Source organism: Lepus europaeus, chromosome 11, assembly GCF_033115175.1.
Source record: "Lepus europaeus isolate LE1 chromosome 11, mLepTim1.pri, whole genome shotgun sequence".
Taxonomy (NCBI): Eukaryota; Metazoa; Chordata; class Mammalia; order Lagomorpha; family Leporidae; genus Lepus; species Lepus europaeus.
Window position 1 is genome coordinate 50,034,370 of NC_084837.1, and position 68,398 is coordinate 50,102,767.

General features: G+C 53.7%; 4 protein-coding genes across 4 annotated transcripts; 2 read left to right on the plus strand and 2 right to left on the minus strand.

The window, feature by feature from the left end:
- Positions 1-1,166: 1,166 nt before the first annotated feature.
- SDR39U1 (short chain dehydrogenase/reductase family 39U member 1) lies at positions 1,167-4,099 on the plus strand. Its single transcript, XM_062205341.1, has 6 exons — positions 1,167-1,218; positions 1,462-1,568; positions 1,651-1,733; positions 2,062-2,183; positions 2,903-3,046; positions 3,315-4,099. Exons 1-6 carry the CDS (start codon positions 1,203-1,205, stop codon positions 3,725-3,727), a joined length of 885 nt encoding a protein of 294 aa, XP_062061325.1. The 5' UTR covers positions 1,167-1,202; the 3' UTR covers positions 3,728-4,099.
- Positions 4,100-4,392: 293 nt separating this feature from the next.
- Positions 4,393-13,494, minus strand: KHNYN (KH and NYN domain containing). The gene is made up of 8 exons (XM_062205340.1): positions 13,318-13,494; positions 12,640-12,857; positions 11,089-12,188; positions 10,843-10,973; positions 10,667-10,763; positions 7,550-7,657; positions 7,239-7,340; positions 4,393-6,735 (listed from the first exon to the last, which is right to left on the minus strand). The coding sequence occupies exons 2-8, from the start codon at positions 12,838-12,840 to the stop codon at positions 6,486-6,488; spliced, it is 1,989 nt and encodes a 662-aa protein (XP_062061324.1). The 5' UTR covers positions 12,841-12,857; positions 13,318-13,494; the 3' UTR covers positions 4,393-6,485.
- A 411-nt stretch (positions 13,495-13,905) lies between these two features.
- Positions 13,906-15,665, plus strand: CBLN3 (cerebellin 3 precursor). The gene is made up of 3 exons (XM_062205346.1): positions 13,906-14,544; positions 14,825-14,944; positions 15,244-15,665. Exons 1-3 carry the CDS (start codon positions 14,245-14,247, stop codon positions 15,439-15,441), a joined length of 618 nt encoding a protein of 205 aa, XP_062061330.1. The 5' UTR covers positions 13,906-14,244; the 3' UTR covers positions 15,442-15,665.
- A 7,643-nt stretch (positions 15,666-23,308) lies between these two features.
- NYNRIN (NYN domain and retroviral integrase containing) lies at positions 23,309-46,999 on the minus strand. Its single transcript, XM_062205347.1, has 9 exons — positions 46,715-46,999; positions 46,360-46,565; positions 35,179-35,837; positions 33,489-35,054; positions 31,640-31,770; positions 31,397-31,493; positions 29,625-29,726; positions 29,324-29,425; positions 23,309-27,919 (listed from the first exon to the last, which is right to left on the minus strand). Exons 2-9 carry the CDS (start codon positions 46,555-46,557, stop codon positions 24,994-24,996), a joined length of 5,781 nt encoding a protein of 1,926 aa, XP_062061331.1. The 5' UTR covers positions 46,558-46,565; positions 46,715-46,999; the 3' UTR covers positions 23,309-24,993.
- Between the last annotated feature and the right edge of the window lie 21,399 nt (positions 47,000-68,398).

A 68,398-nucleotide genomic window follows, 5' to 3' on the forward strand; every position in this document is an offset into this window, starting at 1 on the left:
TTCCTATCCAGCTCCCTGCCACGGCTTGGGAAAGCAGCAGAAGATGGCCCAAGTCCTTGGGCACCTGCACCCACGTAGGAGACCTGGAAGAAGCTTCCGGCCCCTGGCTCCTGGCTCCTGGCTCCTAACTCCTGGCTCCCGCCCCACCCTTTGGCCATTTGAGGAGTGAACTAGCGGATGGAAATGTCCTGTCTCTCCCTCTCCCCTTCTCTCTGTACCTTTGCCTTCCAAAAATAAATAAGACATGTAGCTATGAAAGTGAAGAGAAAGGGGCCAGCACTGTGGCACAGTGGGTTAACGCCCTGGCCTGAAGCACAGCATCCCATATGGCCGCTGGTTCTAGTCCCGCCTGCTCCTCTTCCGATCCAGCTCTCTGCTGTGGCCTGGGAAAGCAGTAGAAGATGGCCCAAATCCTTGGGCCCCTGCACCCATGTGGGAGACCTGGAAGAAGCTCCTGGTTCCTGGCTTCGGATCAGCACAGCTCCGCTCGTTTGCAGCCATCTGGGGAGTGAACCATCGAATAGAAGACCTCTCTCTCTCTGCCTCTCCTCTCTCTGTGTAACTCTGACTTTCAAATAAATAAATAAATAAATATTAAAAAAAAAAAAAGTGAAGAGAAAGAGAACATTAGCTGGAGCTCAGAGAACTGGAGGAGTTATTTCAAGGTTAGAAGAACTCTGGCCCCTTTAAATGCCGACAGGAAGGACCGGAGCTCAAGAGCAGATAAAACAGGCTCCCTAGAAGGAAATTCGCAGTACCGGAGAACTGATGCTCTGGGGTTACCGACCCATTACACAGAACGGTCTTCCAGAATCCTGCAGTATAGAAAGCGGCGGGTTTTAAGGCAAGGATTGTGTTGGAGTTTTTTTGGGTTTTGGTTTCATGTGTGGTTTTTGTTTTTCTTTCCCCGCCTTGCACTAGAATCTTCCCTCTTCAGCAGCCTTCCCCTATCCCCGCCCCACGGTCTAATTATCCCGCCACGTCCGCCACAGTGCCACCCTCACCTTCCAGCGACAGACACAACTTATCTTCAGAAGTTCTTCCGGGTCACCGGGAAGAGCCACGCCCAATCTCGAGAGGTCCGCTTAAATGGAACGCGGGATGGAATGAAATACGCATGCGCAAAGCGGTCTCGGCCACCTTCGGAGAGACGAACCGGGTGCGCTTTAAACCTTGCGCAGGCGCGCTAGGTCCAGGTCGCTATGCGAGTGCTCGTGGGTGAGGGAGAGCTGAGGGGGGCGGGCAGCAAGTTTAGCCAGAGATCCGGGGCTAGGAGTCGTTGCCAAGAGAGTGATGTCTCGCGCTCTGGCAACCCGACCTTTGCGCCCTGTCCCGAGAAGCCGAATCTCCCCTCGGCCCCATGACCTCTGCCAGCCGGGCCCCGCGGGGAGGGCGAGGGGAGGAGGGGAACGACCGGGCCACGAGCGGGGCGGAGAGTGAACTGTTCGCATTACCGATCAGGTGGCGGGACGGGCTTCATCGGGACAGCCCTAGCCCAGCTGCTAAGAGCCCGGGCCCACGAAGTGACGCTGGTCTCCCGACAGCGGGGTCCCGGCCGGATCACCTGGGTATGGCGGTGCCCTGGGAGCCGGGGCGGCGGGCCGAGGGCGGCGGGGCCGGGCCGGGGGCACTGTGTGCTTTCCCCGACAGGACGCGCTCGCCCAGTCCGGGCTGCCCAGCTGCGACGCCGTGGTCAACCTGGCCGGAGCGAACATCCTCAACCCTCTCCGAAGGTCAGCGCAGGCGCTGAAGCAGATGTCCTTCAGAGCAAAAGGGGGAGAAGGGGCCGACCCGGAGAAGAACCCGTGAGCTGTGGATGTAGCCGGACCCCTCGCCCCCTGCACCTGCTCCCAGTGGGCCGGCTGACTTGGGTCCCCACATGTAACCCAGCGTGCCCAGCACGGATAGGCCTTTTCCTCTATGGGACGCAGTCCCTTTCTCTTAAGCCACAGCGCAGGGTTTCACTAGTAATGGGTCTGCGGCGGCCCGAGGAAGACGGGTTGGGCTCTGTGCATGTACTGGTATTCAGTAGCTTTTCATTTCCCTGTGTTTCTCCTGCAGGTGGAATGAAGCCTTCCAGGAAGAGGTTGTCAGCAGCCGCCTGGAGACCACGAAGATACTGGCTAAAGCCATCAGCGAGGCCCCACAACGCCCCCAGGCCTGGGTCTTAGTCACAGGTGTAGGTATGCCCCCAAACACCACCCCCTTATGTTGGTAGGAAGGGGCCTGCAGACTGAGAGGTAGCTCCTGCCCTTCGCCAGCTGTCTGCAGGCACAGTAACTTGCTCAACCTTTGATGCATATCATGTGTACTTGCGATGAGAAATGGAGACCATCAGAGAAAGGAGTGGTGGCACCGCTCCTAGTGCCAGGGAAAAGTCCCCCGAATCCCACATCCCTTGCTTCTCACACCAGTATTTTTGGAAACAGTTCTTGATTGTTGTGTCACATTTGGGACCAAACCGTTGCCAACAGTTGTAACTTACATACCAGCCACTATTCTTGGCGTGTTATATGTATTCCATCTTTTATTCCTCACAACATCCCTATGAGGTAGTTACTATTATTCCCATTTTAAAGATGCCAAAAAAAAAAAAAATCCATACAGAGAGATTAAGTAATTTGCTTAAAGTCACAGTTAATAAATGGTGGAGCTGAGACTAAACCGAGCCAGTACGCCACCCCCAAGGTTCTAACTCTTACACCCTAGCAGCTTTCAGCTTAGCTCTGCAACCAAAAGCAAGTAAGAGTTCCCCCAGGACAGAAACAGGTCAGGTCATGGGGAAGCACAGGGGGACATGGCCACGGCTCTGTCCTCCCGCGGGGAGATCTCAAGGGCCAAAGAGGGCGAGGCCAAGGGGAGCCAGGGCACCCAGGACAAACTAGTACTATTCCACCAACAGCTTACTACCAGCCCAGCCAGACTGCAGAGTATGATGAAGACAGCCCAGGAGGGGATTTTGACTTTTTCTCCAAGCTCGTAGCCAAGTGGGAAGCTGCAGCCAGGCTTCCTGGACACTCTACACGCCAGGTGGTGGTGCGCTCTGGTGAGAAGCAGGGGTCTGGGTATCAGACGAGGCTGCGATTGCTTCTCTGGGGGAGCGGTGGAGCCAGGGGGTTGAAGTTACAGTGAGAAAAGGCCAGCACTTCTGGCCAGCCTGCAGGTGGGAGGGTGGGAAGTCCCAAAAGAGCTACACCCTTCAACGGTTAGAGCTGAATCCACCCGGGGAATGAGGACAGGGAAACAGACACGGGGGAAGCAGTGGCGCTCCTTCGAGGCTGAGGGGCCTCCTCGCCATCTCTTGCCTGCTCCAGGAGTTGTGCTGGGCCGTGGTGGTGGTGCCATCGGCCACATGCTGCTGCCCTTCCGCCTGGGCCTGGGGGGCCCCATCGGCTCAGGCCATCAGTTCTTCCCTTGGATACACATTGGGGACCTGACAGGAATCGTGGCCTATGCCCTGGAAGCAGACCACGTGCAGGGAGTCCTGAATGGAGTAGCCCCAGCCTCTACCACTACCAATGCGGAGTTTGCCCAGGCCTTGGGCACTGCCCTGGGCCGCCCGGCCTTCATCCCTCTGCCCAGTATTGTGGTGCAAGCTATCTTTGGGCGAGAACGTGCCATTATGCTACTGGAGGGCCAGAAGGTGGTCCCGCGGCGGACACTGGCTGCTGGCTACCAGTATTCCTTCCCAGAGCTCGGGGCTGCCTTGAAGGAAGTCGTAGCCTAAGTGGGAGGCTCATGGCAGGGGCTGAAGGGCCTGTCCCCGAGCAAAGGCTTCCTGGCCACACAATCCACCTGGGCTCAGTATGCTACAGGCCCAGTACTCCTCTACTTGAGATCTGAAACCATCTGGATTTTAGGGACTCCTGTTCCCTTTCCTTTGCCATTGTTCCATCTTGTGTAACTAGGAGACTGTCCCTTACCCCCTTCAACTCCTTGTAAAATTCCCATGTGTGGTTTGTCCCCACGCCCCACTGCTGGCCCAGTTCTATATGCTAGAATGCTCTGTGGTTTGGGCAATAAAGATAAATGATCTCACCAGCTCTGACTCATCTCTGGCCAAGGTCTCTCCTGGAATTTACTTCAAGGAATCTCAACCTAGATGACTCTCCCCTACATGGAATTTTCAAAGTTCCAACAGGTGACATCTCATCCTTTCTTTCTTGGTCCCTCTGCTGCCAAAAGAGCTGGTTACAAATTTGGGGCATGAGAGTATGAAACAGGGAGCAACTCGAAGACAAGAGAAAGGATGACCCATTTCCAGTGAGTTCTATTGTCGCCCTGCACACCTGTTCACAGATTCTCATTAAGATGCCAGCGGAGGAAAAGGCAAGGCCCAGGTGTGTCAGCCTTCAGTCTGTGTCAACAAATGGCAGTGAATTCATAAAGCAGTCACATTGGTCCCAGTTTATCACGCTGCAGCAGAAAAAAAGCAACATCCCTGCATGTAAGAAGCTTAAGGCAGTCATATCTAGTTGCAGCCACCCAGTCAACCCGGGCCCTTAGCATAAAAGGGAAGATATTTCTGGCCTACTGTATATCCAGCATCATTCAAAGTAAAAAGGGCAAGAAACCAATAATGAACTATAAGCTTAACCTTCTGGGGGAAAAAATCCCAAGTGTTCCTCTAGGACCCTTTTTATCTACCTATGATTGTGATATCTGCTACAACATAACCAAAAGTACTTGCCCATCCCCAACCCCAGTTCCAGACCTTATCAATCAAATTCTTCCTAAGGATCGTGGCTGGTCTGGATCACTGTCGCCTCCCTGGCCAGTCTTGACTCCAGCACACCTGCCCCCACCCCCGGTTAATATGGTCCAGTGTAAATCACCAACAGGGCAGGGTGAAGACCGTAGGACCCAGGGACCCTCCCCTTCATCATTCAGCTCCTCCCGCAACGTCCAGCTCCCAGGGCCACTCAGAGGAAGGCAGAAGTCAGAACCCGGAAAGAACCTTGTCCAGGGACTCGCTGCAATGCCCAGGTATAACCCCGGGTGGGGGCACCTGGCCTTCTTTATCTGGTCTTGGACACTAGGAAATTGACCAGCTTTTATCGTTCCTTGGGGGAACAATTGGTCTCAAAAACAGGAGTAAAAGAAAAGCGTATTTTAGGCTGCATTAAAGGACTACTGATTAGTACTACCCATACAGGAGACCTGCGACCTTGGGAGGTAGGAAATTCCCTGGCCCAGGATTTCAGGCTGGACTCCGGGCAACGATGGATAGGAATCAGGTGGCAAGAGCCTGCCTTGATTGCAAAGGCAGACTTGGTCTGCCGGCTGGTGAGCTACCTTCCAACTCTTAATTCTTTAGTTTTCATGTCCCAGATTGCTGGTCCATCTAGACACAACCTCTGTGAGCCCTCCTATCCCCTTACACACACACACACAGCAGAAGTGTGCCTTTGCTTTGTCCATCTGCTGTAGAGAAAATGTTAGGGCCAGGTGACATTGACATTGTCATGGCAGAGCCTGGTTTCATCAGTTTGCCAAGTGTTCTCACTCTTCAGCAAGTGCATCTAACCAGGGATTCTGACACATCTGTTCATGTGTAAACATTTGAATGCAACAGGAGAGCTGCCATTATAGGAACCCTGAGAGTATTTTGGTAATGCAAACAGTCACCCCTAATTTAGCTATTTTGTAAATAATGGATTTTGGAGGTTGCCCCAAAGGGACGCAGCCATTGTAGGGCATATTACTGAGGATGCAGTATTAAAATCTAGGACAGAGGCCCTAGAGACAGGGGCCCACATATCTCTGAAAGTGAGGTTTTGGTTAGGGAGCCTGTGCAGCCACAGGCAGGCACACCTGAGACTTGGTCCGAGTACCTCTCCTCCTCCGAGCTTTCCTCTGTTCTCAAGTCTCCTCCCAATGGCCTCCTTACCCCTGACTTACAGGCAGAAGTGAAGGCCAAGCCGCTCAGTCAAGGTCCCAGACATGCACAACTGAGACCAGAGGCCAAGTCTCCCTCTGCCTTCTTCACCAGCTCCCTTCACCCCAACCCATGGGACTCCATAGCCCTCCCGAGACCAGCCAACAGCCAGGAGCCCAGCGAGACCTGGGAAGCCTGCCCTCTCTGGCCATGGCAGAGCCGCAGTCGGGAGGAAACAAGGTTCTGCTTCCTTGCTACCTCCCGCCCACCACAGTCTCTGCCCTAACAGCCTGGGGTGTGTCTGGAGGACTTACCCTTTCCAGCAGCCCCAACTCTACAGAAACCCTGTGCTAAGGCAAAGCTGAGAAGTTAAGGCTGAGCAGAATTTCTGAGGTGCCGACACAAGACGAGACCTGGACACTCTATGCACCTGTCCCGGATGTGCCCCAGGCAAGAGCATTCCCTGCACCGAATGCCCAAGCAACCAACTCAGAGTCTTGGTCAGTCTGAGCAGCGGTGGGTCTCTCACGGAAGGAGGTGGAGCTGGGGGGTAGGGGGTAGGGGGAGTGAGAGCTGATGGGGCAGCAGCCACTCGGACAGGGGAGGCTCAAAAGTTGAGACTGAGCAGGGCCTCAGACAGTTGGTTGATGTCCCGGCAGTACGGCTCCCGCTGCAGGATGAAGTCCACCTTGTGGTCCTGACCCAGAAACACCTCCAGTAGCTGGCGTCGGAGCCGCTCCGTCTCCCGGGTCTTCCGAATGCCGCTGCTGCCTTGTTCCTCTTCTTTTCCCTGTTGCTTATTATTGTGTCCTGCGACGCCCTTGGGAGGATGCTGCACCTTAGAAGACCCCTGTGTCCTGGGAGGAAGCAGAAAAAGGAAGTTTATGAGCAATCCAGAAGAAACTTCGGCATTGCCCATCTACCCTTCTCACTTGCCCTGCCTATTCCTGGTCTAGGGAGCAAGCCTGAAGTTCCCCAAGAAGACCACTAGGCGGCAGTATCAACCCACTTCTAGAGGGAGACAAACCATTCTTTGGAACCAAGAAGGTGAACTCTGCCTTACTCTGGTTCGCCTAAATTGATCACTTTCTCAGTGGTCCAGCAGAGGGCAGGCTGAGTACTTCTGCCTATCGTACAAGCAACCATCTCCCAAGTAACTCCCGCCGGTCAGGGGACACATGAAGCAGGGGTCTCCCTCCCACCCAGGGTCTCCAGGAAGCCAGCAAAGGCCACTGCCAAGACAACTCAAACTACGGCAGAATGAAGCTGGCCCCAATTGAAGTCGTGCCTTCGCCCAGCCTCCAGGCCTCCAGAGGGCGCGCCAGGGCTGGAGGCTTCCTGCAGGAAGGCTGGGCATTACCTGGCTGGCTTCTTGAGGAACTCATCTAAGGTGGGCCCGTTTCGCCCCAGCGGATCATCGGGGACCATGAAGAGGTTCCCCACGAAGGTGAAGGGCAACAGGCTAGAGGGGGAAAGAGAATGCATTGTCACGCAACGGCTCCCGCCCACCGCCCAGGCAGCTAAGTCCAACACCACCAGAAGCTGCTGGCTACCATTCTTCAAGGTAACTTCCAGAACCCTTCCCAGAGTTCTCACCCGGTGGCCAGAGCAGAGCTGGCTTTAGAGAAAGGTCTGAGTCCGTGCCCTATCCTCAAAGGAGGGCTCCCTCACCGCTCTCTGATGATTGCCATCCACTTGTCGGACTCCTCCGCCAGGTCCCGGAACTGGTCATTGGACACGATGATGCCGTCGGTCTCCTCGGCCAGCTTCACCATGAACCTGTCTCAAAAGCCACGGCAACCGTTCTGGGAGGCCCCAAAGTCCCAACCCCAATGAGCCTTTCTGACTCGCAAGACCCACTGTGGGGTGACGGAGACCTGCACCCCTCCTCGCCCTGATCCAGCTACCGGTAACCGGATGAAGAAGCCAGGGTTAGAGAGGGAACGAAGAGGGATCTAAGGAGGTCTCCCAGTAGCCCCCCATGGGCTCCGGGCAACCCCTTCCCCAGCACGCTTTGCCGTGTTAGTAAGGGACGGTGAGACCTGGCTCTGCGCTGCGACCCACTGCACCCATCACCCACACATCCAGTGTGTTCTCTGGGGAGCCTCCCACTCAGCCCCTTTCTTTTGCAGTCCCACCATTACCGCCTTACCGATGCACATGCTGTGACTGTGATACGTGAACAGCCTCCCTCCAGTCTCTCCTGCTTCCCCGAGCAAGCAGGCGCTTTCCCTGCCGCAACACTTGCTCTTTATCTACCAAAAAAGCCCACATGCCCAGGCCCAGCATCTAAAGCCCCCCAAAACCCAGATCCAAGCCACCCGTTCAGCCTTCTCTCTCTCAGTACCACCTAATACACTCCCAATTCCTGCCCCAGTCAGTGATCAGATGGCACCTGCTCTCCAAACATGCCCTGTACCGGACTGACTGCGCTTCTCAAATAATTTCCTCCACCTGGAAGGCGCTTCCCAAACCTTGCTGATGAACAGAATCAGCAGAAAACTTTCCAGAAATAGATGCCTGGGACCCACTTCAGTAATTCTGATTCCACGGAATCAGGAGGTGGTGAATGGTGGTCTTTTTAATTGGTTTAGATACCAAGAGATCAGCCCGTCCCACATCCTTCTCAGTCAACAGAAAACTCAAAATCCCTCCCTCCCCACAAAACCCCAGCCAGAAGGGGGCCCCCTTTCCGCTGCATTCAGAAGTGTCTGATTTAGTTTCTTTGGCCCTATGAAGTCAAGAATCAGATCTTATCACCCAGCACTAAGCAGGCAGCACTATGTGAAAGACAGTGTGGGGGCCGACGCTGTGGCGTAGTGGGTAAAGCCACCGCCTGTTTTGCCGGCTTCCCATATGGGCGCCGTTTCAAGTCCTGGCTGCTCCTCTTCCAATCCAGCTCTCTGTGCTGTGGCCTGGGAAAGCAGTGGAAGATGGCCCAAGTCCTTGGGCCCCTGCACCTGCATGGGAGACCCAGAAGAAGCTCTTGGCTCCGGACTGGCACAGCTCCAGTCGTTGCAGCCAACTGGGGAGTGAACCAGCGAATGGAAGACCTCTCTCTCCCTCTGCCTCTCCTTCTCTATGTAACTCTTTCAAATAAATAAATCAATCTTTAAAAAGAAAAAGAAAGAAAGACAGTGTGGTACAGAGGGCACTTAAAACCAGGATTAGGTGTGCCACATGTCCGGTTTTCAGTTTCTGTCTGGGAAACTGAGTTTGTTTCAGCAGGCCTATACCTGCACACCAACTTCACTGTCACCAGGCAAACTCCCAATTCATATTGTATCTTCTGCCCACCATGTCCTACACAACTGCCCAGACATATGCCTTTAAAAATTCACTAAGACAAAAGGTTTTTTTAATTTTAAATAAAATTCACTAAAATCAACTCCATCTTCTGTTCATTGCTAATGTGGAAAGAAGGTTCCATACGCTGGATAACCTGTGAACTGTAAGCTTTCAGCTGAATGCCACTTGTGAAGGAATACAAGTTAAATGTTTGAGAAGTCAAAGCACATAATCACAATGACTTGGAAGCCAATGTTTTAAAACTAAATAATATCCTAAAGTTGCTGTAAAAAAATTTTTAATTGGTTAATTAGCTTTTCAAATCTGCCCGGGTCCCACAGCATGTATGCACACTGTGTCCAGGGTGTATTTTTTGTTTAAATCATCTAGCAGCCTCAGTGTATTTCTCCTTTCCCAGAACAGCTGACCACTCTATCTTCTGTTTCTGCTTGTGCAATAGGAATAACAGCCTCCACCACACTTAACTGAGTCTATACAAAGTTAAGAGGCAATAGGGCTAATGCTGTGGCATAACGGGTAAAGCCACTGCCTGCAACGCCAGCATCCCATACAGGCACAGGTTCGAGTCCCAGCCACTCCACTTTCAATCCAGCTCCCTGCTAATGCACCTGGGAAAGCAGTGGAGGATGGCCCAAGTCCTTGGACCCCTGTACCCACATGGGAGACCAGGAGAAGCTCCTGGCTCCTGGCTTCAGACTGGCCAAGCTCTAGGTGTTGCAGCCATTTGGGGGAGTGAACCAGCGGGTGAAAGACCTCTCTTTCTCTCCCTCTAACTCTACCTTTCAAATAAATAAATCTTTAAGAAAAAAAAAAAGTCCAGAGGGAACATCGCTGTGCTGTTGTCTAGCACCCTGAATGAGGCAAACACAGGCCTCATTCTCATTAGCTATTCACAGGGAGGATGAATGGATGAGGAGGAGCCTGAGACAAGGAGGCTGGTTAATTCACTAAGAGATAAGACCGTAGTCAAAGCCAGAGTAGTGCAATATGGGGCTCAAATCCACTTCCCATCTAAGTGCAGAGCTCCTCTGCCTCACCATATACTGTTCAGTCCTATTGCATTTCTGCATTGTACTTGTTCCTTTGACTGCATACTCGGGTTTTTGTCAGAATGTTGGGGGAGCTTCCCCTCAGGTTTGGAAATCAGGTTATAAGAAGGCACCTGTCAGCCATTCATGTCACCAGTCTTCCCACCTTTCCATCAAACCAGCATTATCTGGACAGAACACCACCATAAAAGCATGAGGTGTCATTTAGCTTGATGAGAATGAAGAACAAGTGATGAACAGGAAACCTAGCTGTCTACAGTGCCTGCAGGACGAGTCCTCCCAGTCAAGAGCACACAGGGCATCTGATCTCACATGGAGGAACAGCTGGCCCCTTCCCTGCAACGGAGGCTTGGAGGCACCTCAGTGGGGAGCTGCTCTCCCACTCTCAGTCTCCCGTGGGCTCCCTGAACCCCAGGAGGGGAGCAAGTACCTATCATCGTAGGAGGAGATCCTCTTGCCATCCATGACTCGCGAAGGGGTGAGCGAGAGCAGGCTGAGGGAGTACAGCTTCTGCAGGAAGTGACTCTCTACAGAGAGAGGAACACACGGCAGCTCACGGCGCGGCCAGAGCCCACACCAGGACGCGATGGCCGGGGCCGCACTCACCTCTGACCTTGGAATCCTTACTGAAGCGCCACTGAGGCACAAAGACGGTTATGTCCCGGTGACCACGGTCCCAGAAGTACTGCACGGCAATGGCAATACCCCGGCTGGAGAAGTGGTGCTGGAGCCCATGCCTGCAGCGGGAAGGGTCAGTGCTCTGGCCACCTTCAGCCTGTGTCCCCAAGGCAGGCAGAGAGGCCTGCCTCATCCCCTCCCCAGGACCCTCGCCCGTCCCCCCAGGGTACTCACACCATGGCCACGTTGCTGCCATCGATGACAATGTGGCGGAGGCCCGGCTGGCCAGGCACATTGGCCAGGCACAGGTTGAAGGGATCCTGCAAGGCCTCCTGGAAACGCTGCGTGCCGGTCACCAAGTTGCCACCTCGGGCGCCTCGCTTCCACGGGGAGCCCCGGCCCCGAGCCCCAGCCTGCGGCTTGTCTGCCCGGTCACCCCGGTCTCCCCGGTCTCCCCGGTCCCCACAGTGCCAGCGGGGCTCAGGGGCGGGTGGAGGGCTAGGCACTCTTGGAGGCGAGGCGCTCCCGTTGTGGAGCCGCTGGAGGAGGGAGGCTCCCCGAGGTTGCGCCACCCGTTGACAGGGGCCGTGGGCACCAGGAGGCTCACTTTGGACACTGAGCCCTCCTCCCTCTTGGGGCACTCCCTTCCCCGGGGCCTTGCCTCTCAGGGGTCCCCCCTCCCCGGTCCTTCCACCTGCTGTCTGTGTCCTGAAAGCTACTTCTCTCTCCCAGGCCTCTCCCCCAGGCAGCTCCTTCCACCTCAACTCCATCTCTCTGGGACCACCCAGTCTGCCCACCTCCTTCGGCATAGCATGACCCTCTTCACTTGCCATCCTGGAATCTCCTTGCCCCATAGACCCCATGTCCAGGGAGCCCCTGGCTTCCCCTGGGGGAGCTCTGAGCTCCCCGGGGTTCCCCTCCCAGGACGGGGGCACCTGCAGCCCACGCCCCCTGGACACCTCCTGCACCAGACTCAACAGCTCCTCCTGGACAGCCGGGGGCAGCTGCAGCAGGGCGGCCCTGTGGTCATCTGGCCAGGACTGCAGCAGGGCGGAGAAGTCGCTTGTCACTCCAGCTCCCGGGGAAAGCCCAGGCCGGAAGTCGCAGCTCAGCCTCTCCACTAGCTCCTCCACCCGGCTCTGAGCCATGACAAAGGCTTCAGTCAGGCCACTGACCACCAGCAAGCCAGGCGCCTGAGGCACTAGGTGGGCACAGGTGCTCCAGGCCAGGCAGTCCAGAAAGAGACCCCGGGCTCCCAGGAAGATGCAGTGCAGTTGAGGTGGGTAGTGGATTTCCTCCTGCAACTCCGGGCTACAGAGCCCCTTCAGGTACTCCTGTGGGAAAGGCCAGACAGAAGAGGCTGCTAGAATCCTCAGTGGCTTCAGGCCAAGACTCTCCCCTGAGCTCCCGGTGTGTAGCCTGGAGTTACCCAGAGGGATACTGCTATTATCCCCATCTTACAGATCAGGAAACTGAGGCTAAAACCCCAGCCTGACTCCAGAAGAAGCCATGAGGCCACACCTCCACCCCGCAGGGAATTCCCCGGTGGGGGCCTCACTAGTTCAGCTGGTTCTATCTACCATCCCAGAGGGCACACAGTGACTCATTCCCAAGTAATAACAGAACCTGAACTGCCGCCGGCAAAAACGAAACCAAAACTACAAACAGAGGCGGGGAGTCCTGCAAAGCCCAGGTGCACCGAGGCTGTAGGCACCTCCCCAGGCCCCTCCTCCACCGGGGAAGGAGCCCGCGGCCCTGGAGCGACCCGCGGAGAGGAGGCGTCACCTTGGCTCGGCTCACGTTCTCCTTGGGGCCCTCAAGCTGCAGCCAGATGTGAGGGTTCTCGGGACAGTCCTTAGGGAGGACGCTCATCCCCACGCCGAAGATGCGTTCCACGCAGAGCTGCTGCTCCCGCACCCGCTCCTCTGCCTCCGCAGACACCGCAAAGCGGTCAGGGGACGGGGCGCCAGCCCCCCAGGTGGGCATGGCTGCTGCGCCCGGCCCTGGAAGGGGAGAAGGCGGTCAGAGTCTCACCGTCCCCTCGCCCGCACCAACCATCAACAGGTCGCGCATTAGTCACGACTCCGGTAAACAACCCCAGGAGGTAGCAGGAGTGGAGGCAATGGCAGCGTCCTCTCCTAGGGGACGTCACCCGGACCCGACTGCCTAAGCGACCCCGAGCAGGCAGGGAGGCGCTCCGGCGGGCCGGGGGCTGGCTCTCCTCCGGGGCCCAAGTGGCCTCTTAAAAATGAAGCCCGCTGCCCTCGGGGCCCCGGGCCGGCCCCTTCCAAGGCTCCGGCCACGCCCCCCGCGCCCCGCCACCGCCCCTCCCCCAGCCCCCGCGGCCCCCTCCGTCGCGCCACGCGCCCCGCCGGGGGCTCAGGGGCTGGGCCCGACCCGCCCACAGCCTCCGCGGCCGCGCTCCCCGCCCCGGCCCCCGGCTCCGCGCTCCCGGGCGCCTACCGCCTCGGCCGCCTGCTTGGGCCTCGGGTCCCGCTGGCGCCTCTCGGTGCCCTCCGGGCCCCCGGCTGCGCCCGCGCCCCCAGCCCAGGGGACAAGGGCAGGGGGCCGGAATCTGGGCGGGCCTTCCCGGGCTGCTCACCCAACGGGGACCTCTCTCCGCCACATCTCGAAACTGTTTTTTTCAGTCACTTCCTGGCCTGGGGCGGAGTCAGCGCGGCTCCTCCCGGGGCTGGGCCGGCAGCGGGCTGAGCGCTCCCGCCCCCCGCCCCACCCCCCCCCACGCCCTCGGGGATCCGCCCGCACCCGCCGACCCGTTCGCTCGTCTCGGTTCCTGGGGTTCCCGCCACGCTCTGCGCCGTTGTTTCTCGCGAACAGGGAACCCCTGGTGGGAAGCTGGTTCTTGAGGCTGTGTTAAACCAGAGAGGGGAAGTGACTGATCCAAGGTCACCAGATAGTGACGCTCTTGGCCCAAGTGCTTTGCCACCAAAAACAGCCGTGGTTTTGGAAAAGATAAATGGAAAGATGCCGCCGTGGGGGATGTCGAAGAGAGGAGGGGTGAGGAGGAGTGGGGGTGGGGGCTGGAGGAGCTTCCACCCTGCTGTCCACCGCCCCTGTCCAGCCTCCCGCTGACCTCTCCAGAGGGGCTGTCCTGGAGCTCCGGGTTGGCTGCAGGCCTCCCGCCCTGGCTTCGTCCCTCCTCTCCCTCCCAGGGCCCAACTGCTGTCACTTTACGCTTTGCCAAGGAGGAGGGGACTGCAGTGACAGCAGGTGTAGCAGAGTGGGAGGCAGGACAGCGTGTGGGACAGAGCAGTATGGGAGGGAGGGAGGTACCAAGGCCAGGTGGTGGTGAGACCCGCAGAGAGGGCAGAGTGGGAGCAGGAAGGGGTAGGAGACAGGGGGGCTTAGGGGTGGCAGAACCACTCAGCTATGTCAAGAGGAAAGCGACACCAGCTCCCCGGTCCCCTGCACAGCTCCAGGCTGTGCTTGGCCCTGGTGCTTCTGGCCCTGGGGGCCGTGTGGGCCCAGGAGGGTTCTGAGCCCGTTCTTCTGGAGGGGGAATGCCTGGTGGTCTGTGAGCCTGGCCGAGCTGCAGCAGGGGGGCCTGGAGGTGCAGCCCTGGGAGAGGCACCCCCTGGACGAGTAGCATTCGCTGCCGTCCGGAGCCACCACCACGAGCCAGCTGGGGAGACTGGAAACGGCACCACCGGGGCCATCTACTTTGACCAGGTAATCCATCCCCTAACCCCTGTCCAGAGGATCTGGAAAGACCCAGCAAAGACCTGGAATCAACTGCCGAGCCCGCTTTGCTGTGCCTTGAACGCTAACAGCCCCTAGTTGCTCCCTGTTTGAGCACTGGTTGCTTTGCTTCCCTGCCTTACACACCCCCTCCTCGCCCCTCGCCACAGTTGCTTTGGAATCTGTACCTTCCTCTCACTCCTACTTGTTAGCCCTCCTCTGCCTTCCTCACTGTCCCGGAGCCCCACTCAGCAGGGTCTGCTTCCCCCAGGTCCTGGTAAATGAGGGCGGCGGCTTTGACCGGGCCTCGGGCTCCTTTGTGGCCCCTGTCCGAGGAGTCTACAGCTTCCGGTTCCATGTGGTGAAGGTGTACAACCGCCAGACTGTGCAGGTGATCTGAATGCTGGGCCCCACCCCTAGCTCCGGAGGGGAGGGAGAGGGCATCGGTGGTGCCTATGACCTCTGGGCAGACCCCTCCCCTGCCCCACTGACTCTGGCCTGAAGCCAGGAGCAAAGGGAGAAAGGGCCCGCCTAGCAGAGAGTAGAGGGTGCCTGGTGTCCGGCACTGGCCATCTCTCAGCCCTCCCAGGAGAACCCCTCAAGCCCCAGCTTCCCGAGAGGAAGCCCTTGGGAGAGTGGGCTTCTGAGCTAAGGCTGGGGTATGGGTGCTAACGGAGCGCCCCTCCCCAGGTGAGCCTGATGCTGAACACATGGCCTGTCATCTCAGCCTTTGCCAACGACCCTGACGTGACCCGGGAGGCAGCCACCAGCTCTGTGCTGCTGCCCCTGGACCCCGGGGACCGGGTGTCCCTGCGCCTGCGTCGGGGGAACCTGCTAGGTGGCTGGAAATACTCAAGCTTCTCTGGCTTCCTCATCTTCCCACTCTGAAAGCCCAAACCTCCCAAAGGATGGAAATCCAGCCCCTGGCCCACTGCCTTCTGCCCTCCCCTGCCCCAGAAACAGCATCTTTGGGGCAGGAGAGGGCCTCCCTCAGGCTGCTCCGTATTCCACCTCCCTGCATGGGACTGTGTGCCAAACACCCAAGGTTAAGAGTGGTGCTGGGGCATCTCCAGACCTGGCACTTGTCACCCACCCACCCAGCCCCCAGTGCTCTCCCCACCTCCCTCTGCAGCCCTTCCTGCCTGCAGCCCCAGGAGCTAGGCTGTGTTTGGCAAATAGGGAGACCTGCACTGCTTTGCAGTCTCTGCTCCTCCTGTTCCCGCACCCCCACTTCCTGCTGAGTGCTGTTCGGAGACAGGTGGTACAGGTGAGCCTGACAGGCCCCCGCAGGGGCCCAGATGGAGCAGCCCTGACTCCTTCCTGTGAGGAGTGCCAGCACTGCAGATCTCGGCCAGCACCATCAGAAGCCGAGCCAGAGTATGCGCTAGGGCGGGAGACGCAGAAGCAAGCAGAAGTCAGGGAGACCCACAGAGCAATCGGAGCCTGCGACTGGTGAGGCACGAAGGGGGCATACATGTAGCATGAAGATGGCACACGTTCTGCATGTCTGTTGGGGCAGCCAGTGGGCAGAGATCCCGGCCGTCCATCTGTACTAATTCCCAGATGGACTCTGTCCCTCACCTCTTTGCCTGAGACTTGGGTGTGTGTGTTTGCTCTGGCCAACAGCAGGTGTATGGAGTTAAAGGTGGGGGTAGCAGGTCATCTGTGAGCCATGGAACTTATCAGTGACCCTGCATCCCCTTGCTGGGCCACCTCCTAGAACATCTCCATCTTTGAAGCCTGAACTTCAATCACTCCACACTCTGAGTGCCACCTCTTTCCTGCCAGCTCTCTCTCGCCCGCCTTCACCGGACCTGTTTCAGTCCTTCTCCACGTCTCTTTTCTTTCTCCTCATCCATGCTTATCCTCCTCCGTAAACTTCCTGGGATCTCATGATTCATGAGATCAACCACTTTGCTACCAGCATCAAAATCAATCCCTCTCTCTCTCTTTATCTCTGTCTCTCTCTCCTATACCCTCTCTTTCTTATCCCACTGGTCCATCATAGATGAATCTATCACTAACGTAACAGAGTGGCAGTCAATGAGACAGTATAAGATCACTGGAGAGAGAAGGTGTTTTACAGTTTGAATCAGGGGTTATGGGATACAAGAAGGTATGCTGTGCGGAAAACAAAGGTGAAATTGTATTATAGCCAAATCAAAAAGGTATTTAGTAATATATGAGTTAAATGGGAAACACTAATGTGAATTTGTGATGTTAAAAAGAAATAACTTTTTCTTTCACCATTGGGCCATACTTTGTGGCTAGGAAGAATAGTTTAAGCAAGAGAGGAGGTTATTTCTGTCTGACATGCCAGAGTCTGCAGAGAGTCCAGGAATAGATGGCAGTTTTATGATCAACAAAGCCCAGTCCCCCTTTGCTGTTCCACCATCTTTCACATGCCAACTCGTGACCCAAGATGGCTCCCTCGGCTCCAGCTATTACATCAGCCCAACAGACGACAGAAAGGAGGAAAGAAGAAAGGGCACACCTCTTTCCTTTAAAGTTTTCTAAAAGTTGGACCCAGCATTTCTGATGGCATAATGTTGGCTACAATTTAATCACATCTGGCCATACCAATTCAGGAAGAGGCTAGGAAACACCGTCTTATGCAGGCAGCCATTGTCTATGAGCTAAGATGCAAGATCTTATAAGGAAGCAAAGGAGATTAGATGTTGGGAATGACAGCTACACATTTTTCAAAATGCAAACAGGACAGATCAGTTTGTAAATAATGATAGGCAAGTTACTCTATTATGTTTCATTTGCTGTGTAGCAAATTCCCACAAATTTAGTGACTTAAAACAACACCTGATTATTATCTCATAGCTTCTATAGATCAAAAGTCCAGCAGAGCATGACTGGGTTCCCTGTTCAGGGTGTCACAAGGTCAAAAGCAAGGTGTAAGCAGAGTTGGAGGCTAAGAATCCACTTCCAAACTCGTTTAAGTTTAGTTCCTTATGGTTGTAGCACTGAGGTCTCTAGCTCGCTCCATCCTGCAGCCGACACCAGTGGGCCAAGTCACTCCAAAGCTACCAGTCTCTCAGGCCTTCCCTCCTGCCCTCTGAAGTCACATTTCTCTGCCTTTGGTGAGACGTTCTCTGAGTTAAGAATTCATGTGGTTAGATGGGGCCCACCCAGTTAATCCAAGATAATCTCCCCGTTACCTGGATTATGTATAGTTCCTTCGGACATGCTAACACTCTCACAAGTTCTAGGAATTAGGACATGTATATGTCTGAGACCTCTGCATATCATAGGAATCAGACTTAGAGATGACATCACATAAAGAAGCACCAGTACAGTACACTAAATGCATGGAAAATGTGCAGACTTGAAAAATCCCTATGATATAGAGGATAAATACCAGCTCAGGTTTTCATCACTCTAGAAATGGAACTAGTTCCCAGATTCCCAGCCAAGAATTCACTTATTAATAATCCAAAGCTTTATGTACCCTGAAGTAGTATTTTCCTTTTGGATATACCAATTCAAAAATCGATCTGCACCAAGATGTGTTCATCTCTTGGATCTACAAATCCATGTTTATAATGGCCTTAGGTACAGGTGTCATACATTCTATAGCCCTTGCATTAATGCGTGCATTTTACCAAAATGCTTGAAGCTTTTAGAGAAGCTGACATGGGACAGATGATTCTACTGAAGTATTTTGGGAGATTTGATTAAGTTTGCAATCAGTGTTTGCCTTGTAAAATGTATAGGTCTTGATTGATTGGTTATATATAAATAGTGACTAAATATTTAGACCATTTTTGCCTAAGTAGGCTTGTGAAGTTGATTAAACAATAAGTAAAACACAGGTGTTAGTGTGTGTTCCTCTGCAGCTACCATAGATCCTCAGACATTAAAGACCTTAAGAATCGAAGCCAACCGTGCACCTTCCCTGCGCCCACACCCTGGCAGAGAAAAGTCCTCGGGATGCAGGACCCACTATGGACCTGAAACCAGCCACGCCGGATCCCCAGTACTCCAGTTCTCCTCTGGTTTCCTTTGCCAGTTTCTTTCCTCATCCACCCCAGGATCCAGCTGCAGTTCTGTTCTGGCCCCACCAACTCGGCCCCCCTGGCCCCCCAGCCAACTCCCACCCGCCCCCATCCCCCACCCCTCCATGAGCAGCACAGAACCGCTCCTACTTCTCTGAAAGACAGAAGCGCCAGGCAGGAACCACTGCCCCACGAACTCACCTTGCCCGCCACGCCTGCTCCTCATCTGGCTCCGCAGAGGGTGAATTCCTTCTTCTATCAGGCTGGCTGTCTCCATCAGCTGGCCACAGATCTCCTTCGCTGCGGACATCCTCTCGTCTTTTATTCTCGCCACTCACTCCTTCCCTTCAGGAGTTGGAGTTGAAGGGCCCAAGACTCCCCAGTCTGAAAGGGAAAAGGGTGTGGAGGTAGCTACAGATGTAGTTAACTCCATCTGCCTGCATAGCTCCTAAGTGTCTTCTTGCCTCCTCTGTAGAGCCACGTATCTTAATACAAATGTGTCTTATGCTCACCAGTTGCTCACCTGTTAATCACGGGTGAACTCTGGCCTCCACTGCTCCACCCAAGCTGCCCTCAGCTGATCACCTGTGGTGTCACTAGCGTCAACTGCCCTGCCTAGTCTTCCTGCCACCTCAGGGCTCCCTGACATTTGACCCTGCTCCACACACCCTCCTTCTAGAAGCATTCTCTGCCCCGACTTCCCACAGTGTGCCTCTTGGGCTTTGCTTCCCACTCTCTGCCCATGTCCCCTTTGTAGGACCCTCTACCTCTGCCCATTTGTAAATGTTGGTTTTCCTCACAGTTCCACCCTGGAATTTCTTCAGTCCTAACACACCTGCAGGAGCACAAATGGCCATCTGTGTGTTGACAGCTTCCACATTTTTATCTCTATCCAGGGTCTCCCTCCCTAACCTCAAACTCACACATTGGCTATTGGCCCTCAAGTCAACAAGCTGAAATCTGAAATGATAGTCTCTCCTCATTCAATCTGCTCTCCCCACTCCTTGTTCTGTATGTCTGTGAGTAGAACTTCCTTGTTACCTAGGCTAAAAACTAAAAACCAGTTGTTATCATCAATTTCTTCTTCTCCCATGACCCCACAGCACAGCAATCAGTTCCATGCTCTCTATTCACCCTGGCTCAGACCAGCACTCTCAGCTACAGAGCTGTATCAGCATCCTGTCACCCTGGCCTTCAGTTCTCCTCCCCCGTCAAGCCGCTGTCCATGTAGGAGTGAACTGAACGTCATCCTGCACGGGCTCCCCATGGGCTCAGGGTGGAATCTGAATTTTCCTAACATGATTTGTGAAGTCCTTCACAATCTGGCTGCTGCAGTCTTCATTGCTTCATTTTCCACCATCGTCAAGAGTGTGGAGACCTAAGAAGCAGCACACGTGTTAGCCGTGGGGAAAATGGCACTGCTCAGAAAAAAACAGTGTGGCGTTGGGGTCAAACTTAAGAGGACCAAGAGAATTGGGCTTTGGACCCAAGGCAGGTGAATCAGGTCTTGTTTTAGTTTGTGAGACCTAACTGAAATAGAGGAATCTTTCCTGATACTATGTAATGCATTCATAAAGATGCAGGTGCTGTAGACTGAGGGTGGAGTGGCAGGTACCTAACAACAAAATGAATATATTGCACGAGGGGCAGCAAGCCAGCAACTTTATGATATGCACAGGAATCAGCATTCAACTCCAGCCTCTCAGTAGCTGCACAAGACAGTCTCTAAGTTATTTCCTTCTGTGCCTCATTTCCTTCATCTATAAAATGCAGATACTAATTGTATCTGTCCTCAGAGAGTTGGGAAGTACTTAGCACCATGAGCACAGAGTGTTCAAGTTAACTGTTACCATGTGAATTAGTAAGTAAATTAAAATCTGTGCAAGTCCCAGGGATTCTTGGACAACCTTTAAAAAGCAAGTAGCATGTTTGTTTTGTGTTATGGTAGCCATTTACCTGTAAGCCTTCTGATTTCCAAGTGCGTTCACTTTTATTGACAAACACAAGAACTTAGTAAATGGTTGCTAGGAAAATATGGCATGGCAAGGCGTGGCTGGACCCGATATAAACTGGACATAAGGACAGGATATACAGCACACTCTTCATCCTCACAGTTCGTGTTAGGTCCTGGAACCATGTGCATGCTGTCTACCTTGTCATTTCTTTGCTAGAAACTGGGGGAAGCCCCTCTGCCAGTGCCAGAGAAGGAAAATCAGCGATGAATGTCAAGGAGAGAAGCAATGATGAGTAGCCAGCCCACCGTGTCCACAGTATTCACCCCTCCAAAAATAGGAGCAATTCCACGTCTCTACTCAAACCTTATAAATCGTTCAGTGGTGAAGAGAAGAATCTCTGCATTGGAGGGGTTAGAAAACAGTGGAGGGGGCAGATGTTTGGCACAGCAGTTAAGCCACCCTCCTTGGGGTGGTCACGTCATATATCTGAGTGCCTGGTTTGAGTCCTGCCTCTGCTTTCAAATCCAGCTTCATGCTAATGCACACCCTGGAAGGCAACAGGTGATGGCTCAAGTACTTGGGGCTCTGCCACTCACGTGGGAGACTGGGACTGAGTTCCAGTGCCTTGGCTTCAGCTTGGTCCAATCCCAGCTGTTGAGGGAATCTGGGAAGTGAACCAGCGGATAGAAGATGTCTGTGTGAGTGTGTGTGTCTCTACCTTTCAAATAAGACAAAATAAAAATTCAAAAATATCAACGGTGGGGAAAATCTCTGACTATTGCTTATATTTATTTAGAGTAGACAGTAAAGGGATTTTGCCAAGCCACTTTGCTAATAGCCTTCCACTTCTGCTCGCAGGCCTGTACTAAGTGTGTGTGTGTTGCTTTTGGTGAAGGGGCTTGGAGAAGACCTCTCTGAATGGCATGTGCACCAGGACCCCAGGACCCTGCATCGCGGGCTCCTGTGCCATGCTGCTCCCCTCATCTCCCGTCCTGTTTTGTTCAACTGTCTTCCTTTCTCGCCTGACCGAGGGCACCAGGGCAGCAGCAGTGATGTCACCTGTGGGACCTGTTACCTGCCCACACCTTGACAGAGCCTGGCATAGGGCAGGAGCACTGTCAACACTGAATGAATGATGGTGCACCCATGAGGAAGCACGGTGCTCTCCTGCCACTCCACAACCCCACATGCTTTACAGAAGTCCAAGCAGGTGAGGAAGGCAGCCGAAGCCCCATGTTGGGAAGCTTGGCCAGGGTTAAGAGATTCTCTGAGCCTGAGTGGGGAGAATAGCAGGAGCTCCTGGGGCAGGAAGAAGAGTTATGTCAGCTAACATGGAATGAGTGCTTATCCCATTCTCAGCAACCCACCAGGCTGTTCACATGGATTAGTTCATGTGATCCTTGCACTGTCCCATGGTTTTGGAATTGATACTTTGTATTTTACAGACAGAGAAACTGAGACCTCAGCAAATAGACCATAAGGGTGGCAAATACAGAGTCAGTATCCAAACCTAGGTCCGCCTTATTTCCAAAGGTGTCAGTGGTTCAGAATTAACACCATCCATCCGCATTCCCACTGCACCCACTTTTAAGACATGAACTAGAAAGCTCACCAGGGTTCTAGTCCCGGTCAGGGCACCGATCCTGTCCCGGTTGCCCCTCTTCCAGGCCAGCTCTCTGCTGTGGCCAGGGAGTGCAGTGGAGGATGGCCCAAGTCCTTGGGCCCTGCACCCCATGGGAGACCAGGAGAGGCACCTGGCTCCTGCCATTGGATCAGCGCGGTGCGTCGGCCGCAGCACGCCTACTGCGGGGGCCATTGGAGGGTGAACCAACGGCAAAAGGAAGACCTTTCTCTCTGTCTCTCTCTCACTGTCCACTCTGCCTGTCAAAAATTAAAAAAAAAAAAAAAAAAGAAAGCTCACCAGCTTGCAAGCCCAGACCGGGGCTCCCCTCCCAGCTCTGCCATGAGCCAGCTATGGAACCTTCTGGGTATCATCTTCTGCATCTGGTGTCCTCATCTGCACAGTAAGAGTTGGAGCAGATCCATAGAGCCGGCAACGTGGCACAGCAGCACAGTGTGTTAAGCCACCATGTGCAGTGCCAGCATCCCATATGGGTGCCGGTTCGAGTCCTGGCTGCTCCACTTCCAAACCAGCTCCCAGCTAATGCACCTGGGAAAGCAGCAAAGGATAGTCCAAGCTGCTTGGGCCCCTGCTCTCATTGGGGGGACCCAGAAGAGGCTCCTGGCTCCTGGATGGCCCAGCCCCGGCCATTGTAGCCATTTGTGGAGTGAACCAGTGGATGGAAGATCTTTCTGTCTCTCCTCTCTGTAACTGCCTTTCAAATAAATAAGTAAATCTTTTAAAAAAAAAAAGTACTATCCAAACCTTAAAACATCAATCTTAAAAACATATAGCACTTTTTTTTAATGGAGAATGGGACTGAGAATAGGAGAGGGAGGAGGTGGGGTGGGAGTGGGGTTGGGAGGGCGGGTATGGTGGAAAGAATCACTATATTCCTAAAGTTGTATTTATGAAATTTGTACTCATTAAATAAAATGTTTCTTTGGGGGGAAAAAAAAGAAAAAACACATCTAGAATAGTTTTGACCAAGTTGACACATAAATTAGCCATCGTAAGATGCTCAGGGGAAAAACAAACAAAAGCATAGCAGCAGTACCCAGGCTGCCCTCCCTTTCCTCACTTCCATAATTGCCTGAAGCTAGAAAGAAAAGAACCGGACACTGGCCCAATTTGATCCGTTTATTGACAAATCAAATGAAAAAAAAATCATTAAAGCAAGGGTATAAGATTATAAATGTGGTAACAGGGGACTGCACACAGCACCGGAATGGGACAGTGAGGTGGACACACTACAGAGGGAAGAGGGAGGTAGGAGGAAGGACTGCGCTATCTGCTCAGAATGCCACAGCTCACCTGCAGTCTCAGCTGCCACCCAGCCACTCTCTCCTGCACAGGGCTCACAGCTGGGAATGGTTTCCGGACAACAGCCACGGAGTTTGCCTACAAGATTTAGAGAATGGGAGTTGGAAGGAAGGTAGGCATAGGACTTAGAAGGGTTCCCTTGCCTGAACTTGCTGCCAGAACCCTTTTCGTGGTGAACTGGGAACCAGGAAGCTCAAGCCATGAACAAGCCATGTGACTTCAAGTAAGTCCCTAGGCCTCTCTGGTGTGCTGTGAAAGACTCGTTAGGCTCCATGGGAAGTTCTCCTCGACTCCAACACTCTGCAATGCCAAGTGTCCTGGAAACCCGAGCTGGGCCAGCAAACTGACTCACCTTCCAGAGAAATGAAACCACAGAGGCCAGGCACTGGGCTGCATCTGCCGCCTACTCGTTCTGTGGCAATTCAGAGGCACGAGTGATCTTTGCTGAGTCTGGCTCTGAGGGAGGTTTTGCTCTACACAGAAGGCAGATCTAGAGGGACTGGGAGGAGGTAGTGATGCAAGAGAAGCAATCATACACTATATAGGGTCTGGGGGTGCAGGATATAGTGGAGGTGGAAGGAGTAGAGGGCTTTGGGCTTTGGGATGGGGATGGGATTGGCTGGGAGGTAGAGCCTTGCCGTGTGCCGGACTGCTCATTTCAGATACCGGCCCCCACCCCCACCCCGTCAAACAGAGGCCAGGGCCCCTTGGTCTGGTAAAAGCAGCTCTCTAGGTGGAGATGCCACCATGGGCATCAAGATCCTTGATTCCTGTGGGGTTAACACCCTCAGAGCAGGGGTCAGGAGTTGTCTCCATTGCCTGGAGTCAAATGAGGTAGACCAACTCCCCCGCAGCCCTGCCTTCCCTGTGTTCACACGTGGGTGGTCTCCCAGCCTCCCTCCCTGAGCCCTTGTCCTTGAGGCCCAGAAGGACTGCCAGGCCTTCCTGGATAGCAGGCCAGGCTGAGCCCGACCTAGGAAAGCTGGCCGTGAGGCAGGCACCTCACCGCAGTCCTCACGAGTGTGTGTCAGTGACAACCCTGACGACAAAGCCAGGACAGCATGGGTTGGGGGCAGGAACCCACACTAGAGGTTTCTAACTGGAAGAGGACAGTGGTTCTGGTTCTCCCTGCCAGAGCTACACTGCGTCATGGTTAAGACAGCCAGGTGTTAAGACTCGGGGGTCGGGGCTGAATATGCACGCACACATGTGTGCAACCGCACATGTGTGAAAGGGAAAAGATGTGGAGCCTGGCCTACCTTGCAAAGGGGACTTTCCACCCCCCAGTGTAAAACTGCCAAAGGCTCACATCTGAGAGCCTTGTGCAAATTCTCCCAGATACCCCAAACAGGTTGTCTCCACGGGGACACTGGTCCCCAGTTCAAGGCAATTCAGCAAAGCTTGACATAGCAACTTCTCAACAAAAGGCACAATCAAGGGTCCCCAAAGGGCTGGGAGCACTTCTAGGGGCAGGGGGAGACCTAGCAGCAGAAACCCAGGACCCCTGGGCAGGAGGCCTCCCCACTGCTCCAGCTCACTGCTCCAAGACCTTGAAAGACAAGGGTGTGCCACTCTTGGCAAAGGCCTTCATCAGGCTGCTGGGATAGATGCAGCCCAGCTTCTCCGGGGTCGGAAAGCCCCACACCCTGTAGAGAGACAGGCTCAGCCGGTCCCCGATATAGAAGGGACCCACCCACTTGGCACTGCTGCCATTCCTGGGGAGCGACAGCAGGAGGACCTGGTCTCCCACGTTCCACTCCTTCTCCTGGCTCTCCCGCTGGAAACGCCTGTTCTCGGACTTGGAGCTGGCCTTGTCCGCCCCCTTCCAGTGCAGCTCCAGCAGCTCCCCAGTCAGCTGCAGCAGGAAGACATCCATCTTGAGCCCTTCGAGGTTGGCACTGCTCATCTGCCACCACAGGGGCTCGCTCAGCCTCATCTCCCCCCCAGTCAGGACCTGGAAGGGCGAGGCGTCAGCCGAGGAGGCCCTGAAGGCCAGGTGCAGCAAGGGCAGGGAGGCCGCCCACTTCCGGCCATGCAGGAAAATGAACTCCTTGAGGGCCCTCTTGAATTCCCAATAGGCCTCCGAGCTGGCCAGGCAGGGGAACTGGAGGTCCCTGCTCAGAGTGGTGACCTGGGCACCCAGGGCCAGCCCGCAGCTCACCAGGACGTGCCGGGCAAACTGGGGGCCCTGGGCTGCCTCCAGCCGCACAGGCACGCCCCACCTGGCAAACACGTGCTGAAGCAGCACCTGGGCCACAGCCATGTGGGTGTAGGGCTTCAGCGGGAACGCCTCCACCCACCTGGTGTTGGGGTCGGCCACGATGAGCACGTGTTTGTGGCCCTCCTCACTTACAGTGATGGGGCCCACCACCTCGATCTGCAGGTTGGACCAGGGGGCGGTGGACCTGAGGGGCCAGGGGGACTCGATAACCTTCAGCTCACTGCCTACGAGGTGTCGCGGGATGCAGAACAAGCAGCTCCTGCAGTAGTCCCTTACATGCTCCTGCATCCCGGGCCACCAGCCCAGCAGCCGCAGCTTCTTGTAGGTCTCCTCGGGCCGCTGGTGGCCCCCCATGGGGACGTCATGCACCGAGAAAATCAGGTCCCTCCGGAGCTGCCGGGGGACCACCCAGACCCTGGGCTTCTTTTCTCCCTTGAACAGGAGCATGCCAGTCTCCTCGTCGAGGCTGAGAAAGTTAAAGGCGGGGCTGAAAGGTGAGCAGCCAGAGAGCTTCTGCCCAGCCTGCAGCTTGGCAATGATCTCAGCCAGGGTGCTGTCAGCCAGCTGCAAAGCCAGCAGGTTGGGCCTCGAGCCCGGGCCGTGGGGAGTCACCACAGGGGCTGGCACATCCTTTGGCAAATTCCAGCACTCCCCACTGCCCTGGGCGCCCTGCTTGGCCAGGTTGTCCACGGTCACGGCAAACAGAGAGCCCCGGTAGGAGGTACGGTAGATAAAGGGAAGGGAGGGGAGGCCAGAGGTGAGGTCTATGATGTAGGAGAGGAGGCTCGGGTGAGGTAGTGGAGCCCCGTCAGAGGAGAGGAAGCCCCGAACCTTCCAGAGGGGCAGCAGCTCCCACAGGAGGTTGAAGATCCAGTGGCAGTGGGTGAGGAAGACCACCGGGAATGGGGAGTGGCCAAAGCGCTCCAGGCCACAGGCCACAGCCGCCAGGTGCGCGTAGGTAGGCGTGTACGGGGAACAGGAGAAGGAGAGCGAGACAGGGGGGCTGTTGGGGGACAGAACGTAGAGACCAAAGCCAGCACACCACTCGTCATCGCGGTAGAAGCAATAGCCGGCCATGTGGATGCAGACAAAAGTGGACAGGTCGGAAAAGGGAGGCAGGGCCTGGAAGAAACGGGGCATGGAGGACGCGGGTGTCAGCAGGCGGTTCTCCCCGCGCAGGCCCTGGAGAAGGGTCAGCTCCAGGTCCCGCTTGCCTTTGTCCTGTACCAAGAGGGACCATCGGATCAACCAGGCTTTGGACACCCTGCGGCCCTCCCGCGCCTCGGGGTCCACCGTGGGGCGGGAGGCATAGGAAAGGTCCAGGACCACAGGAGTATCTCCGATCCAGCGGGAAAAATGCTTGAGGGCCCAGGCCACGGCATAGGGGCTGTCTCCCCCGGACTGGGGGCCCTCACTGTCCTCATCAGGGAGGAGGGGCTTGGAGGTATAGGCGACAGGGTGCTTCCTCCCGGAGTGCTCCTGGTGGAGGATGGCCGTCAGGGCCACCTGGCTCACGGTCACCTCCAGGTGGAAGGGCAGCTGGGAATCGGGGGCCGTGAGGCACAGCGCGGACACCAGGGCTCGCTTGAGAGCCAGGAAGGCCTTCTCATGCTCCCGGTCCCACTGCCAGTCCGGCTTCTGCTTGAGGAGGCTGTGCAGGGGGCCCATGAGGACCTCGTAGTCAGGGATGTCTTCGCGGTGCGAGTCCATGAACCCCACGAAGAAGGAGAGAGCGGTGAAGTTGCTGGGGACTGTCAGCTGCGCCAGGTGGGCAAGCACCTGCTGGGAAGGAGCTTTCCCGTCCCAGGGGATGCCCAGGCAGGGAGAAGCCACCCCTGGCAGGAGGTCAATGTCCAGGGCCCCATCGGGGGGGTCGTGGAGGCTGAGGCACCGGAGGATTTCCTCCGAAAGGGAAGGGCACTCGACTCCGAACACTGAGGCCAGGGAAGAGCCAAGGTCATCCTCCTCAGCTGGCTTCTGTATCCCCTCCTCCTCCTTCTTCACCTGCTCCTCCCCCTCCTTCTTCATCTGCTCCTCCTCCTTCTTCTCCTGCACCTTCTTCTTCTCCTCCTCCTTCTTCTCCTCTTTCTTCTCCTTCTCCTTCTCCCTGACTCCTCCCACATCCTGTGCACCCTCTGCAGGCTCAGGGTCAAGGTCACCACTCGATTTACGGATACTGGCTGAGCTGGGAGGAAGAGTCTTCCACACCTTCAGGAAGTTGCCAATATCAGCGTCCAACCTACACCAAAACAGAGGGATGGGGGCAGCCACCCCAGAGGTCATCACCCCACCCCACTCCTCACTGTCCCTGAGGCTGGGCCGGGTGCCAGGCTCAGCCAGGCCCCTGCCCACACAGACTTCCTCCTGCATGCACCTGACCCGCAGCCTCAGAGACCTGCCCGGGCTCTGAAGGCCCCTCAAGCCAAAATTCATCAACGAAGTCACGTTGCAATCAGTTTTAAGGCCACCAGTTGGAGAAGAAATAACAGAAGGCTTCAACCTGACACCGCATGTGCAGCCCAGTGGTGGCCACAGCAAGCAGGAGAGCCTACAGGGGACCTGGGAGGATACAGTAGACTTGGGTGACATCACTGCTCTCCAAACTGGTGGAATGAGACCTGGGGGCCTGGCCAGGGAAGCAGTGCCCTGCTCCCAAGGTCCTGACCAAGGCTCTCTGCTGGCTCTGAGGAACTGGAAAGTGGGCAACAAGAGGCCTCATAGCGGGTGGAGACCAGAGGATTTGAGTTACTGCAAACCAGTTTTGCTGGCCCCAGCAAAGTGACCTTGGGAAGGCCACTCAAGTCTCAGATTCCCCATCTGCAAAATGAGACAGTGGTCACTCCCTTCTGGCTCGAGCTATGGCTCAAAGGAGATTATAAACATGCAAAAAGTCCTACTTGGGGGGCCAGCGCTGTGGCATAGCATGTACAGCCACCGCCTGCAATGCCAGCATCCCATATGGGCTCCAGTTTGAATCCTGCTGCTCCACTTCCGACCAGCTCTCTGCTATGGGCTGGGGAAGCAGTAGAGGATGGCCCAAGTCCTTGGGCCCCTGCACCCGTGTGGGAGATCCAGAGGAAGCTCCTGGCTCCTGGGTTCAGACTGGTGCAGCTCTGGCCATTGTGGCCATCTGCAGAGTGAACCAGTGGATGGAAGACCTCTCTCTCTCTCTTTGCCTCTGCCTCTCTGTAACTCTGCCTTTCAAATAAATAAATAAATCTAAAAAAAAAAAAAAGTCCTCATTGGTTTATACTCTAGACATCAGAATAAAGGCCATTCACGGCAGCACTGGTACCATTAGCCTAAATGGAAGTAGCCAAACGGGCCTCAACCTGCTGGGTGGGTGTGCGCTCATGCTATGAATACCGCACGGCCGTTAACGTGAGCTCCATGAATGAGCGCAGCATGTATCAGCAAGAATAAGTAAACTGCTGAGTGCAAATGCCAGGTGTGGAAGGCAACATAAGGTGCTGAAGCATGTGTAGAAATGTTAACCATACTGCAAGTGGACGCACCAACACCGGGCAGAAGGATAAAGACGTGAAAGAAGTCAGATCACTCTGCTCACCGATGAGCATTGGACAGATGTCGGCTAGCACCAGGGAGAAGTTTCTGGCCAGTCTCGGGGGGCCTGCTCTGTTACCTGTTGGGCTTCTTCAGAAACTCATCCAAGGTGGGGCCATCACGGCCCAGAGGGTCATCAGGCACCATGAAGAGATTCCCAGCAAAGGTGAAAGGCAGCAGTCTGGGTCCAGGAGAGAAGGGGCAAGGTCATAGAGGAGCCCTTGATTCGCTAGTGCCCTGTGGCTGCTTGGTGCCTCTTGGAGGCTGGCATCCCCATCTCCCGGCCAGCCCCTCGCCCTGCCTCAACATCCTCCCTCCCCATCAGGCTTCCTGACTCCTAAGATGAGAGAAGAGCTCAAGCGCCCAGGCAGCCATCTCACCGATCTTTGACCATCAGTTTCTTGGAACTATTCATCAGGACGTGGATCTGCTCATTGGTCACAATGATGCCATCTGTCTCTTCCGCCAGCTTCACCATGAACCTGCGGGGAATGGCAGTAGCACACAAGACCTGGTAACCAGTCCCGAGGCCTCGGAGAAAGTGAATTTGCATCTTCACATTAAGGTGCATCAGAGAAAACATTGCCCTTCACAGCCAGGGGACCCAGCCCCTCCTCCGTGCCCCTGCGCAGCCAGCTGGGGAGGTGAACTTGGACGTATACACCCCAACCACGTATACAAACACACACCACTATTATACACATAGGCATACGTGTATACATGCGCAGGACAGAAACCCGTATAACTCGTCCACATTCACACATGTATATTTACTGCTTCCGTTTTCACATCTGGAAAATACCTATCCCATACTGCTGTGAAGATTAAATGCCATGAAATGTCTAGGTCAGTGGCTGCCACATAGCATATGCACAGATACTCCAGGGTTACACTTCCCCAATGCACAGTACCCACATGCATGCCAAGACACACTACGCTGACACACCTGAGAACAAACCTGAATCAACAAACCCACTGCCAACCGTCACCTCGAAAGAAGCTGTGACCAGGAAAGAAGGCAGAAGTTCCCTACTGCTCAGCACTCGCTGAAGATTCCCATTCCAGCTACCCTAAGCATGCCGGTCCCCAAGTACCCAGCAGGGGGGCCTTCTGCAGAAAAATTGTCTTCCCTCAAACCTGGGGCCAGAACTTAGAGGCACTGAAATTTAGATCCACCAAAAACTCCTGTTAGTGCCCTGGAGAAGGGTACTGGCTGCTCCCAGGACACTCAGCTTCTGACTCCAGCTTCCTGCTAACACAGACCCTGGGAGGCAGCAGGGATGGTGCAACCGCCTGGGTCCCTGCCACCCACTCAAGAGACCCTCAGAGTTCCTGTGGTCCCAGCACAATCCCAGCTGTTTCGGGCACTGGGGAGTGAACCAAATGATCTGTGCCATTCTGCCTTCAAACAAGGGAAAGAGTTAAAACTTCAGTGACCCCAAAGACCTCACCCCAGCGTGTGGCTTTCAGAGGAGGGACGCCTGAGCTGCACTGCCCTGCCCTGCTTTTCCCAGGCCTAAAACCTCAGTGGGTGCCAGGTCTTGGAAAAAGTGGAGAAACAGAATTTCTCCCTCCCTGGCAAGGGCAGTCCCTAAATGAAGCAGACTTCTGTGTGCCCAGGACGAGTGACAACAGCAGACCCCCCAGCCCACTCCAGCACTGGCAGGCTCACGGCTCTCGCTCCCTGGGTGCACGGGTCCTGCACTTGGGCCTTAGGTAGACCAAGCCAATCTAGCTCCACCATTCAGAGCCCTGCTAGGGCCCCATGTACCTACAGTCACACACGCACCTCCTCCCAGTGCCAGGGTTAGGGAGAGGAAAAGATCAGAAGAGTGCCTTGAGACATGAACTTCAACCCAAATAGGCCCCCCAAATCTGGGGTACCTCCGGTGTTCACTCAAAGGCTGCAAGTCCCCTGGGCTGCTGGGGGAAGAAAGCCTGGTAACTCAGGGATGTGGAGCACCCAGGTGACAAGACCAGGAGCAACCTTGGGCTTGGTCAGAGCCGACCTTGAGCCCTCTGTTCCCAATGTCCTGCCCTCTGCCCTCAGACGGCCATGGCCTCCCCATGCCCCTGATGGGTCTGCCTCCATTTCCCTGAGTTTACACACCAGGACTGGCCCACCACAAGCGAGGCGTGGGGACTGGCACACCTGTAATCGTAGGTGGTGATCTTCTTGCCGTTCTCAAGCTGGGACGGGGTGATTGAAAGCATCTTGAGTGAGTGTAGCTTGTTCAGAAAGTGGCTCTCTGGGGGAGAGAGGCAGAAGACAGACACAGTCAGGAGAAGGGCGGAGTGGAAAAGGCCAAGATGGGGTGGGGGCAGAAGAGCAGGGAGGAGAAAAGTGGGGGTAGGGGAGCAGGGCGGAGAGCTGGCAGGACAGCAGACACCTCACCTCTCACCCTCCTGTTCTTCTTCAGCTGCCAGGTGGGTATGAACACCGTGACCTCTCGGTGTCCCCGGTTCCAGAAATACTGCACCGCCATGGCAATGCCTCGGCAGGAGAAAAAGTGCTGCAGGCCGTGCCTGGGGAGGGTGGGAAGAGCTCAGGGGATGGCCCTGCCTCCCAGGCCTCTCTCAGAGCCAGGCCTGGGGCAGCAAGCAGGCAATGCGGGGGTGGGGTGGGGGAACGGACACAGACACACACCGCAACAACACCCCTCTCCCTACTTCAGCCTCAAACATCCTGGGAGCGCCTCCTGGGGGTAAGCCAGCACCAGACACAGGGTGTGTGTGTGTGTGTGGCCATGGAGAGTAACGTGAGGAAGCAGGGGGCCGCATTGTGGTACAATGGGTTAAGCTTGCGACTTTGGCATCCCATATCACAGTGCCAGTTCTGGGTCAAGTCCTAGCTGCTCGACTTCCAGTCCAGTCCCCTGCTAATGTGCCTGTAAAAGCAGTGGCAGATAGGGCCATCTGCAACCCATGCAGGGTACCAGGATGGAGCTCCTGGCTCTTGGCTTCAGCCTGCCCTAGCCCTGGTCATTGTGGTCATCTGCGGAGTGAACCAGCAGATGAAAGATTTATGTGTGTGTGTCTATGAATTTGTCTCTCCCTCTCTCTCTGTCACTCTTTCAAACAAATAAATAAATCTTTAAAAAGAGAGAGAGAAGAGGAAGTCAGCCTTTACACTCAAAGCCCGTACATTTAAAGCTTAATGCGAACAAAACTTCCCTGACCACCTACTGTGTACCTGGAGTGCACTCAGCACAAACTCTACCATGTGGCAAATTAAGCAGTGTTGCATGTATTTCTTTGGTTTCTAAAGATTTATTTACTGTGACCGGTACTGTGGCATAGCGGTAAAGCTATGAGTCCTGGCTGCTCCTCTTCCGATCCAGCTCTCTGCTATGGCCCAGGAAAGCAGCAGAAGATGGCCCAAGTCCTTGGGCCCCTGCACCCACGTGGGAGACCTGGAAGAAGCTCCTGGCTCCTGGCTTCAGATCAGAGCAGCTCTGGCCATTTCGGCCATCTGGGGAGTGAACCAGGGGATGGAAGACATCTCTGCCTCTGCCTCCTTATGACTCTGCCTTTCAAATAAATAAATAAAGCTTAAAAAAAGAGATCTATTTACTTATTTATTTATTTAAAAGGCAGAGTAACAGAGAGAGGAAGAGACAAAGAAAGAAACTTTCATCCTCTGGTTCACGCCCCCAAATGACTGCAAGTACTGGGCATGCTCTGGGCCATAGCCAAGAGCCTAGAACTCCATTCAGGTCTCCCACATGGGAGGCAGGGGCTCAAGGACTTGGGCCATCCTCTGCTGCCCTCCTAGGCACCTTAGCAGGGAGCTGGATGGGAAGTGGCACAGACAGGACTTGAACCGGAGCTCTGAAATTGGATGCTGATGTCACAGCAGCAGCTTAACCCACTGCACCCTAACACCGGCCCCTCTCGTGTGTATTTCTGCTAATGCCTCCACAGCAACAACTGTCTGGGAAGGTGATCTCCAAGGGCTGGCCGCTCAGGGAAAGCTTCCCACAGGAGGTATGCATTTGGCCTTGAAGTTTGCGCAAACTGTTCAAGAGCCAGCCTGGAGGGAACATGGGCTTCAGCAGATCTGAACCCAAAGCTGCCTGCAGTAAACAAACCAGCCTTGCAAGGCTGCCATGTGGGGTCCGTGCACACTGCCTGGGGCACAGAAGCTAACGTGCACTGCCTCCCTCTCCTCTTTCTCCCCATGTCACCCACGTGGAGTCCAGGGAGGATGTCACACTCCCTCCCCCACACCCGCAGCTACTCACACCATGGCCACGCTGCTGCCGTCAATGACCACTCTCCTCAAGCTCTGGTTCCCGGGTTCCCCCGACAGGTTCAGCTCGAAGGGCGTATTCAGGGCCTCGTGGTACCGCTGGAAGCTGGTCACAGTGTTCTTGGCCTGCTGGTTGCGAGGTGGCTGCCTCGGGGTCCCCTCCCAAGCCCCCAGGAGCCCCTCCATCTGAAATGGGTGCTTACTGCTGGCGGCCAAGGTGCCACCGGGCTGGCGACCCTGCCTGCCAGCCTCCCCCTGGCTCTTTGGTGAGGAGGCACTACCCCTTGACGAAGGCTGGACCTCCCTCAGAAGTTTGGCCACATCCAAGGCAGGCCTTGCCTCCGTGGGCGCCTTCTGAGCTGCAGGGGTTTTGGGAGCTTTGGGCGCTTTGGAAGCAGCAGGTGCTTTGGGGGTTGCAGGTGCTTTGGGAGTGGTAGACTCTGTTTTCCTGGCAGCCCCCGACTGAGCTTTGGGTGTTTTGGGGCCAGCGGGTGGTGTCTTTGCTGCAGGTGCCTTCTGAGCTGTGCGAGTTTTGGGATTTGCAGGCGCTACTTGAGCTGTTGCCGCTGCTGCTGCCGCTGCCGCTGACTGCCCGGCTGCGTGTGCAGTCGTGGGCACCACTTGAGCCGCTGGCTCTGCTGGAGCCAAAGGCACTTTCGGTGTTGCGGGCTCTGTGGGTGCCGCCGACCTCACTTGGGCCGTAGGCACCTGGGGGGCTGCAGGCAGCTCCTGAGGAGTGGGTGGGTTTTCGGCTTTGGGGACTGCTGCAGCCAGGGGCACTTGGTGAGTTTCAGGCACTGTTTGAACTTCAGGTACTGATTGAGCGGTCTGCCCGCCTTGAGCCGTGGGCGCCTCTTGCCCTGCGGGTGGCACTGGAGAGGACCCCTCTCCCAGCCCCTTACAATCCGACTGCGTATTATTGCCCCGATCCCCCGGCTGACCCCCAACTTGGAGGCAGGGTGCAGAGGGCAAAGGCGGCGGCCCTATCTGCGGAAGACCCAGCCTCACCTTGTCCTTTACGTTCGAGGCCCCTGGGACCAGCAATACACTCATGACCTTCTGGGGGGTCTCTGGCTTCGGGCAGTTCTGTAGGACCGTCTCTGCCCCCAGCCCCTCATCCGGTCTACAAGCTGGGCTCTCTGCACTGGGCAGAGGAACCAGCTCCTTCTGCTTCCACTCCAGGTTTAAGGGCAAAGGAGCTGGCCCTGGCAACTTCAACTGAATGGCGCCCAGCGGCCTCCCCTGCCAAAAGGGGAAAGTGAAGCACGCCTGGGACAGGAGCCAGGCCAGGTGCAGAGAATGCAGCTCGTTGATCCTCCAGAAAGTTGTGGCAACAGCCCCCGGCCACAAGGCGGGCCCCGGGGCCCAGGCCCTCCAGGGCGGGCACACACTCAGGGCTGACACAGGAGGCTGCAAGGGGAGTTTATCGTCCAGCCTGTGGGCCTGCCTGGGCTGCAGCAAGGCTGGTGTGCTGATGGCGGAGACCTGGCCGCTGGTGGCTTGTGCTGGCTCCTCCTCGCGAGCTCCGTCCGTACCACCTTGTTTGCTGGAGCCGACCCTGGAGGAAGCCCAAGTTTGTTGTAAAGGTGGGGAGGCCCCTTGGGCCCAGACAACTGCTCTTTGCTTGGGGTGGGAGAGCAAGGGCAGGGTGAGGAGAGCCAGATGCATCCTGCAGAACTTACCGTACCAGCTGGTTTGCCGTCTCCTGCTGTGTGCTCTGAGCTGAGGTCAGGGACCTGGTGGCTCCCAGACTGGATAATCTCTTGGAATTTTCGGAGCCCCCATTCCGAAGGGCCCCCATCTCCAGGAAGGACCCAGGACTCTCAGCCACGGACACCAGGGCTGAGCCCTCCTTCTGCTGCTGGGGAGGGCAGATCAGGACCTCTGGGTCGGAGTGGGGGCTGGAGATGCCAAAGTGGCCAAGCCACTCGATGATGTCCTCCTTGCCAGCAGCATCGCGCACCAGGCTCAGCAGCAGCTCCTGGACTGCGGGGGGCAGCTGCAGCAGGTCCCCCGCATGCTGGTCCCCACGGATCCAGACCAGGGCCCCAAAGGCCCGGGTCACCTCAGCCTCCCAGACACCTCGGGGGGTCAGCAGAGAGGCTGGGCCCCAGCGCAACCGCGCCACCAGCTCCTCCAGCCAGTTCTGGGTCATGATGAAAGACTCGGTCAGCCCGCCTACCATCAAGGAGCCAGGGGGGCCAGGCACCAGGTAGGCCAGGGTGCTCCAGCAGAGGCAGTCCAGGAAGAGGCCCCGGGCCCCGAGGAAGGCGCAGTGCAGGATCGGTGGGTAGCGGACCTCCTTCCACAGCTCGGGGCTGCACAGGCCCTTCAGATACTCCTGGCAAGATGGGGCAAGCACAAGAGCCATTAGGGGGCAGCCCCGGGTTCTGTCCCCTCTTCCCAGCCGGCCAGCCCTCTCCAGCCATGTGCCCTCCCCCTGCCCACCATGAGCCAAATGACTCCCCAGGGCCAGTGGCTCCCTGCTCCTGCCCCCTTGCACATCCAGGCCTCCCCAGGGAACCGTGACAGAGTGGGCTCACAGTCAAGAGACTCGGTTCCAGTTCCAACTTGACCTCGGTAGATTAGGTGGGAAATGTGTCATCTCAGGGCTAAACTAGACACTCCTGAGGTCCAGCCCTTCAGAATTAAGAGCTCAGGGAAAAGGGATCGCACACTGTGAGCTCCCTCCATGGGCCAAGACCATCTTCAACCTGGGGCAAGTTATTTCTACCCTGTCCCACCCCCACCCCCCAACACACGCAGGCTCCAGCTTCTACCTATGCTTCCTCACCTTGGGGCCAAGAGTGGTTTCTGCCTTATTACTACTGTGATGCCTCCGAGGGCCCATCCACAGCGAGCACCTAGGACGGCACACCCACCCCCGTGCCACCAGCTCAGGAGCGCGGTGGAGCTTGCCCAAGGGCACACAGCTAAGGATGACTGGGTCGGGATCGCCACCCAGGTCTGCCTGACTCTGCAACCAGAGCCCTTCCCACCTTTCCCGGCTGACTGCTCAGGGACGACAGGGTAAGCCTAGGGGATTCTGGGTAATCACCCCTCCAGCAGGTCTCTAGCATGACCTGTACCTGTAACCATGGCAACTCTGTCACCCAGAGGAGACACAGGAGGAGATAGGGCACTCGGCCAGCGTGCAGGGAAACAGCCGCCCCTCCCCACCGCATGCACACAGTGCCTGGGCCAAAGGCAGGGCTCCAGCATTCACAGGGCTCACGCTCTCAGCCTTCGACAGCAGCAGGGGTGGGAGAGGTTGGGTGCCTCCTCCCTAGGACTGAGCGTGGTCCCGTAATCCCCAAGGGGGCATGAGCTTAATCAACCATGAGGTCAGCACTTGTCCTCCGGTATTTCCACATGTGTCCGGGACAGGTAGTCCTCTGCTCGCTTTCCCCAGACAGTTCCAGAACAAACATTTCATATTGGGTGCCCAACAGCCAGCACCTCTGCTCAGGGCCCAGGCCACCCTTCCCTGCTTGGGCCTACACTCACCTCCTCCACCTGGCCCAGGCCATGGACCTGCAATCCCTTCCTGCAAGGGGAAGCCACGTCTAGCCCCACTTGCAATCAGTCCAAAACCAGCTCAACACCTGACTGATAGTCCAAGCCGACCCCTCCCAGGTGAACCTCAGCAGGTCCCACTCTCATAGACCTGAACAAATGCATACCCCACATTCCAAGGACATGGAAACGGTGTGAAAATGAAGAGGTGTGCTGAGAAGACAACCATTGGTGGTTTCTTTCTCTTTTTGCATATTTATTGTTATACCATCTGTTCAATTTTTTTAATTAAAAAGTACCCAGAAACTTACATTATGTTCAAAATAATAAAATCTGAACTAACATTTATTGAGAATTTACTATGCGTCAGACACTTTATACACATTATATCTCACTTGTTCCTCTCCCAACCCTGTAAGGAAATCACTATGAGGTTCATTTTGGGTGCACAAGGAGGCCATGTGCCCAAGGTCCCACAAGATCGGCTGGGACACTCAGGCTAACTCCACGGCTAAGTCAGGGGTCTTAACCATGATGCTATCTGTACTGTAGACCAAGGGAAAGGAAGGAAACAACAGGATTCTACAGCAAGCAGTAGCCCAGAAAATACTAGAGCAACTCAACTGCCTACAACCCACACAGATCTTTTTCCTCCAAGAGAAGAAAAAGTAGAGGAGGAAAAGGAGGAACACCGAGATAGGTAAAGGATACAAAGGAGTAGAAGAAAGCACAGAAAACATGTTTGTAAAAACATATTTCCTGGGGTCAGGGTTGTGGCGTAGAGGGTCAAGCCGCCGCCTGCGGTGCTGGCATCCCATATGGGCAGTGGCTGCTCCACCTCCTATCCAGCTCTCTGCTGATGGACTGGGAAAGTGACAGAAAACAGTCCAAGTGTTTGGGTCTCTGCGCCCATTGGGGAAACCCAGAGGAGGCTCATGGCTCCTGGCTTTAGCCTGGCCCAGCCCCAGCCACTGCAGCCATTTGGGGAGTGAACCAGTAGATGGAAGATCTCTGTCTCTCCCTCCCTCTCTCTCTGTAACTCTGCATTTCAAATAAATCAACAAAAACTTTTTAGGAAGCCTCAGAAATCTGAATATAGATCTACCATATGATCTAGCCATCCCACTCCTGGGAATTTATCCAAACCAAAAGAAATCAACATACAAAAGAGTTATCTGTATCACTATGTTCATTATAGCACAATTCACAATAGCAAAGATATGGAATCAATCCAGATGTCCATCAACTGTTGACTGGGTAAAGAAATTAGAGTATAGGTACACTATGGAGTACTACTCAGCTGTTAAAAAAAAATGAAATCCAGTCTTTTACAACAAAATGGTTGCAACTGGAAACCATTATACGAAGTGAAATTAAGGCAGTCCTAAAAAGACAGATACCAGATGTTTTCCCTGAAATAAGGTAACTAACAGAGTAGCTGAAAATGTAATGCATTGGAGTGAAACAGACACTGTGAGATTTGATGATTGTGTATAGCCCTTTTCTCTTCTGTTGAGAAACAGTGGGTTGTTTTTTCTCATTTCTTTTTTCTTCATACTATTTGTTGAAATCTTTTACTTAGTGTAGGGTTAACTATATTATCATTAAGTAAACTGGAAATAGATCTTTGTAAAAATTAAGAGTGGGGAATGTGAGAGGGAGGAGGAATATGGTTTAAAGCATTGGTAGGGGGGAATGTCACCATGTCCCTAAATCTGTGTATATGAAATACATGAAACTTGCATGACTTAAATAAAATTTTTAAAAAATAAAAAAATAATTTTTTATGAAAAAACACATATGTCCCTAGCAGACAGTGTTCTCAAATCTCTGTTAACACCAAGCTCCCCCATAGCACCAGCCCCAATCAGATGTTTGTCCCTCACCCATAATTATACAAGGGTTACCAGAAATATGAGGAAAACTGTGCCTGTGAAACACAGCGGCCATAACACACAGGGGAAAAAGGCAATGGAAAGAAGAGAAAGTAGGCAGGGAGAAGGAAATGCCAAAATGTTGACTCTCATTACTCTCCTCAGCTAGATAACAGAGCACATGGCACACACTCAAAGAGAATAGGGTGGGGCCGGTAGAGCCACCGCCTGCAGTGCGGGCATCCCCATATGGGCGACGGCTGCTCCATTTCCGATCCAGCTCCCTGCTAATATGCCTAGGAAAACAGCAGAAAATGGCCCAATTCCTTGGGCCCCTTCATCCAATTGGGAGACCTAGAAGAAGCTCCTGGCTCCTGGCTTCAGATCAACCGAGCTCTAGCCGTTGTGGCCATCTGGGGAGTGAAACAACGGATGAAAGGCCTCTCCTCTTTCACCTGTAACTCTGCCTCTGCCTTTACCTCTGCCTCTCAAATAAATAAATCTTTGGGGGAAAAAAGAGAGAGAGAGAGAGAATAGAGTGTTGCTTTTTTCAGAGGATAGAATGTAAATGACTTATAGCCATTAAAAATATGATGGCAGAAATGAAAGATCCAAGAAAATGGCTGGAAGACAACGTTGAGGAAACCTTCAACAAGCAGAGCAAAGCTGCCAGCATTATGTCACAGAGGGTTAAGCCACTGCCCGTGACGCTGGCATCCCATATCTGAGTCCTGGCTGCTTGCTTTCCAACCTAGCTTCCTGCTAATGTGCTCGGGAAAACAACAGATGATGGCCCAAGTATTTGGGCCGCTGCCACCCACAAGGGAAATGGGGATGGAGTTCCTGGCTCCGAGATTCAGCCTGGACAAGCCCTGGCTATTACAGGCATTTAGGGAATGAACAAGCAGATGGAAGATACCTCTCTCTCTCTCTCTCTCTCTCTCTCTCCACCCCCCTCCACTGCCTTTCAAATAAATTAGTCACTCATTAAAAAGAAAGGAAAAATTAAACATAAAGCAAAATAGAAGAAAACAAATAGGAAATACTCAGTGTTTGAATAGGAGTTCAAGAAAGAGAAAATGCAGGGCTGGTGCTGTGGCATAGTGGGTAAAGCAGCTACATCCCATATGGACACTGGTTCGAATCATGGCTGCTCCACTTCCGATTCAACTCTCTGCTGTGGCCTGGGAAAGCAGTAGAAGATGGCCCAAGTCCTCAGACCCCTGCACACACGTGGGAGACCTGGAAGAAGCTCCTGGCTCCTGACTTCGGATCAGCTCAGCTCTGGCCATTGTGGTCATCTGAGGAGTGAACTAGCTGATGGAAGACCTCTCTCTCTCTCTCTCTCTCTCTCTGCCTCTCCTTCTCTCTGTGTAACTCTGATTTTCAAATAAATCATCTTAAGAAAAAAAAAAGAATACAGAGAAAGCACAGGGGAGAAAATCACCCACAAAACAGTCCCCAGATTCCCTGCAGACCACAAACGGCCTGAGAGAAGGGCCAGCCGCGTCCATCAGAGGTGACCAACAGTGGGTGAACACAGAGCCACACACAGGAGCTGCACTGGGAGAGCTCAGAACACTCGGGGACACTCCAAACCTCCAGACAGAAGCAGGATCTCTACCACAGGCCAGGGTACAGCTTCAGGCTTCAAGCTCCTGCAGAGCAAGCTGTCCATGGAATAACACCCTCCCATTTCTGAAAATAATCTCCCATCCATAATTCAACAGCTACACTATCGATCAATCAAGTGACCTTCTCACACACAACCATTTCTCGCCTACAAAATCTTTCTCGGGAAACATTTGTCTTAGACTGTTTTCTGCAGCATAACAGAACACCCCAGACTTGTCCTCTACATTGACCAGAGATGTATTTGGCTGGGAAGTCCAAGAGCATGAGAGCAAGGCTTGGGAGGGCAAGAGGGCACGTGAGACCAGAGAGCTGGCACGAGGGGCCCAAACTTGTCGCCAACCCATTCCCGTGATCTCTATTGGAACCTCATTCTCCAATAACAGCCTCAGTGTACTTAGGAGGGCAAAGCCCTCATGACCTAATCACCTCTGATCACTATTACAATGGCAATGAAATTTCAGCATGAGTTTTAGAGGGGACACTCAAACCCAGGGCACTAATGGAGAAAAATTTTCCAGCACATTAAGGAAAAAAACTTAGAAAGAAGATTGAGGGCCAGCACCGCGGCTCAATAGGCTAATCCTCCGCCTTGCGGCGCCGGCACCCTGGGTTCTAGTCCTGGTCGGGGCGCCGGATTCTGTTCTGGTTGCCCCTCTTCCAGGTCAGCTCTCTGCTGTGGCCCAGGAGTGCAGTGGAGGATGGCCCATTGCTTGGGCCCTGCACCCGCTTGGGAGACCAGGAGAAGCACCTGGCTCCTGCCATCGGATCAGTGCAGTGCGCCAGCCGCAGCGGCCATTGGAGGCTGAACCAATGGAAAAAGGAAGACCTTTCTCTCTGTCTCTCTCTCTCTCACTGTCCACTCTGCCTGTCAAAAAAAAAAAAAAAAAAAAAGATTGAGCACAGAAAAGAAGCAAAAACAATCTCCAGGCTGACACTGAAATGAAAGCTCAGAATTCACTCATCCAGTGAACAAATCCTTACTGGCCACTGGCACCACACCAGGCAGTTTTAGGATGACAACTGGCATCGCAGAGACAGGAGGGTACAATCCAGACAGCATGCTGAAAGCAGGTGTCTGTGCGCCCTTTGCTACTGCACTGTTTTTTAGCTTGATGACACCACTGATGGATATGTTCTACCAACCTGAGAAAGAAAAAGCCATGTGGTCCAGGAAACAAGGTATTTAACAAAGGAAAAGGCAGTGTGATGCCAAGGGTGCCAGCAAACTGAAGTCTCAGGATGACAGGTTGCTGGCCTGGAAAGCAACTGACCAGACAGAAGGAAAGATGTCTCCACGGCAGGGAAAAAAAACTGAAGCAGAAAGAATATCTTGAGGGGCCAGCCCTGTGGCATAGTGGGTAAAGCTGTGGTCTATGGTACCGGCATCCCTTGTGAGCACCAGTTCTAGTCCAGGCCACTCCATTTCCAGTCCAGCTTTCTGCTGTAACTTGGGAAAGCAGCAGAAGATGGCCCAATTCCTTGAGCCCCTGCACCCACGTGGGAGACCAAGAAGCTCCAGGCTCCTGGCTTTGGATTGGCCCAGGTCCAGGAGTTGCAGCCATTTGGGGAATGACCAACAGATGGAAAACCTCTCTCTCTCTCTGCCTCTGCCTCTGCCTCTTTTTAAGTCTGCCTTTCAAATAAATAAAAATCTTAAAAAAAAAAAAAAAAAGAATCTCTTGAACTGGTAGACTGAGCTTCTAGAAAATTGTACTGAGGGTGCCGTTGTGACATAATGGGTGAAGCCTCCACCTGCAATGCCAGGATCCTAAATAGGCATTGATTCAAGTCCCGGCTATTCCACTTCTGATCCAGCTCCCTACTGATGCACCTGGGAAAGCAGCACAGGATGACCCAAGTGCTTGGACCCCTGCACCCACATGGGAGATCCGGAGGAAGCTCCTGGTTCCTGGCTTCAGCCTGGTTTAGCCCTGGCCATTGTGGCCATTTGGGGAATGTACCATGATGGTAGATATCTCTATCTCTCCTTCTCTTTCTCTCTCTCTCTATAACCCTAACTTTCAGATAAATTTTTAAAATAAATAATTTTTTTTAAAAAATGAAAGAAAGAAAATTCTACTGAGAAGCTCCTGGGAGATGTAAGTGTTAGTAACAGGCACAAAGAAAACCAAACAAACTGAAAAACAGGAAGTTCTTTAACCTCAGTGAAAACAAAAAGCAAAAAAGAAATAACAGCATACTTTCTTGCATACATGTGACCAATGTGTGCATGGCGCAATGAGGCAAGTACCGAATGCTGACTGAACAGACAAGTGAAACATAACTAAACTGGGAAGCAAGAAGGAGCAGCATTGTAGGGGAAGTAAGTCGGAGCCGACGCTGCAGCAAAGTGGATAAAGCTGCCACCTGCAGTGCTGGCATCCCATATGGGAGCCAGTTCAAGTGCCAGCTGCTCCTCTTCTGATTCAGCTCTCTGCTGTGGCCTGGGAAAGCAGTGGGAGATAGCCCAAATGCTTGGGCCCCTGCACCAGAAGAAGTTCCTAGCTCCTGGCTTTGGACTGGTCCAGCCCCGGCTGTTGCAGCCATTTGGGGAGTGAACCAGCAGATGGAGGAGCTTTCTCTCTCTGCCTTTCTCTGTCTGTGATTCCGCCTTTAAAATAAATAAATAAAATCTTTTTAAAAAGGAAAAGTTCGGTTTAAAGGAAAAGCAGTGTTAGGCGTCCCCAGCACATGAGGAGGGCTGACTGGTCCCTGGCTGGGGGCCGTCCTGATTTGTGGCATCTGCCCATTTCCCATAGCATAAGCACTCCCACCATGACTGATTCCTGCATGGCCTTGCACAGGTAACAGAATTCTAACAGGCAGGAAACACTTTCCTGACCACAGCCAACTTCCGTGGTGCTGCTCCGAGTTACTGTGGCAAAGGGGCAGATGAACCTCCACCTGAGAGCCAAGGCACACCCTGTCCCAGAGTTCCTGACCCTCCTCTCCAGAAGCCACCATCTGTGGGCTCCCATCACCTCCCTCCCCTGTCCCTAGAAAAGAAAGAGACAAGCACATGACCTCTCCTCCCTGCTGCCCAGCCCATCCTCACGCCCGCCCAGCCTCGCAGAGCTGTGGAGGAGGGCAGAGGGGCTGAGCGGGGCTTGTCCCTGACCTTTATTTATTTATTTATTTATTTATTTATTTATTTATTTTTGACAGGCAGAGTTAGAGAGTGAGAGAGACAGAGAGAAAGGTCTTCCTTCCGTTGGTTCACTCCCCAAATGGCCGCCACGGCCGGTGCGCTGCGCCAATCCAGAGCCAGGAGCCAGGCGATCCAGAGCCAGGAGCCAGGCGCTTCCTCCTGGTCTCCCATGCGGGTGCAGGGTCCAAGGACTTGGGCCATCCTCCACTGCACTCCCGGGCCATAGCAGAGAGTTGGACTGGAAGAGGAGCAACCGGGACAGAATCTGGTGCCCCAACCGGGACTAAAACCCAGGGTGCCGGCGCCGCAGGCGGAGGATTAGCCTAGTAAGCCATGGCGCTGGCCGTCCCTGACCATCATTAAAACTTCCTCTCCAGTTGCTGATTCCACCTCTGAGAGGCCAGGTCTCCCCAGCATCTGTTTTGCTACCCAGGATTGTGATTTACGGCAATGTCTTTGACAAGTTAAAGGTATTGTTGAGCTCCACAGAGATTTTCCTGGAAAACCAACTGCACATAATGCAGAAGTCACCAGGCCCTTCTCCAAATGAACCTGTATGTGTCCTGACCCCTTCACCTCTCACACCCAAACCAGCCACTGCACCCTCACCCTCCGCCATCCTGCAGCCTATCACCTCACAGCGTCCTCTCCGCCACCAGGCTATATATCATAGTCCATTATTATCAGAGCGTGTGATTCCTTGTCCCAACAGCCAACAGCCGAGATTGGGGTGGGCCACACCATCTCCACGTGGAAACCACTAGGCAGGCAGCCTTACCTTTGGAAATGTGCCTATCAGATTGCAGGACCTTAGAGTATTTAATTCAAGCCACTCACTTTAACCACAAGGAGAGGGGAGACTGTCTCAAAGTTACACAGCCAGTTCATAACACCTGACATCTACACTCCGTAGCTCTGAGCATTTTGTAAAAGTATCTCAGGTGCCTCTCACACCCCTCCTTGAAGTCGGTATTGTTATATTCTGTCTTACCAATGAGGAAATAGGCTCAAGAGAGGGGAAGTTTTTTGATCCAGGTCACTAATTAGAAGGTCACAAACCCCAGGCTGCAACTCTGCCCACCACACTCCTCTTATCCCCCCTGTAACTTGGTGACATCAAGCCCAGACCTCCTAACTCCTGGGACAAAACCCTATTCTCTCCACCTTTCCTGCCCTGCTCCAAACCCCCAACAATCTATACTTTCTGTTCATTCAGAGAGGGTGGGAGTTACCCAGCAAGGGAAATGGGGAGATGGAGATGGGGACAGGAGGAGCCACTGGTTACATTAGCAGGGCTTGGGGTGGGAGCTGGCATGTGAGGAGCCCTGGCTCAGAGCAAAAGCCTTGTGGCAGCCACTGGTGGGGCTATAGCAGAGAGGCCTGGAGAAGCTGATCTAGGATTTGAGCAAGGAGCTAGCCCCTTAAAGGGGTGAGCTGCTGTGTTTTTTAGCAACAAAAAAAATTAAGAACCCAAAGAACCCACAAGGCTTCTCTTGTGAACCCACCATCTCCCAACTTCTGGACCGTTTTCCTCTCGCAGGCGCCTGCACATCTGTTCCTTGCACAGGCACCTCTCCCCTCCCCCAGCACCTCTGCTGGACTTGGGGAAATTGCTGACACAGCATCTCAACGGAGGGGCCGAGGGAGGAACTTCCCAAGCTCGCCTGCCAGGCAGCTGGCTACGCTCTGGACCTCCCCCACCCATGGCCTTGACCAATTGGGATACTGGTTTAGACCCAGCTCTGGCGGAAGGTATGTGTGTTGGCGAGAAGGTGGTCAGGCAAAGGGAAGACAAGGCATTCCTTCCTACCCAGGAAGAGATAAGATAAGGGGCTCTAAGGGAAGAGGGAGACCCTTGGCCATGACTGGGGTGGGGTGCATGTACCTGACAATCCCATGGAGAGGAGCTTGGAGGAGGCGAACTTTGACCTGGCCTGTTTAGCGCCCAGCTCCACAGAGCAGACCCTTTCATGGAAAGGGTCACAGCCCTCCTCCCAGATTCCCACCCATCCCACAGGCCTGGCACCCTCCAAAGCAGCTGCACCCCACCCTGAGGCCCTGCAAGAGATATCCAGAGAGTGTGGTGGGGAGCCCAGAGCCCTGGCTACAGTCCAAGACCCACCACCCCCCACCTACCTGACCTGGCCCCCTCACTCTCTGTGGTCCCCAACGCCTGACCCGTGAATGCCAGCATCGCTCTAGAAGTGTGGCTCAGGACCCCTCCAGCCCTAGCCCACAGAGGCTGCAAGAGGTAGCCTAGGATAGAAGGAGACTTAAAGGGGGCAGAAGAACCCAGGCCTCCCCCCAGGCTTTGGTTGGAGAACAAAGAGGCGTGTTGCAGAGAGCGCAGAATTGCAGGGTCCCAAGTTGCTCGCCACACAGAAAAGCCAGGCTGTGGATGCTGGGGCCTGGCCAGCGAGGGGTGCAGAGCGACACTCACACCGAGGCGGCGCCCTCGAGGGGCAGAAATGACACGCAAGAGAGGGGTGGGGCAGAAGAGAAAGTGGGAGCCAGAGGGGAGGGGGGTGGGGCGGGAGGGACGAAGCCAGGGCTGCGAGTCTGGAGAGGCGGGAGGAACTGCCTAAGTCGGGTCGGGACCGCTGGGGATCACGGTCTCCCCGGGGCAGGAGCAGTGGGGGGAGGGGGGGCCTGGCTGGGAGGGAGGGGGTGGGGAGAATGAAGCTGTTTACCTTGGCTTTGCCCGTGTTCTCCCGGGGCCCCTCGAGCTGCAGCCAGAAGTAGGGGGTGTCCGGGCGGCTCTGGAAGGCGTTCAGCTTGACCCTGAAGATGCGCTGCACTTGCAGGCGCTGCCTCTGCACCCGAGGCTTGGATTTTGTCTGCACCATGAACCATTCCTGCGCCGGGGGGTCGCCCCCAGACAGGAGCATGGCTGCCTCTGGAAGGAGGGAGACGGAGGGAGACGACAGTGTCACCCGGGTCCCCGCGCCGTGGGCCCCCAGCCCCGGGCCCCGCAGCCCAAGCCACGCCCCCTCTTCCCCGCGGCGCGCCCCCAGCCGTGGCCTCCTGCCTGTGGCTTCTACCCACCCGCCGCGCTCAGGCGCCCGCCCTCCCCAGCTCCGTCCCTTTCGGCAGCGGCTGCCGCGACGAACTCTTCCTGTCGGGGGCTGTAACTGGGGGTGGGACCGCCCGGGCTCCCTCCGCCCCCAGCCTGCCCCCTCCACCGCTCCGCCAGCCCCTCCTGGACAGACTCGTCCCGCGTGTGCCGGGGGCGCTTGAAGGGGCGGGGGGCGGAGAGGGGGACCAGGAGAAGAGGAGGGAGCGGGAGGGTCCCCGAGACCGCTGCTTTCCGCCAGTGTTGGGCCGGGAGCCAGAACCCAGAGGTCAAAGTGAATTTCCTTCCACGTTCCCCTTCCCCTGTTGGAGGGGGAAGAGGAGGGAGGGGAGAACTGCTTTGGGGGCGGGGAGACTCTTTTCGGGAGATTCGGGACAGGGCTTTCTCCGCCCCGCCTCGCTCCCCGCCTCCCAGCCGCTGCCGCCCTCGGAGGAAAGGGTTAAGCGCAGGGTGGGACCCCGCGGAGGCCCGGGCCTCAGGAAGCCCCGGGCTGGAGACCAGGCAGGAAGGAAAGGGTCACGGCTGCGGCGCCCCAGCCCCCACCCAAGTCTCGGGACAGCCAGGGGCTGGCGGGCAGCCCAGGCCCTCCTGAAGCCCCCCAGGGCTGGAGAGCGCAGGGGGAGAGCTGCCAGGGTTTTCAGCCCGGCGCTGTGGAGGAAAGCCCTTTCTCAGCGAGTGTGTGTGCTGTGCGCAGAGAGGAGGGGTGGACTTTGAGTGACAGCCAGCCGGCAGCCTGCGGGGTTGGAAATGGACGCGACCTGGGGGGCCACTTTCAAGGCCCCTGCCCTGCCCCCGAGGCACCCTCACCCCCAAGACGCTTTTTACAGCCCTGCGGCCTGTGTTAGAGCATAGGAACAAGACCTGGAGGAGACAAGACCAGGAGCTCATCAGGCAGAACAGGCTCATCAACTGGAGACAACCGAGAAGTTCTGCGAGCCCCCCGCGCCTGCACGGCTAGGGGCTTATATAGCCAGGGCTGCCTTCGGCCCCCGTGGGCCGGCGTTAGGCGGAGCTACGCTGCTTTGCGCGGGCTCTTTCAAACTTAGGCGGGGTTGAGCTGGTTTTGAGGAAAAAATGCAGGGGCGTGGGAAGTTTCTCAACGGGGTGGGGAGGTTGGGATCTGCTGGGTCATGTAGGCAAGGAAGCGAAAAGCAGAGCTAAAGCTTTTGTTCTTGCTCCATCAGCCTGAACAGAACCTGGCTCGGGTGGAGGTGGCCTCTGTGTCCCAGGCCTCAGAACCTGGACCACAGTCTGACCCGCAGGAGCCTGCCCGCGGAGACGGAGGGCCTCGGATTTTAAGTTGGGCCCTCCCTGGAACACTGGGTGCAGGGCCACGGTATGTGTTTGTGTGCAGGCCAGGGGCCAGGAGGGCCCCAGTGCCAGGAAGGGGCCTACTTGGGGGTCTGGGCGGCTGCCAGGAGCTCCAGTCATTCCTAGTCTCTCCTGGACTCAGCCCATCACACCCCACCCCCATTCTTTGGTTGGAATCCAGAAAAGGAAAAAGTTGACCTGTGTTCACTCTGGCTCCAAAGCCTTCTGCTACACCCTGCCTGGCCCCTGTCCTGCCACTCCAGAGCACCTTGAAGCAGAAGGCTCAGGGGGACCCCCTTGTCTCCCCTCTGCCTGCCCCTAAGTGCTCGCCCTTCGCCAAAGGCTCCGGCCTCACTGTACTTCTGGCTCTCCTCTCAGGCCAGGTAAGAGCCACAGCCCTGCTCCCCACGCCTCTGAATGGATGCTCAGCTCTTGTCCCCCTCTGCCAACTGACTGGGGACTCCGGCTTAACCCTGTGTTGGAAGAGGCCACGAGGAAGGTGAGAGGAGGGCGGGTTTAGGAGTCAGGAACTTACGCAACCTCCTTCTGTTCCGTAGTGCATGAACATGGAGATAACGGGCAGGCATTTGATGTACGGTTAAGTTGTTTGGAACATCTACATCCCTTATCTGAGTGCCTTGATTCGAGTCTAGACCCTACTCCCTGATCCCAGCTTCCTGCCTGGAAGGCTGCAGGTGAGTCCCCCCACCCCATGTGGAAGACCAAGATTGACCTTTTCAACTCCTGGCTTCAGCCTGACCCAGCTGCAGCTGTTGTGGGCACTTAGAGAATATACATCGTTTTGTCTGTCTTTCTGTCCCTCTTGCTCTCCCCCTCTCTTTGTCTCTCTGCCTTTCAAAGAAATAAAATAAGAAAAAAAAATTAAGGGAGATAATGGTATTATTATCTACACAAATGTTGGAAATCACATCAGACCCCACAAAGTGCAGCCCCTGACCCAGTGCTTCGCCTGGAGTAGATAGCTGGTGCACATCAATTCCCCCTCCCAGTCTCTTGTCTCTGCGGAACCTTACTTCCCAGAGAGCCCTCCTTCGTTCTTCATATTTCCTGCTGACCATCCCTGCCCTCCTGCCTCCAGCCTGGATGTAGTAGATTTGGCCAGAGAGCCCGGTTTTACTGAGTATCCACCAAGAGCCAGGCCCTGGACAGAGAGCATCGAATCAGATGGGTATCCCTCTGCCCTCATGGACTGGGGGAGGAAAGAAGAGAACAGTGTGCTCTCGGGGGATGCTAAGTACTCTCCTGGAAAGACACGAAGGTGGAGAGAGCATGGGTGGGCCTCTAGCGAGGAGCTGTTCCATCTAAAGGGGGATCGAGAGCACGGGCACTGGGACCGCCGCCAGGAGAGCTCTCCCCAGCTCCCGCACCTGCAGGGATTCCTCAGAATTAAAACATGTTTGATTGTGTCGGAGGCCTTCTACAGCCTGGCCCAGATCTACCTCCCCAGCCTTGTCCAAAAGGATCCCAGTTCAAGTGTAAGCAGAAGGAGGTCTGTCCAGGCACGTCTGGCAGCAGGGTAGCACACCCTGCCAGGTGTTTGCTGAGAAAGGAGAAGCCTCCAAGAGGAAAGCGCGTTTTGACTGAAGCAGGACCCTGCATTGTGAGCTAATTGCTCCTTATTCCTGAGACTCCAGAGGGAGAGGCAGGCCTGTCGCTCAAAGACCCAGCCCAGGGACAGGTGTTATGGCATAGTGGGTGAAGCCGGTTCTAGTCCTGGCTGCTCCACTTCCAATCCAGCTCCCTGATAATGAGCCTGGGAAAGCGATGAAAAATGGCCCAAGTGCTTGGACACCTGCACCCATGTGGGAGATCTGGAAAAAGCTCCTGGCTTCAGATTGGCCCACCTCCAGCCATTGCAGCCATTTGGGGAGTAAACCAGTGGATGGCAGCTACATATCTCTCTCTCTCTCTCTCTGCCTCTGTCTCTCTGTAACTCTGCCTTTCAAATAAAAAAATAAATCTTAAAAAAAAATACCCAGTGTTAGTAAAATGGCACAGTCTTACCTATGGCGTGATCTATGCCCTAGACACACCATCCTAGGCTCTAGCCCCCAGAACCATGGTTGGAAGCCAGGTGACCCCATGGCCCAACCACCAGTGTCAGCTCCACTCCCATCCTAATGGGACTCGCTGCTCCAACTTCCTTGCCCACCCCCACCCGCGGCAAAGTTTTAAGAGGACCTGTTCCTGAACACGTGGCTCTCTCTGTCTTCTATCTCTTGATCTCTCTCTCTCTCAATCTCTCTCTTATGCTCTCCTTCTCCCTCTTTTCCTTCTTCGCCCTTCCCTCTGGTCTGTCAGGTTTCCCCACCATAAACCCTTTCCCTTACTCCGGTCTTTGGTGTGTTTTGTGGCTGCCTTACACCCAGATCCATACCTAGGGCTGGGAAACCCTGCGACCCAGGGAGTCCTGCTTGGGACCTTTGTGTGGGAGGAATCCTGAGGGGAGACAGGTTTATCCCTGACTTTGCCACAGTCCCCAAGCAGCCTTCCTTTCTAGAGGGCTGTCATCAATTCATAAGTATATTCCTAAGGTTCATAGAATTGTCTGCACACTAAGTGGTTCAAAATGAGCAGGTGGGGTCAAAAACCAAGGAATTCAGAGTTACTTCTCTGTATGTCACTGAATACAGGGCTTCCCCAAATTGCTCAGGAGCTGCATAGGAAACCATGGTACTCAAGAGAGGACTGGGGGCTGGTGTTGTGGCATAACCAGTTAGACCACCACCTACAACAACGGCATCCCATATAGACATTGGTTCAAGTCATCTGCTCCATTTCTGATTCAGCTCCCTGCTAATGTGCCTGGGAAAGCAGCAGATAATGGCCCAAGTGTGTGGGCCCCTGCACCTACTGGGGTAGAGCTCCTGGCTCCTGGATTCAGCCTGGCTCAGTCCTGGCCATTGCAGCCATTTGAGGAATAAACCAGCAGATGGAAGATCTCTCTGACTCTCTCTCCGTCTCTCAATCTCTCTGTAACTCTGCCTTTCTATTTTTTTTTTAAAGATTTATTTATTTGAAAGTCAGAGTTACACAGAGAGAGGAGAGGCTGAAAGAGAGAGAGGTCTTCCATCCACTGGTTCACTCCCCAGATGGCCGCAATGGTCGGAGTTGCGCCAATCTGAAACCAGGAGCCAGGAGCTTCTTCCAGGTCTCCCACGTGGGTGCTGGGGCCCAAGGACCTGGGCCATCTTCTACTGCTTTCCCAGGCCATAACAGAGAGCTGGATCAGAAGAGGAGCAGTGGGACTAGAACCAGCACCTATATGGGATGCCAGTGCTTCAGGCCAGGGCGTTAACCCACTGCACCACAGCACTGGCCCCAACTCTGCCTTTCATAAATAAAATACATCTTTAAAAAAAAAAAAAAAAAAGGATGATTGAAGGAAGTTGAAAGAATAGATCTTTGGGGGCCAGAATTGTGGTACAGAGGGTTAAGCCCCTGCCTCTGACAGGAAGAGGTGAAGAGACAAGGAGAAAGAGCAAAAGAGATCTTCCCTCCACTGGTTCACTCCGCAAATATCTGAAAAAGCCAGTTCTGGACCAGTCCAAAGCCAGGAGCCTAGAGCACCATCCTGGTCTTTCACATCGGTGGCAGAGGCCCAAGTACTTGGTCCATCTACCACTGCATTCCAAGGTGCATTTTCAGGAAACTGGATCAGAAGTGGAACAGCCAGGACTGGAATGAGTACTCTGATATGGATGCCACTATGCCACAATGCTGGCCCTAATCATGGTGTTTTGTTTTGTTTTGTTTTGTTTTGACAGGCAGAGTGGATAGTGAGAGAGAGAGAGACAGAGAGAAAGGTCTTCCTTTTTGCCATTGGTTCACCCTCCAATGGCCGCTGCGGCCGGCGCATCTCGCTGATCCGAAGCCAGGAGCCAGGTACTTCTCCTGGTCTCCCATGCGGGTGCAGGGCCCAAGGACTTGGGCCATCCTCCACTGCACTCCCGGGCCATAGCAGAGAGCTGGCCTGGAAGAGGGGCAACCAGGATAGAATCCGGCTCCCCGACCAGGACTAGAACCCGGTGTGCCAGCGCCGCAAGGCGGAGGATTAGCCTGTTAAGCCACGGCGCCGGCCCCAATCATTTTTTAAAAAGATTTATTTATTTATTTGAGAGGCAGAGGCAGAGAGAGAGAGAGATCTTCTATCTGCTGGTTCACTTCACAGATGGCTGCAATGGCCGGAGCTGAGCTGATTCAGTGCCAGAGTCAGGAGCTTCTTCCAGGTCTCCCACACAGGTGCAGGAGCCCAAGCATTTGGGCCATCTTCTACTGCTTTCCCAGGCTCAGTATCAGGGAGCTGGATCGGAAGTGGAGCAGCCAGGACTCCAACCAGCGCCCGTATGGGATGTTGGCATTGCAGGTGGTGGCTTTACCTGCTATACCACAGCACCGGCCCCCCAATCATTTTTTAAATTATCATGCTATTTTGCTAGATTTTGGGTTGCTTGTGATACTTATCAGTTGTAATATGTAATTGAGTTTTATCTTTCTGGTTTTTTTCCCAAAAACTAAAAGCAAAATGCAGAATACCATGCTAACTTCTATCTTTAAAAGGAAACAAGCAGGGGCTGGCACTGTGGCATAGCAGGTAAAGCCGCCGCCTGTAGTGCCGGCATCCCATATGGGCACCGATTCGAGTCCCAGCTGCTCCACTTCCAATCCAGCTCCCTGCTAATGTGCCTGGAAAAGCAGCAGAGGATGGCCCAAGTCCTTGGGCCCCTGCACCCACGTGGGAGACCTAGAAGAAGCTCCCAGCTCTGGCTGTTATGGCCATTTGGAGAGTGAACCAATGGATGGAAGACCTCTCTCTCTCTGCCTCTGCCTCTGTAACTCCACCTTTCAAATAGATAAATCTTAAAAAAAATAAAAAAAGGAAACAAACAACAGAACACAAGAACTACTATCAAGAGTGTCCTTCCTATTGGCTTAAGCTTCAGTAGTCCAGTTTACAGGACAGACTGGTACTACCCTCTTCGTACCACACAAAGAGGAAATTTTTGGGGCCAGCATTGTGGTGCAGCAGGTTAAGCCACTTGAGAAAGCAGCAGGTACTTGGGCCCCTGCACCCACATAGGGGACCCAGAGGAAGCTCCTGGCTCCTGGCTTCTGATTGGCCAAACTCCAACTGTTCTGCCATTTGGGGAGTGAACCAGCAGATGGAAGATCTCTCTCTCTCTCTCTCTCTCTCTCTCTCTCTCTCTCTCTCTGTAATCTCTCTGTAAATCTGCCTTTCAAATGAACAAAAATAATAAAATCTTCTTAAAAAATTCTCTCAGGCCGGCGCCGCAGCTCAATAGGCAAATCCTCCGCCTGCGGCACCGGCACACCAGGTTCTAGTCCCGGTCGGGGCGCCGGATTCTGTCCCGGTTGCCCCTCTTCCAGGCCAGCTCTCTGCTGTGGCCTGGGAGTGCAGTGGAGGATGGCCCAAGTCCTTGGGTCCTGCACCCCATGGGAGACCAGGAGAAGCACCTGGCTCCTGGCTTCAGATCAGTGCGATGCGCCGGCCGCAGCGCACCGGCCACGGCGGCCATTGGAGGGTGAACCAACAGCAAAAGGAAGAACTTTCTCTTTGTCTCTCTCTCTCTCTCACTGTCCACTCTGCCTGTCCAAAAAAAAAAAAAAAAAAAATTCTCTCAGATTGTAAAACCAAGCTTATAAGAAGAGCGTTTCTTAAAAAAAAAAAAAATGCACAGTGCTTTTTTAAAAAGATTTGTTTATTTATTTATTTGAGAGTTACAGAGAGAGGGAGAGATAGAGAGAGAAGTCTTCCATCTGCTGGTTCGCTCCCCAAATGGCCACAACAGCTGGAGCTGGGACAATCTGAAGCCAGGAGCCAGGAGCTTCTTCCAGGTCTACCATGTGGGTGCAGGGGCCCAAGAATTTTGGGCCATCTTTTTTTTTTTTTTTTAATTTACTTGACAGGTAGAGTTATAGACAGTGAGAGAGAGAGAGAGAGAGAGAGAGAGAAAGGTCCTCCTTCCATTGGTTCACCCCCCAAATGGCCACCACAGCCGATGCTGCACCAATCCGGAGCCAGGAGCCAGGTGCTTCTTCCTGGTCTCCCATGCAGGTGGAGGAGCCCAAGCACTTGGGCCATCCTCCACTGCCCCCTGCCCCCAGGCCACAGCAGAGAGCTGGACTGGAAGAGGAGCAACTGGGACTAGAATCCGGCGCCGCAGGCAGAGGATTAACCAAGTGGACTAGGGCCATCTTCTACTGCTTCCCCAGGCCATAGCAGAGCTGGATCGTAAGTGGAGCAGCCAGGACTTGAACCGGCGCCCATATGGGATGCCAGCACCGCAGGCAGAGGCTTAACCCACTATGCCACAGCACCAGCCCCACGCACAGCCACTTTATGTTAACTGCCTTTGTCTCCCCCAGCAAGTCCTCAGAGCCAGAACATCTTAAAATTAAGTGCTAGGCCCCTGTCTCTCTTCAGTCATACCACAAGTTAACAGATGGTCTCCAATGCTCCACTGTTGGCCAACAATCCTATAATGAACGTTCAGTCTTCCACACTAGCACAAGTGTTCTCTAGGCCAGATTCCTAGAGGCAGCATTGCAGGGCTGAGGACTACGCTTAGATAATTCTCCAGAGTTGCGGCGCACTCCTCCTGTGGAAGACCATGTGGCCGATAAAAGCACCGAGGTGGTGCTGCATGGACTCCTAGAGGAGGTGAGGTGCACAGGGCCACATCAGGCTGAAAAACAAGACAAAGGGCAGGATTTCAAAAACCGGAGTGGGCGGGGAATACGAGTGGGCGCTTCTACTTCCTGCTCTAGAATCCTTGCCATGTTTTCAGTTTTGTTTTATTTTTTTAAATAGAATAGATATAGCTCTTATAAATGTTCAGTATCAACAGCAGAAAGTGCACATGCTATTACACACATGCCCCGGTGCCCACAGAGGACACTTTTGTTCTATTATTAAGAAAGCTGTATGGCTCCCACCTCGGCCCTGCACTGGTCTCCGACATGCGCCATCCCTGGGACTCAGAATGACTGTTTATCTTGGCTGGAGCTGGCAAAGAGCGTCCCTGTCCCAGACATGACACCAGATGCGGTGGTATCTACCTTGCCTCGGGCCTGGCATATTTCCAGCACATCCTAGAACCAGCCTGGGGGTGGGCTCCTGTGGATCTGCTCACTGGCTTCCCAGGGACACCAGAGCACCCACATTTACTCCTCATGTACTACCATGAGATCTTGATGCACTTGGAGCAATGGGTACAAAAAACCCAACAGCATCAGTGTATCAGAGCTCTGTGGGTGCTGGGCCTGGCCAGAGGCTGGAGGTCTGAAGGGATGAGGGGGTCACAGTAGTACAGTGGATGCAGGGCACATGCGAAGATTGACCTAGAAGCCACTGAGGGTAGGATAGGGTAGGGGGCTAAGCTGGCCACATGGGGGCTCCAGATCAAAGGTCACCACAGGCAGGCAGAGGGGCACTTTTAGGAATCTCTAGCAAAGGTGTGATGAACCAAAGCTACTCTGATACTAAGCCCCGCCCCCCCCATCCACTCGATCATCAAGTCCTACAGATTGATAACTCTTTCCTGCAACCGATGGGTCCTGAGCACCCTCTGTGTGCCAAGCCCAACTCTAGGCGCTGGGGCTACATCAGCGATCGCCATCCTTGCCCGATGCTATCTTTGCCTACAGCAGAAAGAGTAATTGCATGAACTGCTTCACCATAATTGTACCAAGTGTGATGGAGAAAATGGACTGCTGTAAGTCCTGCAGTTAAAAAAAAAAAAAAATCAAACTTACCTGAGTTTCCTAAACTTACCTTGAAAACTACCTTCAAGGGGAAGGCCCCAAGCGCCTTTTTTGGTATATGTAGACCTTATTTTTAGGGTGGCTTTAGATTCACAAGAGAGTTGAGTGGAAAATAGAGTACTCGAGATCCTCCTGCCCACACAGGTGCACAGCCTCCCCCAGGCTCAACAGCCTGCACAAGGTGATATTTTTGTTCCAACAGAGGAACCAACATGGACACATTAACAATCTAAGTGGGCAGCTTATATTAGAGCCCTCTCAACAAGAATTACACTGAGACTCTCACGGAGAGAGAGGCAGTGGGGAGCCTACAAAGCTTCTAAGCAGACTGGATAAGTGGAATGCGCTTCACTCTCTGCTTATCCTCTGTGGTTGTGTCAGTTCAGATGCCACAGACACTGGCTACCAAAATGAGCTTTAAGTTGGTTGGCCAGCTTCCAGATCATCCACCCTCCCCTGTCCCCATTCAATCCTGAACCAAGTCCCTGGTTAATTGAAGAACCCCACTTTCCCTGTGGCCTGAGCTTATACAACCATTGTCAGTCACTCCCCTGCAAGGGTTTTCCAATGTAACCATCCATAGAGCCCATCTGGTAGTAGCAGTTGAATATGGTGTTTAAAAGCATAAGCTGGGAGTGCAGTGGAGGATGGCCCAAGTACTTGGGTCCTGCACCCCATGGGAGACCAGGATAAGCACCTGGCTCCTGCCATCGGATCAGCGCGGTGCGCCGGCCGCAGCGCGCCGGCCGCGGCGGACATTGGAGGGTGAACCAACGGCAAAGGAAGACCTGTCTCTCTGTCTCTCTCTCTCACTGTCCACTCTGCCTGTCAAAAAAAAAAAATAAAAATTAAATAAATTAATTAATTAATTAAAAAAAAAGCATAAGCTCTGGGAATGGAATTTTAATGCAGTGGGTTGAGCCACTGTGCAACGCCAGCATCTGATATCTACTGCCAATCCAGCTCCCTGCTAATGCACCTGGGAGAGCAGCAGAAGATGGCCCAAGTCCCTGGGCCCCTGCTACCCTGCTCTCACTACCCCTCACTCTTTCAAATAAATAAATAAGTTTTTAATTTAGACAAAGCATAAATTCTGATAATCTGCAGCCCAGAGGGGACATCCTAGCTCTCAGAATCCCAATTTCTCTATCTTTAAAGAGAGGCAGGACTATGCTGAGCCAGAGATAGACTGTTCCCTCTATAAGAACCAACAGTTACTTAACTCTGGCAGCTGGTTGCCAAATCTCCTTATTTTTAAGGGGGAAAAATAGTAAACTTGATGTGCATGTGAAATATAATTTTCTGTAGTGGGGGGGGCCTCCAACCGAAAAGGAAACAAAGTTGCTAAGCCTTCACTGGACAAGGCCTCTAAGCCTTTGCTTGAGTTTGCCGCACTTCTGCATCCAGTGACTCAGCGTTTCCAACAATCTAAGATGGCCCCCGGGGGGAGGTCCCTAGCCTGACAGGAGACTTCCGTATTCGTGGACAGTATGTGTCCTCGGCTGTGATAGGCCCTTGAGGGTGTGCCCGGCTCGTGTCCTGCCTTACCTTTCAGCTGGTTGGCTCGGTTCCCTTGTGCCCTGGACAGCCCCCTTTCTGTGTCTATAAAAGCTCTTTCCCTCCCAATAAAGTCGAGAACCCGGCTGCGCCCTGGGCTTTGACTGATCTCCCGGCTCTGGTGTGGTTCCTTTGCCACCGACACGCATCATCCCACCCGGCCCCTGAGCTCCCCAGGCTGGCCCTGAGGAGCTCTATCGGACCTGCTGCCCCATGACGAGCAGCACTGTAGTAGACGGAGAAAAATGGCCACAGATTCTCCCATGGCTATATTTGCACTCTCACAATGTGACATTGCTTCTGCCTCATCAGAGGTGGCATCTTGTCTCCCCCAGTCTCCATAGCAGAGAGCTGGATTGGAAGTGGAGCAGCTGGGAATCAAAAGTAGCGGTTTTACCCACTATGCCACAGTGCTGGGCCCCAGAAAAGTATTTTAAACCCCCTAAGTTGGGGTGGGGGAGGTGGTATGCACATATCAGTAGATAGCAAATGCCTTGCCAACCATAGGTCTCAAGGCCCCAGGTACTCGAACCAGCACCCAAATGGGATGACAGCACTGCAGTTGGTGGCTTTGTCTGCTATGCCACATGCCAGCCTCCCTACATTTTTAATCCTAACAGACAATAACACTTTTTCCTGCACTTTATATAATCCTGTAAGATACAGAACTTGGGAGGGCATTGTGGTGCAGTGACATGACAGGCCCCCATCCCAAATCAGAGTGCCTGACATGAACTCTCACCTCCACTTCTGACCCAGCTTCCTGATAACGCACACCGAGAAGGCAGTAGATGATGGTTCAGGTGCTTGGGCCCCTACCACCCATGTGCGAGACCTGGATGAAGTTCTGGGCCCCTGACCTTGGCCTGGCCCAGCCCCAGCTACTTAGGGCATTGGGGGAGTGAACCAGGGGATGGAAAATCTCTCTCTCACTCAATTACTCTCTCTTTTCCTCTCCCTTTCTCACTGGACATTTTCTAAAAAAGAAACTTTGCTCAGTGATGAATTAATAGTGACAACTGGGGCCGACACTGTGGCATAGCAGATAAAGCTGACGCCTGCAGTGCTAGCATCCCATATGGACGCCAGTTCGAGTCCCGGCTGCTCCACTTCCCATCCAGCTCTCTGTTATGGCCTGGGATAGCAGTAGAAGATGGCCCAGGTCCTTGGTCCCCTGTATCCGCGTGGGAGACCCAGAAGAAGTTCCTGGCTCTTGGCTTCGGATCAGCTCAGCTCTTGCCATTGTGGCCATCTGGGGAGTGAACCAGTGGATGGAAGACCTTTCTCTCTGTCTCAGCCTCTCTGTAACTCTGCCTTTCAAAGAAATGTGAAAGAAAGAAAGAGAGAGAGAGAGAGGGAGAGAGAGAGAGAGAAGGAAGGAAGGAAGGAAGGAAAGAAAGAAAGAAAAGACAAAACCATTTTGACAAAACACCTCAAAGAAAAAATGGGAGAGGGAGTGGGCAGCACTATGGTATAGTAGGTTAAGCTGCCACCTATGATACCGACACATGCCCTACATCCTGGCTGGTCCACTTCTGATCCAGCTCCCTGCTAATGTGCCTGGGATAGCAATAGAGGATGGCCCAAATTCTTGGGTCCCTGCACCCACATGGGAGACCTGGAAAAAGTTCCTGGCCCCTGGCTTCGTATCGGCCCAGTTCCAGCCATTGCAGCCATTTGGGGAGTGAATCAATAGATGGAAGACCTCTCTCTCTCTCTCTCTCTCTCTCTCTCCCTCTCCCTCTCTATCTATGTGACTCTGATTTCAAATAAAATAAAATAAATCTTTTTTAAAAAGAAAAGAAAAAAAAATGGGGAGTCTTGATCGAAACAGGAAGTGAAGTATAGCTACATGCAACCGAAAATGGAAAACCCCACACCCAGCAAAGCATGGACAGTTAGCCAATAGTGGTCTAAGTTAGGAAATATTAGAATGTCAGGATAGAGGAAATAATGCCAAACCATCCAAAATGAAACTGAAGCTTATCTCTCTGCACTTATGAAGTAAGAGTGTAAGTGTCTCAGCACCTGACTGTATCTGAGTACTATGGCTCCCTCTCCTCAGCCGGGGCCCTGGGCAGGCCAAGACCTTGGCCCTCTATCTTCCCCTTCCTGCCTCCATCAGAGGCAACAAGGGGCAAAGAAGACTCCCTGAGGCTAAGCGGCATCCTTAGAGTGGAGTGAGGAAGGGGAGACAAACTCTGCCCCTACTTCTGTGCACACTCGGTCCATATTCTGTGTCCCCACTCTGCCCTCTCAGAGGGGTCCAGGGCAGAGCACAGACACCTGTGTTGTATCTGGCCCCTCCGAGGGGAGGGTCTCCTGGAGAGGTAGCATTGGAAGGGAGCTTAGGCCCTGTGAGGACCAGTCTGAGCCCTTCATTCTACTCCTGAAAAAGTAAAGAGCGGATGGTCAGCTGCTCAGGATGCCTGGTTCAAAATCCAGCTCCTTTGCACTTCCAATCCAGTTTCTTACTAATGCACCTGGATGTCAGCAGATGATGGCCCAAGTGCTTAGGTTCCTGCCACCATGTGGGAGGTCTGCATGGTACTTCTGCCTCCTGGCTTTGAAACCATTTTGCTTATCAATATTTCCGAAATTAGTAAGCGGTGTGGGTTCTTGCCACAAACTCAGGGAAGCATTCTGAATACTGGCTCAGATAGACCAGGTAAACATGGTAATTTCTTTAAAAAAAAAAAAAGATTTATTTTATTTATTTGAAAGACAGAGTTATAGAGAGAGATAGAGCCAGAAAGAGAGAAAGAGGGCTTCCATCCGATGGTTCACTCCCCAAATGGCCGCAATGGCCAGAGTTGATCTGAAGTCAGGAGCCAGGAGCTTCTTCTGGGTCTCCCACGCGGGTGCAGGGACCCAAGCACTTGGGCCATCTTCTACTGCCTTCCCAGGCCATAGCAGGGAGCTGGATCGGAAGTGGAACAGCTGGGACTTGAACCAGAGCCCATATGGGATGCCAGTGCCACAGGCCGGGGCTTTAACCCACTACACCACAGCACTGGCCCCACATGGTAAGTTTTAAGGATTTTATTTAGTGAGAGAAATACATACGAGAGTGAGGGCTCTATCTAAGTCTGAAAGAAAAGTCTAGAAACAAAGTTGGGCCATACCAAGCAGAGAGCAGGCCAGGAGCCACATGAAGCAAGCATTTGGTTATGAACAGCCACAAGCAGCTTATCAGGGTATCCAAGCAGGTGCGGCCCAAAGGCCACACACCCTGGAAGGCCTGGAGCAAAGAAGGGAGGGGCCCACTGTGCTCCAGGCCTTTTATCCACTTCCAAAGGGGAGTGGTTACAGAGCCTGATTGGCAGATAGGGGTCTGGTAGGGGCATGAGATCACACAGTGGGCGTGGTGAAAGTGTGGTCTCCCAGCTCACAAATCTAATCAATTTTATCCTATCTGCCTGCCTACATCAGCTTCAGCCTGGCCCAGCCCCATGAGCTGTTGCAGTCATGTGGGCAATGAACCAGCTGCTGAACAATTGATATGTCTCGCTTCCATTCACTGATTCACTCCCCCAAATGGCCACAATGAATGGGACTAGGCCAGGCTGAAGCCTGGAACCAGGAACTCCATCTGAGTCTCCCACATGGGTGGCAGGGGCCTAAACGCTTGGGCCATCCTCTGCTGCTTTTTCAGGCCACCAGCAGGGAGCTGGATCTGAAGTGGAGCAGCCAGGACACGAACCGGCACTCGTATGGGATGCTGACATCGCAGGCTGTGCCATGCCAGACTCTAGCAAATAAATCTTTTAAAAAGTGAGTAGTATCTAAACAGGAGCAGAAATCCCAGAACCTTTAGTTGAAAGTCTAAAGTTCAAGCTCTGGGCTGTTGGGCTGCCTCATTGGAAGGCTGCCATGAGTGTTTACTTCCCGTTGGAATTCTCGCATGTGAAAAGGAATGGCTTGTAATGTGGGAAAGATTGCTGGACCTGGAGTGAGCTGTGTCCCCGGTGAGCCGTGTGACCCTAGGCATAAGCTGCCTAGGCCTCAGTGCCCTCACAGGGGCCATGGGGATACCCCTGGGGACGAGCTTCTCAGGACTGTGGGGAGAGGGTCCAGAAAGATGAGCTGTGTAAGTGCAAAGGGCTTCCGGAGGGTCCAGGGACACAGGGGCCACTCCTGGAGTGTTCTCTCTGCTGCTGCTGCTGTCCCTGAGGCCCTCTGAGCCGTGGTTCAGGCCTGCAGCAGGGAGGAAATGCTTCAAGTGCCCTCCCCCACAACCACCTCCTGCCCGTGGACGGCTCACAACCCCCCCCCCCCCCGTGGGAGAGAGATTTAGGACCAGCCCCCTAAGCGCACCATGGTTAGGAGTCAAATGATGGGTGATTCTGGGAAGAAGGGAGTAGTCTTCTGGGGGTGGTCTGAGAAACTGCAGGAGAGGGCACTTTCTGGGGAGCTCACTCAGGATCGGGGGTGGGGGGCCATTTCTCTTTCTAACCTTGCCCCAATGTTCTCACCGCCTCAGCGCAGCCTCCGCCTCCTCCCGCCTGTGGCTGCTGCCGCCTGGCGTCAGGCCGCCTTCCTAGCACTCCCGGCCGATAACGTGTGCGACAGTCCCGGAGAAGAGGCTGAGCCCGCGCCTCTGGGAAGAAAGGGAGTGTCTCTTCTGCAGATTCTCCAGCCTGGACAAGCAGCCGCCCGGACGGAGGAAAGGAAAAAACCAAGGAGAGCGACTGCCGTGCAACCTACACCCAGAGCGCAAGGCATGGAGCTGTCCGGACGGAGGCAGAGCTACGAGTCCCCTGGCCCGAGGTCTGTGTGGACAGCCACAGCCCTCAAAGCTTCAGGAGGGGCTGCCCTCGGCCAGCAGCTGCAGCTCCTCCCCTAGGCTGCCTACTTCCCGTCATCTTGAGGGTCTGCTCCCAGTTTTTCCACATCACAAAAATTGAAATCGCAATTTTAAGTCTCGGGGCTTGGTGTTTTGCAGAAAGTGCGTTTGTCTGAGGTTGGGGATTTGGAGAGAGCTATAGGGCATCAATAGAACGTCCTGCTGAGAGTGTGAATGAGGACTCCTGGACTCCTCGGATAAGGGGTGCTTGTGAGCTTTCTCTGGTGTAGAGTCCATCTTTCTCCCTCTCCATCATCTATTTCTTAGAAACAGGTTGCTGGGCTCATGGCACACGCAAGGCAAGAGGAATTAAGCCTCACCTCCTGGAGGAAGGGGTGTCAAAAATGTGTGATAGTGGGGCTGGCGCTGTGGCGCAGCGGGTTAAAGCCCTGGCCTGAAGTGCCAGCATCCTATATAGGCATCGGTTCTAGTCCCAGCTGTTCCTCTTCTGATCCGGCTCTCTGCTATGGCCTGGGAAAGCAGTAGAGGATGGCCCAAGTCCTTGGGCCCCTGAGCCTGCATAGGAGACCTGGGGGAAGCTCCTGGCTCCTGGCTTCGGATCGGCACAGCTCCCACCATTGCGGCCATCTGGGGAGTCAACTAGCCAATTGAAGATCTCTCTCACTGTCTCTACCTCTCTCTGTAACTCTCTTTAAATAAAATAAAGTGAATCTTTTAAAAAAATGTGTGATAGTGTGTTAAAGCCACCCTCGCAGTTGGTTTATGGAGGGCAGGTGCTTGAAGGCTTTGCAAGTCTGCTGCCTTGTCTTGGGTTGCATCTATTGATTTGCACACCCATCAGTGGATCTTGCCTGTAGCGTTCTTACTGAGAATGCTCTGACAGTGATTTTCCATGTCCCTCATTTCTACAGTTGTTAACTAGAATTCTTCTGCAAGGAAGATTGCGCCTCCTTCCCCATTTGGTTATTTATTCTATCATTTATTTATATCATTATAGATTTATAAATATGTGTTTTATCTTTGGAGTTATTATCAATATTCATTACATTGCTCAAATGGTTTCTGCTTTGGTAACTGGAGATTCTTTGGGGTTGTCTTTTGTGTCCTCTTAGCATGGCCCCTCCTTCTAAAATGATTTATTTAGGGGCCGGTGTTTGTGGTGCAGCAGGTTAAGCCTCCGCCTGCAATGGCGGCATCCCATGTGGGTGCTGGTTTGAGACTGAGCCGCTCCACTTCTGATCCAGTTCCCTATTAATGTGCCTGGGGAAGCAGCAGCAGATGGCCCAAATGCCTGGGCCCCTGCACCCATGAGGGAAACCTGGAAGAGGCTTCTGGCTCCTGGCTTCAGGCTGGCACAGCCCGGGTCCAGGTCATTGCGGCCATTTGAGGAGTGAACCAGCAGATGGAAGATCCTTCACTCTCTCTAATCCTCTCACTGTCTTTTATTTTTTTTTACTTATTTATTTATTTATTTAGACAGACAGAGTGGACAGTGAGAGAGAGAGACAGAGAGAAAGGTCTTCCTTTGCCGTTGGTTCACCCTCCAATGGCCGCCACGGCCGGCACACTGCAGTCGGCACATCGCGCTGATCCGAAGGCAGGAGCCAGGTGCTTCTCCTGGTCTCCCATGGGGTGCAGGACCCAAGCACTTGGGCCATCCTCCACTGCACTCCCGGGCCACAGCAGAGAGCTGGCCTGGAAGAGGGCAACCGGGACAGAATCCGGCACCCTGACCAGGACTAGAACCCGGTGTGCCAGCACCGCAGGCAGAGAATTAGCCTATTGAGCCACGGCGCCGGCCCTCTCACTGTCTTTAAACCTCTCTCTGTAACTCTGCCTTTCAAATACATTTTTAAAATTTATTTATTTATTTATTTGCTAGGCAGTGAACTGAGCCAGAAACTCAACAAAGGCCCTCACAGAGGGGCAGGAACCTTGAGCTAACACCACTGCATCCCAGGGTCCACATTAGCAGGGAGCTGGAGCCAGGAGCCACAGTTAGGTCTTGAAGACAGGTTCTCCAATATGGGCAGGAGATGGGTGTTTTGACTTACATCCTAACCACTAAGCCAAATGCTTCTCTCGCCACCCCTTCTCCTCCTTTTAAGCGTATCCTTACTTTCTGGCTCTTCAAGTTACTCCAGACTCATCTTGTAGGCTCTCTGCCCAGCTCAAGAATTAGCCGTTTTTCTAAGGAAGCCTTGGCTCCTTTTACTGAAGAATGATATTTAAAAATCAAGATCTGGACACTAAGTGTGTTTGTTGCTAATGAAGTGTCTCCTTCCTTTGGGCACTGTTGGCAGACAAGGTTAGCAAATTTGTTCATATACAAACCTATATATGCACTCCTCATCTGGGTTAAGGTCTAACTGTCTGTGTGGGCGTACAAACATATCCCATAGATACTAGGACTGTACAGCAGCATGTAAATGTCTACGGATCTCTGCATAGGTATATAGAAATATCTACATGTGTGCTATATTATATGCATACACTTGTGTGTAAAGTGAACTTGACTTCATACAACATCTCCATCTAGCCTCCCAACCACTACCCAATCATGCCTCTTATGAGCTACAATTTGTTTTCATATTTATTCAACACAGGTATAGTGTAGTTTCAGAATCATTAATCTATAATCTGCAACAAATGTAGCAACTATACTATCCGTATACTTCTTTGTATCTCCAGCCTCACACTCTCCAGTTACAGCAGTGTCTTCCAAAGTTACAGGCTTCATCTTTTTCTCCACTGCCACCTTTTCATATATATTTGTGATATGGTGAGGTTCGTGTGCTAAATTCATATGTTAATGATATCCTGGCATTGAATGATTTTTTAAAAATTTCTATACAGTTAAATTCAGTTCTGTGGCTTTTGACAACTGCATAGAGGCTTGATGTCTTACAGAAGAGTCTCATTACCCTAAAAATTCCCATTTGCTAACTCTACATGCCCCTTCTTCCAGGAAGCCCTCCTCTGACCATTCCCCAAGCATAGATCAGAAGCCCAGGCTCCCACAGTATTGTGAATTCCGCATCTTTGCATTTGTCATTCTGTGTTCAAAATCCTCACTCCTCATCTGAACCTCTGTGAAGCAGCACTTCCCAAAGTGTTGCAAGCCAATGTTGAGTGAGGAGTCACTAGGATGTGGGCACCCTAAGGTCAGGGACATTTCTGTTGTGTTTATCGTCATGTCCCCAGTGTCTGGCAGCAAGTAGGCACTCGTTAGTTACATTTTAAAATATTTTATTCATTTGAAAGGCAGAGTTACAGAGAGAGAGAGGGAGGGACAGAGACAAAGGTCTTCCATCTGCTGGTTCACTCCCCAAATGGCTGTGACAGTCATCAGTCAGGGCTGGCCAGAGAGAAGCCAGGAGTCTGGAACTCCATCTGGGCCTCCCAGATGGGTAGCAAGGGCCCCAAGCACTTGGGCTATCTTCCACTGCTTTCCCAGGTGCATTAGCAGGGAGCTGGGTTGGAAGTAGAACAGCTGGGACTCGAACCAGCGCTATATGGGATGCCAGCACCATAATAGCAGCTTAACCTACCGTGCCACAACCCCTGACTCTAATGTTTTCTGGATGAATGAATTTTCATGTCGGTGGCACCTAGCCTCTAAGTTGTGACATCCTAACCTGGTTAGATGTCACCTCCTGGTGTCCACACATTGAATCAGGGCTGCCTGGTGCGGCCAGCAAGGTATGGTGAAGGTGACAGAGTGTGACTTCCAAAGCTGGGGGGTCGAGTCTCCACCTTGGCTTCTTGGACTACTCAGGCTAGGAAAGGTCAACTGCCACGTCACGAGGACACCCAAGCAGCTCTGTGGAGAGGCCCACGAGACGAGGACCTGAGCCACCAGTAGTGCCCACCACGGGCGTGAGCCGCCGAGAAGCTGAAGGCTCCAGTTCCAGCAGAGCCACTGGACGACTGCAGCTTCGTGAAAGTCGCCGAAATGCTCACTAAAGCACCCCAGAGAATTCTTTCTTGTTGTTTTGAGCCACTAGTTTTTGTTTTTTTTTTTTTTTTTTAATAATATGCACCCAGGATAGATGAGTGGTAGAGTCCTGACGGAAGTGAGGAAGTGAGTTTGGGAAACACTGGGTTAAACAGCGGAAGGGATTTAGTCATGGAGGGCTCTCCAGAGCTTGTACTGGGAATCCCCACTCTCTGACACTTTCTCCTTTTTCGTCATGTTAACTTTTCCAGTTTGAAAATACAGTTGTACGTGAACCTACCATCAGAGAGTATCTCAAATGAAGTGACACCAGGATTGCTCAGGGCCAGCAAGAGAGGAAGACTCTCCCAAGGAGTTGGTCTTCAAATTCCTACTCTCATGCCTTTCCAAAGTCACCTTTCCCTGGGACTCCCACAAGTCCCGGCTGCATCCACCGGGCTGGGGGACAACGCCCTTGCCTTCACCTCAGGGGCCAAATCTGATCACCTTTATTTAACTTCCCATAACTTTCTTGAACTTTCCATAGCGCAACTGAGATCAAAATGATTGCTTTGCAAGAAACTCAGCGTAATGTGTTGAATTGGGACCCCAAAATAGATATGATCAAGTCCTTACCCCAGTAGCTGTAAATGTGACCTTACTGGAAAATGAAATTTATGCAAATGTATTCAGGTTAAGAGGAGGTCCTACTGGATTAGCGTGGGCCCTAAATCCAACTACTGGTGTCTTTAGAAGAGAAAGAAGTATAACTGGACACAGAGGAAACACAGAGAAGAATGCCATGGGACATCAGAGGCGGAAGCACCAAGGATCGCCAACGACCGTCAAAAGCAAGGAGAGAGGCAGGGAACGGATTCTCCCCCAGAGCCTGCCAAAGAAGCCTGCCCTGTCATCACCTGGAGTCAGACTTCTCATCTCCTGGACTAAAAGGCACTAAAACTGTTGCTTTAAGCATCTAGCGGTGGTTTGTCAGGTCAGCCCTAGGAAAAGAAGACACTTAAGAAGGACTAAAAGGAATTACTCAAAGGAACATAGAAAGTGGCATGCCACCCAGCCATGCAGCTGCTACACTTGCCAACCTCGGTCTCCAGCATCCACACCCCTCCCCCACCCACCACCCTGGTCAGGATGCTGCCTCACTGTGGCAGAGGCACTTGGACACACCCAGGCCTAAGCAGGTTCCTCTAGTGCAGGCCTAACAGGCAGAAGCACACAGAGATGCTCCTGCTACTCAACCCAGGGCCTGAGTAACAAATCCACTCCCCCACCCCGACCCTGGATCTGCTTTCTCCCAGTAGAACTGACACTGGGATACCTGTTCCTTTCCGAGCAAGTCTTGCTTCTGCCTGTAAGGGATGTGCCCATGAGAGTATCTCAAAGCATCGCTTGTCTACCGTCACTACAAGAGACGGACTGGGCTCTCAGCTCTTTCCTGAGATGCCTGCCTGGCCTGTCAGTTGTATTCTCTTCTTCACTACTTCACTTCCTGCTACTCTGTCTCATGTCTGAAATTCTTTTCTTGTGTGAAGATAAGGAGCCCTGATCCAGCCATTTCTGATTGCACTAAGCATGGGCCCTAGGCTGAGTCGGTTTCATCCTAATTTAATGAGACACTGGAATCTCCTAACACAATACTTTATCTTTGTAGCTTTTCCTTTGTAGCTACTTAGGTATCCTGCTATGACCTCCTCATGATAAAGCCAAGCCATCAGGCAAGTTTCCCAAGGAACTGCACTGACGTCCGAGACACCGTGTTATCAGACCCCATGTGGCTTCGGTGGCTGGCTCAGCAGCCCACACTCCATCACGTCGCCGTACCACCCCTACTGAGCAGGACGGCGCTTCTTGAGACCCAAAAGTCCACTACCTTCTCATCTGTGGATAAACTTTCTCTTTCTTTCACACGAGAGAGAGATAGAGACTCATAGAGAAGATCAGTTACATGCCCCTTCTCTGAGCTCCTAAATCCCAGGACTTGTCCACCATTACACATGGTTATTTTTTTAAAAGATTTATTCATTTATTTGAAGAGCAGAGTTAGAGAGAGAGAAGGAGAGACAGAAAGAGAGAGAGAGAGAGAGAATCTTCCATCCACTGGTTTACTCCTCAAACGGCCGCAACAACCAGAGCTAGGCCAGGCCAAAGCCAGGAGCTAAGAGCTTTTTCTGAGTCTTCCACGTGGGTGCATGGGCCCAGTGACTTTGGACATCTTCCGCT

Bases quoted from the DNA above. Each gene is read 5' to 3' on its own strand.
- SDR39U1 (XM_062205341.1), top strand. The intron at 1,569-1,650 runs GTATGGCGGTGC...TTTCCCCGACAG, and splicing joins GTCCCGGCCGGATCACCTGG to GACGCGCTCGCCCAGTCCGG. The intron at 3,047-3,314 runs GTGAGAAGCAGG...TGCCTGCTCCAG, and splicing joins CCAGGTGGTGGTGCGCTCTG to GAGTTGTGCTGGGCCGTGGT.
- KHNYN (XM_062205340.1), bottom strand. From the start codon at position 12,840: ATGCCCACCTGGGGGGCTGGCGCCCCGTCCCCTGACCGCTTTGCGGTG. The intron at 10,974-11,088 runs GTGAGTACCCTG...TTCCCGCTGCAG, and splicing joins GGCAGCAACGTGGCCATGGT to GCATGGGCTCCAGCACCACT. The intron at 7,341-7,549 runs GTGAGGGAGCCC...TTCCCCCTCTAG, and splicing joins ATGGCAATCATCAGAGAGCG to CCTGTTGCCCTTCACCTTCG.
- CBLN3 (XM_062205346.1), top strand. From the start codon at position 14,245: ATGTCAAGAGGAAAGCGACACCAGCTCCCCGGTCCCCTGCACAGCTCC. The intron at 14,545-14,824 runs GTAATCCATCCC...TGCTTCCCCCAG, and splicing joins GGGCCATCTACTTTGACCAG to GTCCTGGTAAATGAGGGCGG. The intron at 14,945-15,243 runs GTGATCTGAATG...GCCCCTCCCCAG, and splicing joins ACAACCGCCAGACTGTGCAG to GTGAGCCTGATGCTGAACAC.
- NYNRIN (XM_062205347.1), bottom strand. From the start codon at position 46,557: ATGCTCCTGTCTGGGGGCGACCCCCCGGCGCAGGAATGGTTCATGGTG. The intron at 35,838-46,359 runs GTAAACAGCTTC...CCATCTTGCCAG, and splicing joins AGAACACGGGCAAAGCCAAG to GAGTATCTGAAGGGCCTGTG. The intron at 27,920-29,323 runs GTAACAGAGCAG...GTTTTGGTGTAG, and splicing joins TTTCTGAAGAAGCCCAACAG to GTTGGACGCTGATATTGGCA.